This window comes from Mustelus asterias, chromosome 8 (genome assembly GCF_964213995.1).
Source record: "Mustelus asterias chromosome 8, sMusAst1.hap1.1, whole genome shotgun sequence".
In the NCBI taxonomy this organism is placed as follows: domain Eukaryota; kingdom Metazoa; phylum Chordata; class Chondrichthyes; order Carcharhiniformes; family Triakidae; genus Mustelus; species Mustelus asterias.
This window is the reverse complement of record NC_135808.1, coordinates 95,008,135-95,080,223: the sequence shown is the minus strand read 5'-3', so window position 1 is coordinate 95,080,223 and position 72,089 is coordinate 95,008,135. Positions and strand designations below refer to the sequence as shown.

The following is a 72,089-nucleotide window of genomic DNA, read 5'->3' as shown; positions in this document are numbered from 1 at the left end:
AACTGTGGCAGGATTTGGCTCAATTGTTATTAACACTATAAAACCATAAGCACCATAAATACCAGTGCGGAAACTGGCTAGATTCATACCTAAAGAAGAGTCAATTTGGATAAGATACCAAAGGGCAATTTGTGCTTGAGGAGCATTATCTGAATTTTTACCTTCAGGGAAGGAGTGAGGAGAACTGAAGGGGAGGGGAATGAACTACATCCAGTTTCTTTCTGTTTTGGAGCAGTGTTGACATAGGCCTGGTAGCTAGAAATCTATCCGAACTCTGAGTCAGGAGGAATAAAGTGTGAAATAATTAAATATGATTAGAAATGTTACAGAGATAGTGGAAGTGTTTACAAGCACTTGGTAAAGAAAGGGCTGAGCTGCTGATGGCTATTGTTCTGCATTCTAAATGGGCTACCCACTTACTTCTCTTACAATGTAATGACCTGGTTCTATTATAACAGTTAACAAGTTGCATTCTAATCTGCAGCTTCTTAACCTAAATGCTGCATTTCTAACTTTCTAGTCGCCCAAAATGGAGCTCTACATCCAAGCTAAAATTGGAATCATTGATCATTGATTAGAGTAATGGGTCACTCAAGACATTAGACATCATGATACAAATGCAGGATAAGGACTAGAAGGCAAGAGTCAATTCTATTTTTATGCTTCAATGTGCTTAATGAAATAATCTTCTAATCAAAGTTTCGAAACCCAAATGTTACACAATTATTACTTTTTAACATACTTTGATGTTTCTCTCACCAGTTCTGTATATATTTTGACAAATGTTTCTTCCTATATGCTGCATAATGATGACTCTATCAAACATGTTAGTTTCTCAGGAGGTTGCATTAATAGAAACAGCAGAAGCAATGTAATTATTTCCACAGCCATTCTGAAATATATAAAAAGCCATTTGTGAATCAATAATATTTCTTTCTTCAGGATGAAGCTCTTCCAAAATGTTTGCTCCCCTCCCCTTTTAAGAGCCTTCCTGTACCACAGACACTGGAACACTGGAACTGATTTGCCTCGGCAGGCACAAGTTCCATTTAAAATATAAGAATCAGTGTTAATCCCAGTGGTAATGTACGAATAGTATTCAAATTTCCCAGGTCAAGCCTTTTATATAATTAGTCACTGACCCAGGTGAAGACTAAAACAAGTGTAAGAAGCATACTGGTGAAGAGAATGGAAATCATGCGGAAAATAAATTTATTTTATTTATTACTGTCACAGGTAGGCTAACAATAACACTGCAATGGAGTTGCTGTGAAAATCCCCTAGCCGCCACATTCCGGCACCTGTTCGGGTACACTGAAGGAGAATTTAGCATGGCCAATGCACCTAACCAGCACGTCTTTCAGAAGATGTTTTAAATGGAAAGAGGGTAATTAAAGGGAATTATCATATTGGAGAGACAAATGTTCTGATAGCCTTTCGAAAGGCTCAAAAGACATTTTATCCCAAGGTTGAGAAAAATTACCCGCACGAGCTAAGATGTCTTTCTGAGACTATTGTGAATGAGAATTGAAGAAGGTTAAGTGTTGGAGAACGGTTGTCCATTTTGCTCAGCCTCTCCCAATGGGGAAACATTTGCTGAATAATTTCACAAGAGCCTGAGTGATGAGGTGTTTATTGTATGAAGAAGCATAGCTTTGAAGATGTTTTCAACCACACTATGACACAGCACTTCATGATTTCAACAGCCATGTCACACAGAATTATAATGAGAATTTTCTGTTAACGCTTCAATATTTAAAAAGTCACAGCTGGTAAATCTCACATTTTATTTAATCAAAGTTTGATTGTAAAGATCACTGTTTTATATACTTACCAAGGGGTTATATGCAACTGTAGATTGAACTATATGTGTATGCACAAAAATTACATATGACTAAATTGTATTTATATTGGCATAGATATCAACCCACATTGCAATTTCAAGCACTACGAACTGAACCTATTTTATTTGGCGGCATTAAGCAAGGGGTCATATCACTGAATTAATATTAATGAAACAATATTAATGGGTTTCTGCTGTGATTTTGTGTTTGCACGCTAAGACTTTAGGGAGGAAAAGGCCTCACGTCTACTGAGAATTTCAAAGATTGTTTACTCTCAGGCTGCAAACCTACAAGAAGGACATTTGAGCAAAACTGTATTAATGGCAGTAATCTGTAAGTAAACTGAAATACTTTCTTTGGCTGTATTGATTGAAAGGAGTGGTTCTTCAGAGAGTAACACCGGAGAAGATTCGACTGCTGCCAAATCATTAGCCTTTTACTCTGCTTATGTTACAGAATCACATCTGTGGAAATGCGCATACAATGTGATCAGGCTGCATTTTTGAACCAATTGCATGGTGCATTTGGAAGAAAAGCAATAAATATTGGGCAGGATGTTCACCACAAGATTTGTCGAGGGTGGGACGGAAGGTTTTATGGACCAGCAAAAGGTCCATTGGCGGGAATTTCCGGTCCCACAGCAGGCGGGACGGGAAATCACATCCGGTGATTGTTGTCAGGATTTTTTGGATGGCAGCTTTCCTGCCCAGTACCCAAGGAATCAGCAGGGAACGCATCCCCACCAATCAAAGCAGTCCCACAGACCTTTAATGCTGCAAGGAACATTAATTGGCTGGAGACGCAACATTCAGCCATCACTCAGGCGGAAGTCCCATCTCAACGTGCCATCAGTCAACCTGATTGGCAGGCAGTTCTTTCAGCACAGCAGCACCAGTTGCAGCAGTGGTCAGGACTGGGACTACAAGCAGTTGCTAGATTTTAAGCCCCGGGGCGGAATTTTCCCGTCCCACCCCACCACGGGAAAGGACCATGCAAAGGTCTGTTGACCTCGGGAGAGATTTTTCGGTCTTGGAGTGAGTGCGGCCTGAAACTCCTGCCGCCAGAGTCCAGAACCAGATAATTCCAGGGGAGAGAGGCGGGGGGTGGGGGGGGTTGTCTAATGGTGGGAAGGGGAGGTGAAGCCCAAGCTTGATGAAGAAGCTAGGTGGGCAGGAAGCACCCATAGAGGCAGAGGGACACCCAAAGAGAGGTGACACCCTTTTTGTCCGAGCCCAAGAAGAGTAACCTGCCTGGACTCTGCCCCGGAATTCTTCCTGCCAGCCTTAATATTAGGGCCAGACAGCAAGCGACCTTTAAATGACCAATAATTGACCACTTAAGGGCTTCAGCTGGGGTGAAGGAAAACACCAGGCTTCCCAGTCCCATACCTGCCGCATGTAAGCTTGTGTACAGTTTGGTGAAGGGGCGAAGCGGTGGGGGAGGATAGCTGAAAGGTCACCCGGGGAATTTTACCACATCCCCACTCCCCTGGCTGCAAACCCGCCAGCAGAAAACTGCAAACTTCTGCCCTGAAATTCTGTCAATGGGCCTTGAATTTGTTTAGTCTCAGCTTCTTTTCCAGTAAGATGAAAGACCAGAACACGAGATAACATCAAATAGTTTCCAGAAACAATGTCAGCTCCTTAAATGCATTTTTCAGCAGGTTGTGAAGTAATTAATTTGTTTATGCTTATTTTCAGCTAATGAGACATCATAAAATTAACACTAAGTCATCAGTCCTTCTCAGAAAGGCCACTGGGCAGTTGGTGTGAAAAATAGAAAATTCCTATTGTTGCAGCCCAGGGTGCTTTACTGAGTTTGAAATTGTTACAAGTTTAGCATCTTGCCTTAGGCATTCTCTTGGGTACAGTGGTCATTGCCTTAAGCAGTTCAAGATACTTACACATTTTGGTTTCCCGCACCAATATCTAACTATACAATGATATATCCCAGGCATGTAATGTGATCTGAATTGGATTCATATTTTTCATCTGAACCCTAGTGAACTGCAACAACCTTTTACAAGGTAGACCAAAAAAACTCAGTAAGCCCAAAAACAAATCATTTCAGCTGCTTAACTTCACAGCAACTGAAAATACAGAACAATGAACATAACCAGACTCAATTAATTAAATTTGTCAATGGATAGCAGTACAAAATAATGGGGGCATTACACTTTCCCTCATTAATGGGTCACCTTGTTTGTCTTAACTGAAATAACTTCTAACTTCTAACCCTTTGGCTTTCTAACTTCCTGAATCTGGTCAAAGTTTCACTAGCAGCTTTCTGTTTAATAGAAACTGAATCAAAGGGGAAGATTTTCCAGCCGCACTTGCCCCCAAAACCGGAAAATCCCACCTGAGGTCAAGAATCTTTGCATCGTCCACTCCCGCCCACCACGATTCCCGTGGCGGGCGGGATGGAAAATTCCCCCCAGAACGTATGTTTCTTTCCCTATTTTGTCTCTCTTTGTTCACAACTGATGAGAGGATCCTCTGCTGGGCAGCCTCTACCTGCGGCCATTGAACGCTGAGCAGCAGCCTGGAGAAGGATGTCATCAGTTTCTGACAGGTATCCTGCCTGAAGAGCAGTTTAAGATGAAAGCCTTCAGGAGGAGAGCTGGACATCAGCAGGTGAGTCACGCAGATGATTTCAAGCTGTCTTCCTGCTGGCAAATGTTGGGTGAAGAAGGCTAAAATTGTCACTTTGTCTCTCACAGGGGGAAAAATAGTCACAAAATCCCAAAATATGACACCCACTTTGAAGGAGATGTTTTTCTGTATGTTATGTCGGTAAAATTGCAAATATGATTTTTATAAACATATTATAACTTTTGTTATGAAGGTTTCAGTAAATTTATGACTTTGTTGAGAAGAGAAAGTTTTCCCCCATTTTTTGGAGAAGAGTAGAAATAAAGACAAAGCCCAAATTTTTGTTCCCATGTTGGGGTGCGTAGAGACAGGAGAATTCCCAGTTCTGTGAAGCCAACGTTTAAAAATGGCTGCCTGAGCTTCCGGTTTTCAGTCTGAGGGGATTGAGGGATAGGAGTTGGTGTGGGCAACCCCAGAAGTAGTGAAGAGTCGAAGGTGGGCCTGGTGGGGTGGGGCAACTCAGGCCCAGGTGTAAAGCAGGCCTTCAGAAAGGTCCATCTGAGAGGTAGGTCGTCAATGGTGACATCACCGTGCCTCGGAGGGGATGCCATTGCCTCGTCAGGTGAGTGCCAAAGCTGTAAGCATCCAACTATTGGCTGACTTTGGATCAGTGAGCCCATCATGGGCTTTCCCGATGGAAGAGTTGTCATTCTTGCTGCTAATCAAAATGCCCTCTACTGAAACAATGAAAGCATGGAGTGAATTCCCAAGACACAATCATGGAGATGGCATTGCTCTGCCACCACTACCTGATACAGATAATGTGTACTCATGTAGTTAGCTGCCAAGACTAAGTGGATGGATGAATGATTAGCAGTGTCATGGTTATTATCCCATCCATTTTTCCTCTTGCCACCCATCTATCAGGATGACCCTTTGCCAGGTCCCTCATAGACACAAATTGTCACAGCATAACAGTGTGACTAAGATTGAGGAAACCGGTAGGGCTGGTGGTAGTCACAAAACAGAGCATGCTACCTTGGAGTCAGAGCCCCAACATACATGACACCAAACATTTTCACAGAGCTATTTTCTCTACCAACCCTTACCAGTGATCATTGATAATATGTTGACAAGGTTAGAGTGTGTAGGCGCACAAAAGTGAATTATAATCCGAATGTCTTGTGACTGCTTTCGCCTTACATTTTTATTGATAAAATGTCACACAGAGGAAATGAAGGGGAAGAAGGGTCCAGCTGCCCCATGATTTTCTGATGAAGACCTTCAGATTTCGGTGGAAGAGGCCCAGGAGAGGAGAGCAGTCCTGTACCCCACTGGCTGCTGTAACACTCCAGTAGCAACCAAGAAGGTCTGGATTCAAGCAACGGCTGTGGTGAAGGCAGCAGGAGACCATCAGCAAACATGGATTCAGCACAAGGAAAGGTTCAATCACCTGATACAGCCTGGCAAGTTGAGCAGCTAGGCTCATCCACAGAAATCTCAAAGGCCATATCTGCGTGCTGTAGATAAGATGTGAGACATGGCACACACCTCTGTTGCAGCAGTGAATGTGTACACAGCTCATGCAGTTCCACACAGAACACATTGTAATGAGCACTGTGATGCACAGACACAGTGAAGAGCAGTATGGCTTTGTGCACTATGCTATGAAGTCCTACATGCCTAAAGGTTGAGAGCAGGGATCAGGAACCCCGACGGACTTTGGAGTTTCCGCACATGTGCAGACCAGAAATGAGCCACACACGTACAATTCAGCAGTGTAAGTTTTTGGGCTGAGGATGAGCCCAGCGCACTGAGCATAAAGAAAATCAGTGCAAAAATCCATATCATGTGAATGGGAGTGGAACGCCATTCAAGAGAAGTGTCCCAGGCAGGGTAACTGGTGCGAGAAGAAAGTAATCTTCTCTCCTCCCTGTAAACCTGATTTCACCTACTAAACTCACCTGTTAAAGAAACCTCTGGCAATTTGACAGTTAAGCCATCACAGAGACAATCCTACAACTTCAAATCCTTCTCTTCAGACAACGTTTCAACTTCAAAAACATTTTTTATTAATGTCACAAGTAGGCTTACATTAACACTGCAATGAAGTTACTGTGAAAATCCCCTAGCTGCCACACTCTGGCGCCTGTTCGGGTACACTGAGAGAGAATTTAGCAAGGCCAATGCACCGGACTGTGGGAGGAAACTGGAGCATCCGGAGGAAACCCACGCAGACACAGGGAGAACATGCAGACTCTGCACAGACAGTGACCCAAAGTTGGAAATCGAACCCGGGTCTCTGTGCTGTGAGGTAGCAGTGCTAACCACTGTGCCACAGTCTTGCATCAAATATGGACCAAACGAATCTAATTTTATTAGGATCTTTATCTTTTGTGAAGTTACTTCCAGAACAATAAAGTAAAAAGTCTGCTGGGTTATTTTAAATTGAATTTCTCACTCCGAGGGTAAGAATATACATACACACATACAAATACATTTATCTTGGACGATTTTGGGAATACATCTTTAATTGGCTGTTCCAGTTAAATTCCAGGATATGGATGATGGAGATTTGAATCACCGAATCACTACAGTGCAGAAGGAGGCCAATTTGGCACATCAAGTCTGCACCGACCATAATCCCTCCCAGACCCTATCCCCTTAACCCCACATATTTACTCTGCTAACCTCCCTGACACTAAGGGACAATTTAGCATGGCCAATCCACCTAACCGGTACATCTTTGGACTGTGGGAGGAAACTGGAGCATCCAGAGGAAACCCACACAGACATGGGGAGAATGTGCAAACTCCACACAGACAGTGACCCAAGGCCAGAATTGAACCCAGGTCCCTAGCACTGTGAGACAGCAGTGCTAACCACTGTGCCATCGTGCCGCCCCAAAATTGATGATGGTAATGCCACTGACTGTCAAGGGGAGCACTCTTGTTGGAGAGAATTAGATTTCTCAAAGCTGCTTACACAGACATGAAAAATTGATGAATGCGGAAGAATATATATGTGCTTCATATAAAAACCTACAATTCTTAAGGCGACAAAGTTTAAAATGAAACAACCCGTGAACTGTTTCCTCACTAGCTTTGATGCAAATTTGCAATAATAAATTCCACACTGATTTCCTTAACAGTTATCTTCTAGCTTTTGTGTGATTCATCTTTACTTATAGATATTTGTTTTTCAATATGTAATTGAACAAAGATTCAATTAAGTCTAATTTCAATTAAAAGATGTCACACACATGCAAAATGTTTGAGATTTCATATTATATGCAGATATAATATACATTTGAAATGCCTTAACTTCCCTACAACTTCCTTTACATTGTTACTTAAATGCACTTCAGCACAGCAGGTTTTCACTCTCTGAGGGAACAAGGGGCACATAGCAATGTCTACATTGCAAATTATCTTTCCAGACTATTTCTGAAACTTTCTAAGGATGTTCTAATGTGAGGAATAGCAGATAGTTACTTAAGATCTCAGGAAGTTATTGTGAAAGAAATTGAACAATATCAATATATCAAAAACAAATCACACAAAATAAATGAAAAATACATAACTTAGAGGTAATGTTGAATGTTTGTACAATAGGAATTTAATTTATATTGGTGTACTTGTGTCAGACTGCCTTTGTAAAACTGAAAGGTTCCTTCTGCTGAACCTTTGCCTCCTCTCCTTGTGAACTGTAAGGTTAAAGGTTCCAATTATGTCCCTACCCTAATAAAAATGAGAACTATTATTTTGTTTTTTCTTGAGTTCAATTTTACCATCTTTCCTCTCTCAGCTCAAATGGTAAACAGGGTTTTAACCATGGTTCAGTTGCTAGCAGTCTTTCCTCAGAGACACAATGTTCCAGGTTCAAGTTACACTTCCAGTGCTTGAGCATAAAATTCAGGGTTGACAGTCCAATGCAGTACTGAGAAAGCAGTGCATTATCAGATGTGCTGTCTTTCAAATGAGGCATAAACAAAGGTCCCATCTGCCTCTCTGGGTGGATATAAAAGACCTGATGGTGCTATTTCGGAGAAGAGCAGGGGCATTACCCCAATGTTCCAGCCATTATTTATCGCTCAAACAATATCAGAAAAACATATCATCTGGTCATTATCACATGATTGTCTGAGTGAGCTTACTGCGCACAAATTGGCTGCCATGCTTCCTAATTACAGCAATAACTACACTTAAAGGGTACTTCATTGGCTGTAAAGTGCTTTGAGGCATCCAAGTTTTCAGGAAAAATGCTATATAAATGCAGTATTTCTTTATTTGCATCAGGACTGTTCTTTCGCAAAGGGGGCTGATCTTAGCTTTGTGAAAAAACAACAGAATCGAAGGTGATTTCTTTCCCCAACTGAATCGAAACCCAAAAGATGTGCAGAGGTTGAATCTGAAAGCCTAACAGGATTGCTTATATTAGAGAGAAACCATAAATTGCTGGGAATAGGCCACATGCCTCCATTTCTCCTCTGCCTAATTTAAGTATGAAGCCATGAGCCAATTTCTATTGCATTATTAATATTAGATCTCACCAATGGCAGGCAGCAAAAAGAATCTGCATTGAGTCATTTTGAACCAATTTTCATTTAGATCTCAAAAGTTTGTGTCAGAACTCAGCACTAGCTAATGGATATAAGCAACGTCATTAATTCTCTTTACAAAGCTATGGTTGCCAATTCAAATATTCCAGTACTTTAGATGTCCCCCTAATACTGTACACAGGATAGGTTCATAATGGATCAAGTTGCTAACTTGGAAGTTCAGATGTCGGATGCGAGATCTAAAGGAGCACTTTGTCTCTCTCAACTCATGAATACATAGGAACATAGAAATTAGGAGCAGAAGAAGTCAAATTCAACCCTCCAAGCCTGCTCTGCCATTAAATCAGATTATGGCTGATCTCTCCCTGGTCTCAATTCCACCTCTGCACCTATTCCACATATCCCTCTTTCCCTTTTTTTATTAGAAATATGTCTATCTCCCTCTTGTAACCATTCAATGATTCAGACTCCACCGTGCTATGGGGCAGTGAGTTCCACAAATTCAGCACCCTCTGTGAGAGGTAGTTCCTCCTCATCTCAGTGTTAAATCTACCACCTTGCAACCTATACCTTTTGTTCGAGATTACCCCATAAGAGGAAACATTTAGTCTACATTTACTTTATCAATCCCATTTAAAATTTTATATACCTTGATCAGATCCCCTCTCATCCTTCTGAACTCCAGCGAATATAAGCACAAACTGTTTAATCTCTCCTCATTTGTCAACGTTTTCATCCCCGGAATCAATCTGTTGAACCTCCTCTGAACTGCCTCCAATGCCACCGCATCCTTCCTCAAATAAGAAGATCAAAACTGTACACAATACTCCAAATGTGGTCTCTCCAACACCCTATACAATTGCAACAACACTTCTCTACTTTTATACTCCAGTCCCTTTGCAATATATACCAACATCCTATTTGCTTTTTAAAAATTACATGCTGCATCTGCATACCGGCGTTCTGTGATTCATGAATACAGACATCCAGATCCCTCTGCCTGGATGCATTTTGAGTCTGCTTTCCATTTAGGTAATAAGTTGCCTTTCTATCTTTTCTGCCAAAATAGATAACCCCATATTTATCCACATTAAATTCCATCTGCCAAATTTCAGCCCATTCTCCTAGGCTTTCTATATCCATCTGTAAAATCTTTATATCCTCTTCACTGCCACACACCCCTTTTGTGATTCCTTGTAAATAAGCCAAGCATCAGAAGGCATGGAAGAATCTTTAGCTGTCATAGTCACCATCTAAGCAAAGGAGATAGTGCAATGTCTGAGTGTAAAGGAAAAGCAAAGGGAGACAATTAAAAACTATTTTCATGCGCTTTTACGTTGTTTCAGGAACTTATACAGGCTCATTCTTTCTTCAAGGTTGTTCCCATTGTTATATTCTTCCTTGACAACATTCAACAGCATTTACTCTCCTTAGCCTGGACTTCGGCCATCTCTGCCATTGCTGGCACGACTGTTCATACCTGTGTGGAAGAGGCGGGATTTGAGTCTTCCACCTTGCTTCTGCATTGTGCTCCATCTAGTGGTCTGGTCCAGGTGCTTATTCTTGCACAAAGGTTCTGCAGTTTTTATTTTATATTTGTATACATCACATAGGAATTGACAGCACTGTCTTCTTACTCAGCGAGATCAAGTCAAGCCCGTCAATGTTACTGAACTCTGACCAACCTCTATCTTGACCATCTCAAACAAAAATTTATAATCCCAACACTGCAAAGTTCTGATTTTTAAAAAATGTGTCCCTAATGGAATCTTTAATCTGAATAATCTGAAAATTAATCTTCCACAGAATAATTGAACAGCATCTAACAAAGTTCCTCATCAAAGTCCATCATTAAAAAAAAAGAATTCTTATCCTGAAAGCCACATAGTTGCTTGCCAGAAATTTATCAAAAGACTTTCCTAATCTTTACCCAAGGACCAATACAGTTTATATATCACTCGCACCTTAGTAAATGTTAAGTCTCATTAGTGTTTTTTATGAGTAAGGCAACAATGGAGAGCCTATCCAGCCAAAACACAGAAGTCCAGCCCCAGAACATGGCACCTATTGCTTCCTTGGTGGTGGGAATGGGCTTAGGTCAGGATTTGTGTTTGCAGGTTTCACGGATGCAGCTGCCCGTATAAAACAGCAGTCATCTCCAGTCATGTCTGATTTTCATTAGTCAGGAATGACAAACACGAAGTGTACAGAATAGACCTGGTAGGAGCAGATCTAAATATCTAAGAGATAGAATACTCTTTTGGAGAGGTAGGATACCCCTTTGGATTTGGCCCCTGGAAGTCAGGTGCCCTTTTGGAAGGTAAGTTGCCCTTTGGAAGAGGTAAGTTGTCCTTTGAGAATAGTAAGACGCCCTTTGGGACTGTTAAAAATAGACATGAATGCGCGTAGAAAGTGCCGAAGCTCATTGGAATGGTCAAGAGCTGTCAAGAGGAACAGCCAAAAGGAGCTGTCAAAAATGACAAAAGAGCTATAAGCAACTGTCAAAGCATTTAACTCTTCAGCCCTTTAATTATTTGAAACAATTGTGTGATGTGTTCAAAAAAACATTGCTTTGCTATTTCACTCTGATTGTTAACATAAGCTTGAGGGTTATCATGAGTGGGGGTAAATGGGTGTTTTTCTGGTTGGCGATTAGTGACTAGTGGTGTGCCTCAAGGATCAGTGTTGGGACTGCAATTGTTTACGATTTACATAGATGATTTGGAGTTGGGGACCAAGTGTAGTGTGTCAGAATTCGCAGATGACACTAAGATGGATGAAGAGCAAAGTGTGCAGAGGACGCTGAAAGTCTGCAAAGACTTTAAGATAATCTAAGTGAGTGGGCGAGGGTCTGGCAGATGGAGTACAATGTTGGTAAATGTGAGGTCATCCATTTTGGTAGGAATAACTGCAAAATGGACTATTATTTAAATGGTAAAAAACTGCAACATGCTGCTGTGCAGAGGGACCTGGGTGTCCTTGTGCAGGAATCTCAAGGAGTTGGTTTGCAGGTGCAGCAGGAATTAAGAAGGCAGATGGAATTTTGTCCTTCATTGCTAGAGGGATGGAGTTTAAAAACAGTGAGATTATGCTCCAGCTATATAAGGTGCTGGTGAGGCCACACCTGGAGTACTGTGTACAGTTTTGGTCTCCTTACTTGAGAAAGGATATACTGGCACTGGAGGGGGTACAGAGGAGATTCACTAGGTTGATTCCGGAGTTGAGAGGGTTGGCTTATGAGGAGAGACTGAGTAGACTGGGGCTATACTCATTGGAATTCAGAAGAATGAGGGGAGATCTTATAGATACATATAAGATTATGAAGGGAATAGATAAGATAGAAGCAGGGAAGTTGTTTCCACTGGCGGGTGAAACTAGAACTAGGGGGCATAGCCTCAAACTAAGGGGAAGCAGATTTAGGACTGAGTTGAGGAGGAACTTCTTCACACAAAGGGTTGTGAATCTGTGTAATTCCCTGCCCAGTGAAGCAGTTGAGGCTGCCTCATTGAATGTTTTTAAGGCAAGGATAGATAAATTTTTGAACAGTAAAGGAATAAATGGTTATGGTGAGCGGGTGGGTAAGTGGAGCTGAGTCCACAAAAAGATCAGCCATGATCTTATTGAATGGCGGAGCAGGCTCGAGGGGCCAGATGGCCTAGTTCTTATGTTCTTATGTTATCAGTACAAGACTTGTGCTGCATGACTGATTTAACAGCCTCCATTTTTACGACGTGCTGCCTTCCATTTCATAGCTTGATTAACAGCTGCAAGTTATAGACTCTTTGAAATGGACTATGAATTCCAATGTTTGTTTTTACAGGGGATTGAATGCTTGAATAAAATATTTGTTCTTAAAGGGCTTATGAAGATGAAAGGACGCAAATACAGTGAATGTGTTTTTATGAATGAACATTTAATTTAAAAATAAAGTCTGTGAAAGGGTTAGTAGTCAAATAAGCTTAAAAATCACATAAGCTGCTATGAGAAAATAAAAGGCATTTATAAAAGTCATCACAGATAAGCACGAAGGCCTTTAGTCTGAGATAATTCATTCAATTAGACATCTGGAATTGGAAGATGGGAGTGATATCCACAGACACCAACACAAACTGGGACATCACTGATAACTTGTAACAATGATGGATTAAGTCAGCTAACATGATTAAGTCTTCATGCTGATTGGATATTATAGTTAAGCAAGCGTGAGGTGATTGTGATTGGTTTTAATACCTATACCTTATGAATGATGTCCGGGCGGCGGAGGTCCCCAGTGGAGGTCCCTCTACGGAGGGATCTCCCCCAATTATCTCGGGGACCTGGGGTGGAGGGTGCTGCACGCAGCAGTGCCGTGCAACCATAGGTTTTTCCGGTACACGGGCTCCCGAGACTGCCCTTTCTGTGGCCTCGTGGAGTCCGTGGACCATGTCTACGTTCTGTGTTTTAGGCTGCACACCTTTTTTGGTTTCCTCAAACACCTTTTACTGATGTTTTGTTTGCACTTCAGTCCCACGCTCCTAATCTACGGGCACCTGGTGCGGAGAGGGGCGGGTCGGGATGCCGACCTCCTCGTGAACCTGCTCCTGGGCCTGGCGAGACGCGCCATCAATAGGTCCAGGCAGCGGGCGATCGACGGGGCCGTCCATCCCGACTGTCTGCCCCTCTACCGCGGCTACATTCGCGGCCAGGTGTCTCTGGAGAGGGAGCATGCGGTGTCCACGGGCGCGGTTGATGCCTTCCGCGACCGCTGGGCGCCGCAGGGGCTGGGGTGTATTATCAACCCCGATAATCACCTTTCGGTTTGACGTTTTAAGTTTCCTTTCGACTTTGTTTTTGGTTCGGGCTGTTCCCCCCTTCCTTTTGGGGAGCTGCCCCTTTTACTTTGTCCCTAAGTTAATTTGAGTTAGTTTATTACGTTGGTACCTTAAAAGAGCTACCTTATGAATTATGTAACCTTAATCAATAACTGTGAATGGATTGACATAACTCCTTCTACCTAGATTGGTTTATGCTAATTATTTGCAATTGAATTTGAAACTATATCTGCTTGTATATTCCTGAATTCTGGGCTCTGCTCTAGTCACCGGCACTGACCTTTGACTCCAGGGACCTTGCTATATAGCTTGCATTAGAACAGTTGCTTAAGAAAACTCTGTGACTTGGTCTGGTTACTTGAAGGATAAAGTTGTGATCAATTTAAAGGCTGACATCAAAGCCCGCGACAGTCTGTAATAGGCAATTGGAATTTTATTTTATTTACTCTTAGCATAGCTCCTGGTATGTGTCCATGGTGGATACTGGGTGAGTTAGCATAGGTGTGAGGGCAAAGGGTGCTGGGTGAGAAAATGAGGAAAATATTAAAGGATTTTGGGAGTGGGTAGAGGAACATCAGTTGGAATGGAGGTTATGAGATGCCATGGGAGTGAGTGGGGAGCATGAAATTGCATAGTTGGCATGAATAGGGCATGGGGAGTGTGTGGGGTGGTGAAAGATGTGAGGGGTGAAGGCTTGGGGGATGTTTGTTGTTTTCATGCTTTTAAACAAATCTTTGACAAAGTTCCAATGCCCAACGCCCTGCCCACCTCTGCACCTAGCAACTTCCAAGCTCGTTCAAGGGTCGCCAGGCCCGACTCCCAGAGAACCTCACCACCCCAGAACGAAAATTCCATCTTTCAAGGCACTCTCTCCCGGGTGGGATTTGCGGAACTAGGAATTTTCCTGACTGCACTCTTGACCCATGAGCAAAAATTCAGGTCTAAATGTCAATGCTATTCTGTGTCAAGTACTAATAGGTGCTGGTGACGTTTATTGGCAGCAATAAAAAATGCAGCAAGCCAGGCAGTGGAGTGAAAAAACAAAATTAAATGCTTCAGGTCGATAACCTTTTGAAAGGTAGATGCTTTGAAGTTTCTGAGGAAAGATTAAGGAACTTAATCAATTTGACTTAATCAATTATTTGTTTAGTAAAAAGGAACAGACTTGGAGGTGATCTGACTGCAATTTTCAGGATTATGAATGCATTTGATAAATCCAGGGACTAGAAGTTCAAATATGAGAAATTAGCAATAAGAAGGAAAGCCTTGTGAAACATTTTTACCCAAATAATAATAGAGCTTTATAATAGAGTGCCAGTGAAGATGATCAAAGCAAATAACTTACAATTATTTTCTGCTTATCCCCTCATGAATGTGGGCTTTGCTGGTTAGGTCAGCATTTATTGCCCATCTGTAATTACCATTGAGTAGAGAGCCACCTTCTTGAACTGTTGTAGTTTAGGTGGTGTAGGTACACCCACAGCGTTTTTAGGAAGGGAGATTCAGGATTTTGACCCAGCGACAGTGAAAGATCAATGATACATTTCCAAGTAAGGATGGTGTGTGGCCTGGGGTGGGCGGGGATCCTTGTATGTGTTCCCACATATTTGTTCCCCTTGTCCTTCTAGGTGGCAGAGGTTGTGGGTTTAGAAGGTGCTGTCAAAGAATCCTTGCTGAGTTGATACTGTGCATCTTATAGATGATACACCTGCTGTCATTATGCATTGGCGGTGAAGGGATTAATGGTAGATGGGGTGCCAATCAAGCAGGCTGCTAATTGTCCTGCATAGTGTTGAGCTTCTTAAGTGTTGTTGAAACTGCACTCATCCAGGCAAGTGGAGAGTATTCTATTATACTCTTGATTCATGTCTTGTAGATGGTGGATAGACTTCGGGGAGTCAAGAGGTGATTTATTCTCTGCAGGATTCCCACCCTCTGATCTATTCTTGTAGCTGAGCTCAGGTTCTGGTCAATAGTACCCCCCAAAATGTTAATAGTAGGAAATTCAGTGATGGTAATATCATTGAATGTAAAGTGGAGATGATTAGATTCTCTCATGTTAGAGGTGGTCATTGCCTGGCACTTGTGTACTGTGCTGTAACTTTCACTTATCAGCCCAAGCTTGAATATCATCTAGGTCTTGCTGCGTTTGGACATGGACTGCTCAATATTTGAGGAGTCGTGTTTGATGCTGAACATTGTGCATTCATCAGAGGATATTTCCACTTCAGACCTTTTGATGGAAGGAAGGTCAAAGATGAGACAGCTGAAGATGGTTGGGCCTAGAACAGTACTCTGAGGAACTCCTGCAGTGATGTCCTGGAACTGAGATGATTTAATTCCAACAACCACATCCACTCATTGATATGAGTGACATGCAGTCACTCACATCAGGTCTTTTGTCCATGTTTGAAGCAAGGCTGCAATGAGGTCAGGAGCTGTGTGGTCCTGGTGGATCCCAAACTGAGCATCAGTGAGTAGGTTATTGCTGAGTGAATGTCACTTGATAGCACTGTCAATGACCCCTTCCATCACTTTGCTGATAATTGAGAAAAGACTGGTGGGGTGGTAATTGGTCAGGTTGGATTTATCCTCCTTTTGTGATCAGGACATACCTGGGCAGTTTTACACATTGCTGGGTAGATGTCTGTGTTGTAGCTGTACTGGAATAGCTTGGCTAGGTTTGCAGCAAGTAATGGAGTGCAAGGGCTGTGCGGTGGTCAATCCTACTGATTCTGTAATGGACAGAAAAATTTGCTTCAGGTAGTTTGGTCAGGACGAGGTCAAATAGGTTTTTTCTTATTGTTGGTTCTCTCACCATTTGCCACAGATCCAGTCTAGCAGATATGTCCTTTTGGACTGGACTCATAAAGCAGCATTTTCTACAGCCAACTAATGGGCAGGCAATTCTGGACCTATTAGTGAGCAGTGAGGCAGGGTTAATTAATTGTCTCGTAGTGAAGGTGCTTCCAGCTAGCAGAGGTCATAGCAGGGTTGAATTTTGCATTCAGTTTGAGGAAGAGAAGAGTGGACTTAAGGCTAGAGTTTTAAACTTGAATCAAGGCAATTGCAAGGGTATGAAGACAGATCTGGCTAAACTGAACAGGAAAACAAGGTTAAGGGATAGGTCAGTAGAAATGTAGTGGCAGACATTTAAGGAGGTATTTCATAACCTTCAGCAAAGATACATTCCAGTGAGAAAGAAAGACTCCTTGATAGATCTGAAACAAGATAAAAGATTAGTTTATTACAAAAACGACAGGTGAGAGATAAAAATGATAATATTATTAACCAAAATAAATATATAAAGGCTAAAAGCAGATAAAGAAAAAGTGGTACTTAAAGATGAGATTTCAAGTCTGTCTCTGTAGCAATATCGTTGTGAGCCCTTTGCTAAGATTTCTTCTTTCCATAGTGAAGGGGTTGAAATTTGAGGTTTGGTTTAGCGTCTGTAATGGCTTCTGTAGTTGAAGAGTTGGAATATCCCCTTGCAAGTGGATTCAACAAGGAGAAGAGGTCCTGGGAGTGAGTATAGGCTCCTGTTTTCATTTTTATGGCACCGCAGGTGGTGGCTCTTGGTGGTCTCATTTAGTACAGCATTCCAATAACCGTTTCTGGAAACCCTCCGCAATCTCTATCTGTTAAGAAACAGTTTCTGTTTCAGGGTGCCTTTCTCATGATGTTCAGGATGGTTCTGCAAACAAAATGGCTGTTTGCAACCTGTCTTTATGCAATACCAAAATTTAAAAATGGCTGCTATCCCAAACTATTCAATCATGCTCCCATATTAGGTACTGTGTTAGCCTGGGGGCATCATCACATCTATTGCTTTTTTTTAGCCAAGGTAATTAACCTTTCAAATGTCTCAGCCATTAACTTGAATGGTTCCTATTCTCCCAGGTTGGAGGAGGTAGGAAAGAGCTATCCACACCTCCAGGTGAACTAAATTTCAAATGTCTTCGCATGTTTGGATATGTCCACGGCAATCCACTTAAAACTTTTTGGAAGTTTGACCACTTGCAGCTAAAAAGGTCAGGTGACTTTTGGCAGCCATATTTAAGGCTGCCAAAGGAAGTAACAAGTAAAGTAGATAAAGAGAAACCTGTAAGTGTGGTGCACTTGGACTTCCAAAATTTGTTTGATCAGGTGCCACAACAAAGGTTACATCACAAAATAAGATCTTATGGCAGGTGAAACATAGCTGCCTTATCATGTGACCCCTCACAATTTCAGTTCCTTTCTCAAAAACAGCGATGGTCTTCATTTTATTAGTCGAGGGGGAGGCAATGGCCTAGTTGTATTATCACTAGATTATTAATTCAGAAACTCAGCTAATGATCTGGTAACCCCTGTTCGAATTCCATCAGTATATTGAAAGTTAGAAATATAATAAGTCTTTGCTTGGCATAAGAGTGTGTGTATGCGTATGTGCATAATAAATTATTGTTACTGTCCATGCTTTCTCAGTTATAGGAAAAATCAACAACAATAAAATGGATATGGATCATTTGGCTTTTCTCAAAATAAAAGGTCATCATTGTCTCACTAACTGGATAACATCACATTGCAGGGAGGAAGGGGAGTGTTTTTTATTCGCTCATTGGATGTAGGTGTTGCTGGCAAGGCCTACATTTATTACCCAGTGCTTATTTTGCTTGAACAGGTAGTAGTGAGCCATAATCCTGAATATAACTGTATGGTTTGCTAGGCTATTTGTCAGGAAAACAGAGGTAATTTGAGATGAGGTATATTTGTCTTATTAAATATTAGAATTAAGGTATAGTTTTAAGTGGATTTAATTTACTGTTTCTGTGTGAAGAAGGATAAACCTTCAGTTAGATTCAGAGATGTTTGTATGTGTAGCGGTTTGTTCAGTGCAGACTGTGCTTCTACTGTGCTCAGAGAGAGGGTTATGGCATGAAAAGTAAACAAACTTGCAGAAGCATAAGGTCATTGCTTAGCAACCAAGGGCACCTTTTAGCGTCGGAGGTTTTTTTGAGTTTAGTTTTAGCTCAATATATAGCAGTTAGGAGGAGATAGGAGGTGAGAGAGAAGGCAGCTGTCAAAGCTCTACTAGAAAGAGCTGGTTTTAGATGGCTAGAGAGGGTACACCTTTCTCAGCTTTGCTAGAAGAAAAGACATACAATGGTGTAACGGCTAAGAAAACAAGTGCAGAGATCTAAAGCGCAGCTAGTTATGGAAACTAGGGAAAAGAGAAGTTTCCAAGAAGTTTGAGATTATGGTCTTAGAACAGAGACCCGTTCAGTAAAAACAGATGGATCTGAAAATAACTACTGAGAAGCCAGAAAGATCTTTGAAGCGATTTTCAGGTTTGTGGGAATTTATTACAGCCTTTGGAACACAAGTTGAAATAATTGGGGAAATTGGTGGCTAGATCTCGGAGTTGATGTAAAAGCATTTAAGACAAAGGAAACCTGAAAAACAATGTGGAAAACTTGGAGTGGATTCATTTTTAGAAGTGGAGTGGAAGCTTTGTTTGAAAGGATAGTTTAGAAAAACCTGGACATGGATTCTTAGTGCAAATAGCTGATGGAAAAACATTGCTTGAAAGAAGATTTTAAAGCATTTTTGGGGGAATTTTGAGAGAACAGCCAACTGTATATTCCTTTGTTTTATTTTTCTGTAAAAATCCTAATGATCCTCTTACTCTGCCATCTAGACTGGTATATATATATATATATATATATATATATATATGTGACCTAGAAGAATGCACATGATGTATGGTGATTGTGATTTACCTAGTTTTTTTTAGTTTGGCCAATTATCTTAATAGACTTAAGTTTAATAAACTTGCTGCATGAAAAAAGCTTTTTCCTCATGTCCCATTGTTTCTTTTATCAATTATCTTCAATCTGTATCTACTCATTCTTGATCCTTCCAGCGATGGGAACAGACCCCCTATGGTTTTGGATATGACTATCAAATCTTTTCTCCACCTTCTCTTCTCCGAGGAGAACAGTCCAATTTCTCTATATATTTAACTGAAGTTCCTCATCCCTGGGACTGTTGCTGTCAATCTTTTCAACATTTTCTCTCATGCCTTTATATCTTTCCTAAAGTGTGATGCATAGAATTGGACACAATACTTCAGCTGAGATTGAAGCATTGTTCTATACACGTTTAGTAAGAAGCCTCACAACACCAGGTTAAAGTCCAACAGGTTTATTTGGTAGCACAAGCCACAAGCCACAAGCTTTCAGAGTGCTGCTCCTTCATCAGGTGAGTGGGAGTAGGAGCAGCGCTCTGAAAGCTTGTGGCTTGTGCTACCAAATAAACCTGTTGGATTTAACCTGGTGTTGTGAGACTTCTTACTGTGCTTACCCCAGTAAACGCCGGCATCTCCACATCATGGCTATACAAGTTTAACATGGGCGGCATGGTGGTACAGTGGTTACACTGCTGCCTCACAGTGCCAGGAACCCAAGTTCGATTCCCGGCTTGGGTGGCTGTCTGTGTGGAGTCTGCACATTCTCTCCGTGTCTGCATGGGTTTCCTCCAGGTGCTCCGGTTTCCTCCCCCAGTCTGAAAGACGTGCTGGTTAGGTGGATTGGCCATGCTAAATTCTCCCTCAGTGTATTCAAACAGGTGCTGGAGCGTGACTACCAGGGGATTTTCACAGTAACTTCATTGCAGTGTTAATGTAAGCCTACTTGTGACTAATAAATTAATAAGCTTTTAACAACATTACCTTGCTTTTATATACTATGTCCCGTAATCAATTCTAGGGTACTGAATGCTTTATTAAACACTCTCTCAACTTGTCCTGCCACCTTCAATGATTTATGCACATATACACCCAGATCGTTCTGCTCCTGCACCCCATTAGAATTATTTCCTTTCTTTTATATTGTCTCTTCACACTCTTCCTATAATGAGTTGTTTCACACTTCACTACATTAAATTTCATCTGCTGCTTATCCACCCATTCCACCAACTTGTCTATTTCCTTTTGAATTTCTGCACTAGGCTTTGTGCAGTTCAAAGTGCTTCCAAGTATTGTATCATCTGCAAATTTTGAAATGGTGTCCTGTACACTGAGGTCTAGTTCATTAATACTTCTCAGGAAGAACAAGGAAAGAATGGGTAACTCCATTACAAACCTTCCTTTATCCTGACAAACATCCATTAACCACTACCTTCTGTTTCTTGTTTTACAACCACGTAAGGGGAGATAAAATTACTCTATTTTCTCACTCCACTTTTGACGTGGCAGCATTTCTTTGTAAATTTAGAGATGAAATGCTTTGCCAATTCTGTAGGAGTCCCACTATTTACCTTTACACGTTGCAAAGAATTGGTCAGAGGGTTTCTTAGGTTAAGTGAAGAATGAGGTAAGTTTATTGAAACAATTAGCCAAACTAAAAAAAAGGGCAAATCACATCACATGCATTCTTCTGAGTCACACACATACGTACCATTATAGGTGGCAGAGTAAGAGGATTATTAGGATGTTTTACAGAAAAATAAAACAAAGGAGTATACAGTTAGCTGTTCCTTGGCTGGTCTGACTGCAGTGATTCCACATTGCAGCTGTTTTGTTCAGTTGCCTTCTTGAGTGTAGTCTTATGGAGCTGGTTTCCACATTTTTTTCCAAAAGGGCCTTGGTTCACAGTACATTTCTCTTCTCAGGGTGGTTACATTGCAAACTGCGTACAATACTTCTGAGAGAGAAGCAACGAGGGTACAAGGCTTTAGCCACCCTGTGTCCAGTACAGAATTGTTTTTTGTCCTCTCCTCTTGCTTGGTAAGGAGTCCTTAAAGTACCTTGCTAGCTCTATATTCCAGAGAAATTCTGTTAAGTCATGTCTATTGCAGTTATTGTTTCAGAACAGGTAATTACATTTTGATGTCTCATCCCAGAAACATTTGAAAATCCTCAGGATCATGTGAAGCCAACAGGGGTTGGGGGCTTTTACACTCTCCAGAGGGTTGAGTGTCTGTATCTTCATTCCACTTGGTACAATGCAGAATTGTGCATTGTCGCAGTCTGAACATTTTTCCATTGTCTTTAGAGGGTCCCTGAGTTTTACAAAAACAGAAAATGCTGGGAAACCTCAGCAGGTCTAACAGCATCTATGGGGAGAGAACATTTTGAGTCTAGATGACCCTTCGTTAGAGCTGTCAGATCAGATCTGTCAGACCTGCTGAGAGTTTCCAGCATTTTTTGTTTTTGTTTCAGATTCCAGCATCACAGTACTTTGCTTTTAACCTGTGTTTTACAATCTAGCCATAAAAAGGAAAAATGAAAAGTTAGAAATTTTATCTTTTAAAAGCACATCCTCATAACGTCTGCCACTTAGCCAATTTTTGTTGCCACTGTCCCTTTTATTCCAACAGCTATTCACTTTTCTTGCAAGTCTGTTGTGGAGCTCTTTAACGAATGCCTCCTGTATACCATTTATAAAGCATTCCCTCATCAACTTTATCTGTTACTTCATCAAAAAACCTCCAGCAAGTTAGTTAAACGCAAATTGCCCTTAATAAATCTACGTTGGAGTTCCTTAATTAACTCACATTTGTCCAAACAAGTGACATCAAGCTTATGTTTTAAATCACTGAGAAAGGAAAGGGTTTCACAGTTTTGAGGTTATGGCAAGGTACCAGTTAATGCAAAAATTGTGAAAAGCATCTTGATTTTAATATGATGAGGAGAAAAAGGGGAGAGAGACTTTTGAATGGACTTTTGAATGGACTTTTGAATGGACATACCTCACATTAAGTTGATCTTTCTCTACACCCTAGCTATGACTGTAACTCTACATTCTGCACCCTCTCCTTTCCTTCTCTATGAACAGTATGCTTTGTCTGTAGAGTGCGCAAGAAACAATACTTTTCACTGTATACCAATACATGTGACAATAATAAATCAAATCAAATAAATTTGTAGGGGTCCTAAAAATATATAGGAAAGTTCCATAGAGCACCAAAACCAATAACATTGACAAAATGGAGAGTAGTAAAAAATTAGAAAGTGAGGGAGGGTGAGGATGTGCTCGATTGTGTGAAAATTGATGTCAAAATTTTCTAGAAAGTCCAACAGAGTTACTGACTATGAATTTCACTATCTAAAAAACTAATGTGGATTTAAAGTAAATAATATAACCAGGTCTGTGATATGTGTGTTAAGCTTCTTTCAGTGCAGTTTGGAGAAAATGAAAGAAGAAAGAAAAGTGCTCAGTTCTGCAAATGATTAAAACTTTGAGCACAACAAACCAGTGAAGATTTGCTTCAGTAAGTCGGTTGACAGAGAGTAGGCAACCCATCCCTTCCGAGGGGAGTGCAGGTGTACAAACCACCATGGTTGGTGGGAAGGCATTTCCACCATCATTAGCTAAAAAGGCTGTGGTAGGAAGAGGCTGAGACAGTGGTTACTGCAGTTACGTCTAGTGTCCAGTAACAACAAATGTTCCCGTCAACAAGTACCTCTCATTATATCATTAGGAAAAACAGACAGCTCTGTGGCATTCTCTGTGTTGGCCATGTAATCTTTTATATATAAAGCAGTGCATGTTTTTTTGGATTGCAGCATAGAGTCTATCATTGTGCATAGCCAGGGGTGAGAAGAATTACATAAGACAGTTGAGTCTTGGAAGCAAATGGCACTGCAGTGAAACTGGGCAGGTCAGATTGTGCATACTGTGGGGTGTTTGAATATTTAGAGAGCAAAGGTCACATGTATTGAAGACTGATGTAAAACTAAATTGCTCATTGAGCAAATGTTTTCACTCAAGTGTTGGAGACGAGTTTTGACATATTAGCATTTGAATCTTTGAGACTGCTGAGATGGGAGTACCACTAGAAAGAATTTGAAAATTTGTTGTCACAGTGCACTCTAGATTAATGCTGAATTCAATGGGTCAATATTTTTATATGAAACATAAATAAACCTACATATTCAACTGGCTGGATAGATAGGACAGGGATAAAATATTTATTTTGTTGATTGCTATAAGTTGATTTGTGCTGTTATTTTAATGACTTGACATGTGTATTTACCTTGATCTCTGATTTTAAAAGTGTTGGAATGTTCCTAACTCATTTATTTCAACACTTTTCATTTTGTAGTGCCCTGCTGTTGCACTTGATTTGATTTTTAATTATATCATTTCTGTCCCCTGCATTTAGTTGTAAGTGTAATGTATCACATTATTGCAAACCATCTTTTCATGTCAACCTCCTCATTTTGACTTTGGATGCCTGGTGACCATTTAGAAAGCCTTTCACTTTTCTCATGCTATTACGAGATGGCCCACAAATATGCTGGACACATTTTTCAACAAGCAAGGAAAGCATCCAACGATGTGATTCATCTATCAGAAAACATGCTGGGCAGGATTTTCCAGCCCTCTTGCAGCAGGTTTTCCGACAGCTTACGCGACTGGCCATTGTCCCCTAAGGGACCTTCCAGTCTCACCAACACCTAAGGCGTTTTGTGTGGCTCGCCTGTCCCACCGCCGGGGATAATGGGTGGGAGAGAGTGGGCGGGAAGGGGTGGGGGGAGGTGGTGTCACCTTCGGTGAAATCAGAGGTTTCTGCCAACCGGAAGGGCAGGAAAATCCCATCCGACATTTCCGCCATATGTCATGTGTATATAGCGTGCTCATTGGCACATGCATGTTTTGGGAAGCAGGTGTTCCTCTGCGTGGTGAGGTCACAACTGTTCAGAATCGTAACAATTCACCAATACTATTAGGCTTTCAGGAAAAAAGAAGCACCTAATAGCAGGGAGTGTTGACACAAGAGTGGGATTCCTCCCGTTGTTTGAAGCCCCTATCTCATCTTGAATAAAATAGATCTTAGAATTCCTGGGCCACAGATTTCATTGCTGAGATAGGTGTAGGCTGTGCCAATGGGATGGCATTTAAAGAATTGAGACCAAGAAGATTAACTGTTGTTGTGTGGGAAAGTTCAGGTCAATATGTGTAGGTTAAAGGGAAAAGCAGTTTAGAAATGATGATAAGCACTAACTGCATAGGTAATGAAAAGCTAAAAAAGATTGAAGAGGACAAGACAGCAAAATAAACTATAATATGAGATGGTAATACAATACACATTTAGTTAGTGTTACCTCACTGGCTGACTCTCATTGCCCCCAAATATCATGGCTAATTTGATATATGATACTGTACTTACAAGCTAGTTGCAGTCCAGTAAGAAAGGAAATCCCTCAGGCCCTTCCAATGTGTACATCCTGTTTCTGTCAATGCAGATTGGCAATGTTGTAAGACTATGGTCAGCTGTCATCAGTAGCTTGCTATTCACATAGGCCTCAACAAAATGAAAGGTGTCCCTGTGTATAAAGTCACGCCTCATTCATTTGCTTGGGTGATGACTGTCATCTGTCATTTCAAATCTGTTTCATTCTGCCATAATAGAGTGAGATATTCTCAGACCTGGGTTAAAACAAATCCACAGTTACTTTACTCGTCCTGCTGAATGGCTGTTTTGAGTAACTTCGGCAAAACAGATCATTTTGGCATGTCATTTATTATAAAATCTGAAGTTAAAAATAGCTATAACCGCATTTCTGAAAATATTTCTCTTGCACAATATTAAATTCTAAAAAGCTTAATGTACCATTTGGTCTTCTCAGCAATAATGTGGTTAATAGCTCCGAGTTACAACTAACCTTTAGCAATACAAACTTTTTTTCTTTATCACTATTTAAACTATTTAGAATGGCATACAAAATTATTTACATTCAAAACAAAAACTGCTCATGTATTTTTTATCAGTCCATATTTCCTTTTCTGAAGCTTCTGACTCTTGCTGGAGTTTTGATTCCATAGTTTTCTGCTCTTCACCCATTCATCCTATGTGACCCTAAAACAATGAGTGGTGGCATAAATCAAAGTCCACCCTGACCCAATCTCCAACCAATTTTATGTAAGTGCAGGAGACACCACAAAACACCCACAAGAGGGAATCTTGTGGCACTATTTCCTGCCTAACCCTTTGGTTCTAAAGCCATCTCTTGTGCTCAACTAAAATCAACTAATTCAACACAGGCTAGGAACTGAACCTGGGTCTTTCTAATTGGTTTGTGCCACCCTTGGTGGTGCCTTCAACCACAAAGCCATAAGGGGAAACCTATTTAAATAGCATCCTGGACCATGTGCTGCTATGTGGTGAGATCGAATGTGAAGCCTTTAATTTTTCAGTGTGGAGGAAATGCCATTGTGCCTCCTTCCATTTCCTGCAGTCAATGTTGTGTAAAATTGAACCCTCAAACTTGCCACAGAATATCTCCCATAAAATATCGAACACTTTGAGGAAAATTTCTGTAGAAAATTACTTGACGATTTTTCTTCTCTTTTTCACATATGTAAAGGCATAATGAGAGTTTTGTCTCACAGGACAGATCTCAAAGTTGACATTGATGATTGAAAGTAGGGAAAGACGTGGAGAAATCCAATTGTTTCAGATACCAGGTCGCAGATTTCCAGAGACAAAGGGAGTCTGCAGTAACTGATTATTAATTCCAGCTGCTTTCACACTGATGTTTGCTGAGGTCTGATTCTGGGAGACCAGTTCCTGGTGTTAATAATCACCGAATCCAGCTCCTTTATTACAGCAGCAGAATCAAAAACATGGAAGTCGCATCACTGATATTTTTCGGCACAACTTTGTGGCCTGTGTTGAGAAGTAACTGCAATAAATTTACATTCCTGGCAAACAAGTCTGGATTAACCACTAGAAACTCATGTGGTGAAGCTCTTCTTACAATCTTAAAGAAGACTGTGATCCCAGATATACCTCACTGATCATTTAGAAATTAGGTTCTGGTTAGATAAAAACCATCCAACCGTATCAAGTCAGAGTAAAGTCAGATTGCACCAATTCCAAGGGTAAGAGTGACTGATCGAACAAGGCTACAATGTCCCATTACTTGGCAGAAGAAGGGTTTGTAAAGCAGTCAGGATGCTGAAGGTGATAGTTAGGGATGGATGTGTGCTCAGATAAGAGTGCAGTAAGTGCAGTAGCAGGTACTAAATGTTGCTTTTCCTGGGCAAGTCCTGCGAGGAGCCAGCTTCAGAAGCTTAAGCAGATCCGGACGCAGAAAGGACAAAATGACTGGTGATCTTGGGGGGTTTAAAATCATAATACTCGTGGTTAAACTTGTGCTAAAACCTTTTGTCCAGTAGCACAGTTAGCCATTTGAGAATTATAATTCCACATTAGTCAGTGTATTATCTGGATCAATTGGCTTGGTAATAAGCTAATTGAACCTTAATTATTCTTTTAAATATGGTGGATGGGCTTCCAATTTTGAAACCCGTACACCCCATAATTATGGGGGATTAATTCAGTGGTGGGTGGGAAGATGGCGGGGTGGGCATCCGCCACCCTATTTTATGTGGCTCCTGGTAGTCCATGGTCTTGATCTTCTCTGGAAACTTCTGTAGCTCCATCTTAAGAAATCAAGTACAGTTACATAGATTAGAGCACTGACTAACATAATCAAATACAGATCGATCAAACCGTTGAATATGATAGTAGATGAATGAAGACAGGAAATTTTCAGGCCCAAAAAAAGCCATATAAATTGTGAAGAACAGCCTGCAGTGAGGCAAATTCAACTCTCACCTTCTTCTGAGTGAGAGGTAGAGCTGCCAAATGCTGTACATTGTGAAGTCGGTGCATTTCCTCCAGCAAAACCCACCCACGTTGCACTGCACTGATAGATTTCAGCTTCACTCTTACCAGCCGCTAGGCACTGCTTCCATGGCTAAGATTTTTGGATGTCAGGATTTCCCTTCCTGCCATCCACATAGTCAGGGGTCGATGCAGGATTGAGGCAACGTGTGGGCAATGAGAGAGAAGGGCGAAGATGAAGGCAGGACTAGGGGGGATGTGTGGAACATGAGGAGGCAGCAGGGAGATGGTGGCAGAACTAGTGCTGTCTGGAATACGAGACGTGGGAAGATGGAGCCAGATATGGGGAGGTGTGTGGAACATGAGAAGGGAGATGGAGGCAGGGCTAGATGGCGTGTGGTATATAAGAAGGGAGGGGAGATGGAAGCAAAACTGCGGTGCTTTGTGGAGCACCAGAATGACGTGGCTGAGAATGAAGTCCAGAGGCTGGACGCACATCTGCTCAATTGGTGACAGAGCACATCGAGGCCATGAGTGCTGCCATTTCTCAGGTGTGTGTGTGCATGGCTTCCTCCATCCAGGGGTTGGGAAAACTCATGGAGAGCCAGATACAACAGACCACTCAATGCATACAAATCTGTGCATACCATCATTTTGTTCATGAGCATTATGCAGCAGTAACAAAGTGAGGCACCTGGTGTCCCCATTGGGTCCTTGTTATCCTCAAGTCAGCAAGGAGACAAAAGTATGACTTTCAAAGAAAGAGGAGCTGGTGACTTCTGCTTCTGGAGGCTACATTCAGGGTGCTCCTCCTATGGATAGTGGCTCCTCCGTCCCTCTGTCAATAATTGCCCAGTCGGCATGGTGACAGAAGAGAGGCCTTCTCCAATGCAGGATCTCTTCAGTGGGGCAGAGCCATTTGGCCCACAGCCTGAGAACGGTTGCCAAGATCATCCCAGCCCATGGGACATCATGTTCAGCAACCTGTCTCCACTTCAGCTGCAAGTATAGGTTGTACCACATAGCAGCACATGGAAATGCATTAAGAGCACCTGGATGCACTTTGAGTTCACAGGTGTTTTGATATTGTACATGTGAAGATCTGCGCCATATTACCAGAAGGGAAATATGTCCTGTGATTGTCTTAGTTTCACTTTTGCTTTGAGCAGAGCATACACATGCACAGCTCTGGTACTTTCAAAGAACAAAAAAAATTACAGCACAGGAACCGGCCCTTCAGCCCTCCAAGCCTCCACCAACCATGATTAACAATGGTTTCATAGTCATCAGTAGATTTTTAATTCTAGATTTCTTTTTCTCTTGGATTCAAAGTCCACCATCTGCCATGGTGGGATTCGAACCCGGGTCCCCAGAACATTAGCTGAGTTTCTGGATTAGTAGTCAATTGATAATACCACAAGGTCATTGCCTCAAAGGGTTGGTAAAACTTTATACCTCCTTATAACTATTCTCATGTGTGAAACCCATGCAGACACAGGGAGAACATGCAAACTCCACACAGACAGTGACCGAAGCCGGGAATCGAACCCGGGTCCCTGGCACTGTGAGGCAGCAGTGCTAACCATTGTGCCACCGTGCCATCCTATGTATAAGTAATGAGCAGATGTGCAAAACAGTTGGATCAATCACACCCTTTACTTTAATAACATGTTCTTTTTTGGGATGGAATGAAAACAATTGTCAGCATCCTACAAACCTTAGAAATATTTAAGAAATATTCTTCATTAAAATTTCCCATACTTATGCAAAAACATCTTCATGTTTCTTTGCAACTTGGGTGCTGTGAGGGCCGTTTTTCTTTCTATCTTAACTTAACATTTCCTTCCTTCTTTCCAACTCGACTTCATTTATCACTTCTTGTTACAATACTCCGTGACAGAACAGCACTAACTTCTGAAGAAAAAACCCACCTCCAATATAAATGTTTTCTTTCCCTTAGAACAATTCTATTTAAAGCTGTTCCTTAACAAACACTGCTGTAATTGTAAAGCTAAATTTCCATTACTTAAACAAATGCCCCATGAGGAAATCTTCCTAATCTTACATGAGGCCAGCCTTAAGTTAGGAATAACAGAGTAAATGTTTTTCTTCTTTGGGAGGTGACTTTTCAGTTTTAAGAAACACATTTTCACACTATTTTGCCAATATTCTATCAAAATAAACATAGCAATTAAAATACGTACACTTTGAAGGGGTGAATAGCATATGGGTGCTACAATTAGTAAAAGAGTCTTTACTCATGTATGTACAGAAATACTCCAACTCAGCAAGTTCTCAAAAATATCTGCTCTCTCAATTGTATTTATTTGTACGATTAATCAAAATATTCAGCTTGTCAAAATATAAATTGCCATCATCATATCGATGTCATATTATCACGAGCACCACATATGTGCAACAGAAGTGACTTAAGGGAGAAGACTCAATTCTAATTAAAATGCAATTTTATTTGTATGGGGCTGTTTAATAACATTGGCATCAGAAACTGTATGGAGACCACCAGGGATTTGGAAGGCTGTGGTGTAGCCACATTGGCTTCTTCATGTGTGGTAAAGTAATTATTGTGGACAGGAATTTCCTGTTGGAACACGTCCTCTGTTGTTCATACACTAAGCGTGTGCCATAAATAATTGTAGGTGTGTTGAAAGAGGACAATATGCATCAGATGTGATATGATATAAATGTTTCAGCTATTTCCTTCTCAGCAAAAAGGTCACTTAAGTTTCATCTTTTGTGAACTGCACTTTTAAGAAAGTTTTGAGAATATTTTTCTCTTTCTAAAAAGCAATGAAATAACAATACATGTAGAGTTCCTGGTGACAGACCCACAACAGTATTTGATGTATATAGAAAGATTATAGAGTACATGAGGATTATATGGACCACATAAACAGAATGAAGCAGTCATGTTGGCCTTCAACAGGATCTGGACAACCTCTAGGCTTGGTCTGAGAAATGGTTGGTGACATTTGTGCCACCTGAGTGTCAAGCATTAGCCACAAGAAAAAGTGTGGCTTTTTCTCCAGCTGTATCACCATAGGTGAATCCATATCTTTGGGATCACCACTGACAAGAACCAACTATGGCCACATCATAATGACAAGGACAGAAATAGAGGTTGGGAACTCTGAAATGAGTGGTTCACCACCTCCCATCAAAGTCACTCCATCATTTAAAAGGTTTAACTCAAGAGTGTGACAGAATACTCACTTAGGTGGATGGATACAGATTTAAAACACTCAAGAAGCTTAACACAATTCAGTACAGAATACTTTTGATTGGCACCTCGATCACTGAACCTAATAGCCACCTCCTCCGAAACCAGTGCATTGTGGTTGTCGTATGTAATAACTGGAGAATGCACTGCACCAAATCATTAAGCTTACCTTAACGTTATCTTCCAACCCTTACACCTCTACCATTGGAAAGGATACCAGCAGCAACATCCTGAACACATCATTACTCCAGGTTCTCCTTAAATCACAAACTATCCTGACATATATCTCCATTCTTTCATCATCTCTGGATCAAAGTCTGAGAATTCTCTATCTAACATTATTGTGGCAGAACTATCCTGATCACAAGTGGGAAAGAAAATCCCATCAGCAACTTCTTGGGACACTTAGGAATGGGCAATAAATGTGCCTTTACTAGTGTTACATACCCCTGAACAATAAAGGGACTGCATGATCAGAAAAAGGATACATGAACAGAAATGCAACACATTAATGGAAAGTGGAGTATGGAATATAGAGTTAATGAAAGGAATAGCATGTTGCATGCAGAGTTATTCTTTTTTACTCTAGCTATTTTTGGAGTTCCACCTCTGAGATCACTTCTACAAATTAGCTTCCTGTCTCACAGAAATTATTTTAATTTCCTTGGATATTTAGGTAAGCTTATAAATGCCATGGGATCCAATACTGAACACCACTATTTCATTTTACTGGTTTTGTCAGGTGTCCGCTCGTGATTTTTCTTGATTTCAGATGGCAGCAAGATAAAATAAACATTTCACAGGACTACGACTTAAGTTTTAACTTCCCAACAAACTTATTCACACCAATCCCAGTACAGTTTTGTATTTGAATTGAATGATTAGTCATCCTTACTCAAACATTTGGTCAGAGAGCCAGTGATTGCAACTATTGTATCAAAATAAACCTGGATATTTTCTTTTGTGTCAAGGTTTTAACCACTTTTGTACAGAATTAAATAAACAGATATCAAAAAAAAATTAATTCTTATATGATCGTTCCTATAGTTGAGTATAGGGAGTATTTTTTAACCTGCAGAAATATCATGGTAAATTTGTAACATGCCCAAGTGTAACCTCTTTCAAGTATTTTGTCATGTGCCTCATGATAATCTTTGTCATTAGAAGGTGCTGAATCAAGGCTTTACTAGATATTTGACTTGAACTGCCAGGTATATTTTTAAAAGCAATAATAGTCGCAATTTGAGTTTTACAGCAGTTTGTAAACTTAATAATCTCCATGTATATAACACATAGTCATGGCTAATGCACGCAATGATATTGCATGTAATATTATTCTATGTGACTCTTCTTTTCACTGTCTACGAATATCCCTGGTGTGACAATTTCTCTGAAGGCTTCCCTAGTCAGATAAGCTGAGGAATAGTTTCCAAAAAAATGACTGAGAACATGCAACTTTAAGTTACTGTCATCTAAATTCCCAAAAGGGAGAGGTAAGGAAGCCAATACTATGCTGCCGGAGATATGACGTAATCCTTCCTCCTTTCTAATTCATTGCTTATGAGTCCCTCAATCACTCGTAAGTATCTGTAAGAATTGAAATCATGTTTGTTTCTGATACAACTTGTCGTTAGTCGTTTTTGAGACCATGAGCCCGATTTTACCATCAGGTTGCGCCCGTTTTCGGGGGCGAAAACTTGGTAAAGTCTGGTGTGAGGCGAGTAGCGCGATCTGCAACCGCCTCCTCGCCTGTTCCCCCTTTACCAATGGCTGAAAATGGCCACGATCACGACTGCGCCTGAAACGGGCGCGACGGCAATTTAAATGCATTTGAATGCATGCAAATCAAATTAATGGGCTGGACACCCAACTTTACCGGCACTTCCCCCTTTACCACCATGTTCGCCAATCCCGAATTGGCGTGAATCAGACATGCTCAATAAAAGTCTGATTCGGGTGCTCCATCAGTGAGGGTTTGTGAGGAGGTAAGTGCATAGCTCTCTGCTGCTCACGGGTGTCCTGTTGTTGCAGCCATTTTCTGTCTCAGGTCGGTGGCTACTCTGCGAGTGTGTGGGGGGGGGGGGGGGGGGAACTGTTGCTCTGCAGGGTCTCCGATGTCCGACTTGCAGCACGGACCTGGGTCTCAGCACTGACCTCAGGTCTTGTGGTGCTGCTGGGTCATAGTGCACTCAGCTCACTTCCAGCTGGAGGATCTGCACAAAGCCCTTGCAAATTGCACTGCTGCAGCCTCTCAACTTTGCAAGGAGCTGTGACTGTGGTGAGCATGTGGCTGGGGGAATTGGAGGGCTGTGATCGTGGGCAGCATGTGGTTGGGCAAATTGGGGGTACGGACAGTGACTGTTGATGTGGTAGGTGAGCAGCATTCTATCATTTCTTTTTGTGAGCATGCGCAGTTAGAGGCGCCAATTGGTGCAGCAGTGTTTCGGGCGCGATTAGCCCCCCCCATAGGCTTGTGCAGCACGATTCAGAGTCACTGATATTTTTTCAGCCAGAGTGCATATAGGGGTGCCGGAGAACGGGTCTAATAGTTGGATCCGAAACACTCCCAGTTTCAAGTCCGCCGAGCACTTAGAATCAAAACGATAAAATCGGGCCCGATGACAATGTTTAGCCATGACAACAGATGTAATTTTATGGCACAAATAAAATGTAACCACATTTTAAGTGTATTCAGAATATAAAGTCCATTTGCGTATGATCGTAAATTCTGCAACATCTAAATGACACTTAAACATTGCTTTTCAATTGCTGAATAATCATTTATCATGTGAAAAGCTTTCAATTCAGTAAACGGCGAGCACAGGGTTTGAACATCTTTTCACTTTTCAGCATTTTCAATATAAATGAAGCAGGGAACTTGACTGGAACTTGATCTCCACATTATATCACTTAATGGAATGCCTATGCTGCTATACTTTGCAATGTCTCAGTGATAATACTGGCCAACCCAAGGGCTGCCCATGCATTTATGCTTCTTGGGTATATGTAGTTACCATCATGTGATATTTCCCCTCTTCCACACAATGGCTTAAGTGTGATGCCCCACTCATGTCGCAATGCCACTTTTGAGCAATCTAGAATTCTGCAGTTGCTGAGAGTATACATGAAACATATGCAGGCTATGGTGTAACTAAACTGAATTTATAATATGGAGTCCAAGAGTACATAATATATGAACAGAATATAAAATACATGGACAGAATGTAAGAGTGTCTGATAAATAAGACGGCATGAACAGAGCATGAATTTAATGAACAGAACATCCGGACACCTGCATAAGAAATCCATAACTTACAATATTTACAAAGTTGAAATCTTCAAAATAGTAATCATAAAAAAATGAGAAGGAAATTGGAATTGGTGGAAAAATGAATAGTGAAAGAACGAGATAAAGAAAGAGGCTCAGTAATGTACTTTAAAGTGTAACAGGGTCATTTCATCAAAACTAACAGGCCTAAGATTGGAGCAATATAAATATAATCTTCAATAATAGAGTTTATCACAGCCATGAGAAGAAAAACACAATTTGCTTAAGTAACCTGCCTCCTTCCTTTGTATGTAATGAAAAGCCATTAATTTTCTCGAGGTTGAAGCTATTTTCAATGAAATGAATTGATCGCCTTTTGCATACTACAGTCAATTTGGCCTTAATACTCCAGCCCTTGAAGGATGATACGACAAAACACATTTATGTGTTATGGTGACTAGATTGTAGTTGATGCAGGAATTTTGATTCTATAATTTTTTTATTATATACTGGGTGCATTTTTAAAATTATAGGTTCATTTTAGCTGGTTTTGGCAGTTTTCAAAAGCAGTTCCAAAATACCCCATTAACCTGCTTTCCCCTCTAGTGGATTTTGTTAGGTCATTGGAAATAAATCAAAAGTAGAAAATTAGGTACAAAAATTAAGTTTAGCCAATGTATTTAGGCATTCTATCAGACATTTAGGGTGCAATTTACTACAAATTGTGCTATTGTCAATGTATATGATCGTCCAAAGGGAATGGCTGGATTCTCATTTGGTTATATATACTGGGATCTGAATGTGATTTCTGGAGAAAGTAACTTTTGTTATGAGAAAAGATTGACTTGAATATTATATGGAGGGGGGGGACAATATATAGATAGGTAAGTTATGTCTGAAAAGCTCTTTTTCTTCTCTTAATTTTTATATTGTTATTTTGTGGGACGTGGTTTGCTGTAAGGAAAGAAAACACAAAAATATTTATTTAACATTTTCATACTTACTGGTGTGAAAGATAATTAGAAGAAGGCAGCACTGTTGAGAAACAAGTATTGGCTAATAGTGGTATTAGATTAAGCAGCTGTTCAACAACTGCTTGGGAGGCAGGCTGGCAAAATGGTTAGTACTGCTGTCTCACAGTGCCTGAGACCCAGTTCAACTCCTAGCTTGGGTCACAGTCTGTGTGGAGTCTGCACATTCTCCCTGGGTCTGCGTGGTTTTCTTCTGGGTGCTCCAGTTCCCTCCCATTGTCCAAAAAATGTGCTGGTTCGGTGCATTGGCCATGCTAAATTCTCCCTCAGTGTACCCGAACAGGCGCTGGAGTGTGGTGATTAGGGGATTTTCACATAACTTCATTGCAGTATTAATGTAAGCCTACTTGTGACATTAATAAATAAATTTGAAACAAGTAGGTAGGTGTGTGAAAGTAATGGTCAACATTTCATTTGAAGAACTTTTTGGCAAAAACTTAACTCCTGCTTTGATGATTTGATCCAATCATCAGATTTAATAAATAGCTTCTAAATGCAAGATTCCTCGTGTATTTTTGTGCAGATCTATACTGAAATACTGATATTCTGTTTCTTGATTGATTCTTTAGTTTCGCTTTGATTCCTTTACTTTTAAAATCAATAGCCTAAAAATGATATTTTGAGGTGGTAACTAAGTGTGTTGATGAAGGTAGGGCAGTTGATGTCATATACATCGATTTTAGTAAGGCGTTTGATAAGGTCCCCCATGGTCGGCTTATGATGAAAGTAAGGAGGTGTGGGATAGAGGGAAAGTTGGCAGATTGGATAGGTAACTGGCTATCTGATCGAAGACAGAGGGTGGTGGTGGATGGGAAATTTTCAGACTGGAGGCAGGTTGCTAGCGGAGTGCCACAGGGATCAGTGCTTGGTCCTCTGCTCTTTGTGATTTTTATTAATGACTTAGCGGAGGGGGCTGAAGGGTGGATCAGTAAATTTGCTGATGACACCAAGATTGGTGGAGTAGTGGATGAGGTGGAGGGCTGTTGTAGGCTGCAAAGAGACATAGATAGGATGCAAAGCTGGGCTGAAAAATGGCAAATGGAGTTTAACCCTGATAAATGTGAGGTGATTCATTTTGGTAGGACTAATTTAAATATGGATTACAGGGTCAAAGGTAGGGTTCTGAAGACTGTGGAGGAACAGAGAGATCTTGGGGTCCATATCCACAGATCTCTAAAAGTTGCCACTCAAGTGGATAGAGCTGTGAAGAAGGCCTATAGTGTGTTAGCTTTTATTAACAGGGGGTTGGAGTTTAAGAGCCGTGGGATTATGCTGCAACTGTACAGGACCTTGGTGAGACCACATTTGGAATATTGCGTGCAGTTCTGGTCACCTCACTATAAGAAGGATGTGGAAGCGCTGGAAAGAGTGCAGAGGAGATTTGCCAGAATGCTGCCTGGTTTGGAGGGTAGGTCTTATGAGGAAAGGTTGAGGGAGCTAGGGCTGTTCTCTCTGGAGCAGAGGAGGCTGAGGGGAGACTTAATAGAGGTTTATAAAATGATGAAGGGGATAGATAGAGTGAACGTTCAAAGACTATTTCCTCGGGTGGATGGAGCTATTACAAGGGGGCATAACTATAGGGTTCATGGTGGGAGATATAGGAAGGATATCAGAGGTAGGTTCTTTACGCAGAGAGTGGTTGGGGTGTGGAATGGACTGCCTGCAGTGATAGTGGAGTCAGACACTTTCGGAACATTTAAGCGGTTATTGGATAGGCACATGGAGCACACCAGGATGATAGGGAGTGGGATAGCTTGATCTTGGTTTCAGATAAAGCTCGGCACAACATCGTGGGCCGAAGGGCCTGTTCTGTGCTGTACTGTTCTATGTTCTATGGTATTGGTGCAATTACCATCATGTGATATTTTTAAGTTCACTATTTTAGCTGAGGATTTATTCATTTAAAATAAAGGGTTAAATGCCTGTATTGAAAGGAATGACATTCAAACCCTTACCCATCAGCTACTAAAGTTTTCAGGACTTATTTAGATTTCAAAATAGTTAGGCCATACTCATTATTGAACATAAATATATAAAAATAACTACCAAGTGGATTGTTCAAAGAGAACTGTTAAGTTCAATTGTGTATGAAGCAATACAAGGAAAGAAAAAATAACTAACAGATAGCATCTGGAATATTCACATATCTAGGACATAAAACAATATTCTCCTTTCAACTCATTATGAGTCATTAAGCATGCAACAATATCTGTTTAGCACGCAGGGCACAAGCTAATTTCAACACTGTTGTATAGGTTTATTCCATGTCTTCCTCCACTTACTGTGCCGCTGTCACATAGGCTTGATATTTCTTCCTACTTTATGGCCTTTTCCATGAATGGAAATTAACGCTCTTGTTTGTGATCTAGCCATAAATGTGTTGCATAAGACTTTGATGCCTATAGAGGGTACACAGTGTGGAACATGTTACAGGGCTTAATGCATTGGTGATTTGAGATGATTGAGTGCAAAGCTTAAGGACCTTATCAAATATTATCACAATCCCAGAATGCAACATTATGGGCAACACACTGCAAGATATGCGATAGTTTATGGATATGCAGCAGTTTAGATTCTCCCATATTTATCTACTACATTAGCCCTTTTTTACTACTAGAGTTACAGTAGTGAATAACAATTGATATCCCAAATTCATTTCTGCAGTCATTTAATTAGGTTCAGAGTGACATTATACCAAATGTCAAGCAAGAAGTGGTCACAAGGTTTCTTTTAATCTCAGCCAGCACTCTAGTGCAATCCTGCAGACAGCTGTGCTGTTGGAGATGGAGACATTAATCAATGCCTTGTATGCCCTCTCAGGTGGATGTAAAAGAGCCGACGTGCTATTTGGAGAAGAGTGGGAGACCTGTGCTCTACCCAATATTTATCCCTCTACCAACATCACGAAACCAGACTATTTGGTCATTATCACAGTGCTGTTTATGTGAGCTTGCTTTGTGCTCATTGGGAGCCTTTTCTCATATTAAAATAGTGGCATAAGTTCAAAAGTACTTCATTGGTTGTAAAGTGCTTGAAACATCTTGAAACTGTGAAAGGTGCTTTATAAATCCATGTTTTTTTTTCTTTTTGGATGAAATAGCAGAATTCAATATTTCTATATATTACAAATAACATCACATGTTTTGTGAATTAGGCATGCATACATGAAGCATTAATCACATTTCTGGTGGAGTTGACAATCGTTGGAACAAAATTAACCACCTTATCCTTTTACCGTACAGTTGACACAAAACACAATGTCAATGAACAGTGCAACGAGTGAAAAAGTTTGACTTAAACACAAAAAAAACTGGAAGTGCACAGCAGTTAATGAATTTCTTTTGTTTTACATTTCTTATGTCTTGAATAAATTAAGCATTCAGTTCATCAGTTATCAATCAACTATTTTGGTAGCCCAACATTATTCAATGTAGTGAATAAATGTTCTTGCGTGAACTTCCACTACGTGTTTTTTTCTAAGTCAGAGTAATTGAATTGTGTTAAAATTATACCAAACCATTGTATTTTTAAGTTTTCTTCCCTCAAAATCTAAATTTTCTTTTTATTTATACTGGAGGTAGTTTCATTGTGAAAATTATTGTTCCATTTGGGGTACAAAGGGCCAAATACTGATACACTTCTTTGACAATGCTCTTAGAATGTTTGCAGCTTAATTCTCAATATTTTTATCCTTATGGGTCAACATTCAATGGCCAGGTACCACGTGGTATATTTATGTTACATAGCTTTTTTCCAAAGTTCAAATTCTGTTTGTCTTTTACTTAATACAAATTTCTCACTCGTACTGATTTGTGGGAGAACAGATTGCTGAAGAGTCTGATGCTATTGAAACCCAGTAAGAAGTTTAACAACACCAGGTTAAAGTCCAACAGGTTTATTTGGTAGCAAAAGCCACACAAGCTTTCGGAGCCCCAAGCCCCCTCTTCACCTGAAGAAGGGGCTTGGGGCTCCGAAAGCTTGTGTGGCTTTTGCTACCAAATAAACCTGTTGGACTTTAACCTGGTGTTGTTAAACTTCTTACTGTGTTTACCCAGTCCAACGCTGGCATCTCCACATCATGGCTATTGAAACCTCCATACATACATTTGGTTCAAGTTTTCCACGTCTATACAGGTGATGCAACCCAGAACCTGAGTGACACCTGGATGTGCTTCAAACAAAGCTTCCAGTGCTGGTGCCACAGGCTCTTCAACTAATAGCCCTGTTGCAGGTTGCATAAATCTGACCACACGCTCCATGGTTGATTGCATTTCTTGAATACACAAGAACCAAAAAGTTTGAAGTGCACTCCTTCATACTATCCAATATTGTGCAGGAGCTCTATGGCCGGCAATTTCTGGCACACAGTTACCATTTTAAAGGCTTGTTCCTGGAAGTCCTCATTCATGTCCTCTGTAGAGCATTAGAACACATGTTCGCCCTCTGGAGAGCTTTGGACTGCACTGTCCTTTCCAAATGCCCTTGCGCCTGCTCATCTTTATTTGGTAAATTGCCCAGTACAGACACTGCAACTCAGTTCGTACAAGTATATGAGTTGCTAATTTTGAGCTGATGCTTGCAAGAGATGAAAATGTGATGATGTCAGAGCGCTGTCTTCTTTCTTTGCAGCTACAGCTGAGCCTGGGACCTGCAATGGAAAGAGCAGAGATAGACAGAGTTAGTGACTTTGTGACAAGAGATAGCAGTATCAGTGGGAATTCCATGGAACACTGGGTACTCAAACAGACCGTGTCAGAAAGAGACTTCAGTAACAAAAGGAAGAGAGGGGAAGATGGAAAAAGACTCCTTGCCATCACGCTTAATGGCCTCCCTTTCCCAGTGACATTGGTTGTCATCAACACCATTTGTGTGAAGGTTTGGGTAACTGATGGCCATCCTTGTTTAAGGGAGTGTATTTGTGTGTGATTTGTTGAAGGATAGTGACGAAACCTGTGGCAGTTTAGTATAATTTGTGAGGTATGAGGCTGAAGTGGCTTTAAAGAAAGTGTCCAGTCATCATCTGCATTGATTGCAAATTAGGCAACTTCTAATTGACAGTTTTACAGCTGCGTGGCAAGCTAAAAGTCTATCCCATTGCAGCTCATATTGAAACGATGGCATTATAATGGTTACTTCCTGAACTATTAGAATCAGCTATTGCAAATGGACCAAAGGATTAACGAGGTAAAATCCATTCCTGGAGTTTTATTAACAGCCACAGCATTCACTATCGTATTACAGATGAGTATTACAGCTAAACAATTGCAGAAGAAACATCAAATATATGTCAACTATTTGGGTCGGAAAATTGTTGGAAATTCAGCAATGGTGTTCATAATTTTAAGAATTATGTTTATTAACATTACAATCCAAGAGTATTCTTAGCCATAATCATCCAATAATTTTGCCCACTTGACCATTACAAATTGCAGAGCTTGTTAAATTCCACTTGCCATTGGACCAAAGGTGTGATAATTAAATTAAATTAATTTTTTTTAAAATCAAGACATGTTGACATAAAAGTCACAGAAATTTCAAATCAACCACAACAAAGTAGTTGATCTGACATTAAAATATCCTTTAATGTATCTCAAATAATAATTTTTATCACAAGGGAGGCATTCAAGCCCTGGGGATGGTGAAGAAAAAAGCCACAAATCTGACTCTAAACATCACAACAATGATGAAATGCTGAAGAAGCATTTGCTTTTCTGTCTTGCCAGGTCTTCGTGAAGATGTGAAGGTCAGATAAAACAGAATGAAAAATACAAATGCTGGAAATCAAAAATAAAAACAGAAAATGCCAGAAATACGTACAGCCAGTCTGCACTTGTGATGGGTTGACCATACCTGAATAATTTTGTTAATTTTCTGAGGAGGTCATTGACATTTTCTGAGGAGAGTGTCCATGGAGGCTAACTATATAGACTTTCAGAAAGTTTTTTAAAATTCATTTGTGGGACATGGGTGTCGCTGGCTGGCCAGCAGTTATTGCCCATCCCTAGTTGCCCTTGAGAAGGTGGTGGTGAGCTGCCTTCTTGAATCGCTGCAGTCCATGTTCTGTGGGTTGACCCACAATGCCATTAGGGAGGGAATTCCAGGATTTTGACCCAGTGACTGTGTATATTTCCAAGTCAGGATGATGAGTGGCTTGGAGGGGAACTTGCAGGTGGTGGTGTTCCCACCATTTAATAACGTTTAGCTCAAGAGATTATTAGCCAAAAGGAGAGTGCGCAGAATTGCAGAGAATCTTGTGACGTTGGTTAATGGTTGGGAGGCAGAAGACAGAGAGTAGGGATAAAGGGCTTGTCATCAGATTGGCAGGAAGTAACAAATGGTGTTCCCCAGGAATCTGCACTTGTGCCTCTGCTTTTCAACATATATATTTACAACAGACGACAGAATAGACTTGTATATCAAAATTTCAGTTAATACTAAGTTAGAAGGCACAGCAAGTTGTATGGATGGTAGCATAGGTGACAGGTAGCGCAGTGGTTAGCACTGCTGCCTCAGAGCGCCTGGGACCGGGTTCAATTCCCGGCTTGGGTGACTGTCTGTGCAGAGACTGCACGTTCTCCCCGTGTCTGCGTGGGTTTCCCCCGGGTGCTCCAGTTTCCTCCCACAGTTCAAAAGATGTGCCGGTTAGGTGCATTGGCCACGCTAAATTCTCCCTCAGTGTATCCGAACAGGCGCCGGAATGTGGTGACTAGGTGATTTCCACAGTAACATCATTGCAGTGTTAATGTAAGCCTACTTGTGACACTAATAAGTAAACTTTAAAGTTACAAAAGGACATAGACAGACTAAGTGAGTGGACAAATTTAAAGCAGATGGAGTTCACTGTAGGGAACTGTGAGGTTTTATCTACTTTGGATCTGAGAAACACAAATCGCAATGATAAAAGTCTAGGAGCTATGAAGCAGCAAAGGAATTCAGGTATTCATGTATACAAATTGATAAAAAGCCAGTGCTCAGGTACAAAAAATAAGATTGAGAAATTGATACTTCAGTTGTACAGAACCTTAGGCAGGACCCATCTGGAGTAATGTGTTCAATTCTGGACAGTGCACCTCAGGGTAGATATCTGCCTTACAGCGTAGATCTCAAAATCATGCCAAGCTGTAAAGTAAATTGTAAGGGCAGGTTGCAATAACCTGTCCAGTATTCCCTTGAATTTGGCAGATTAATGGTAATCTAACTGAAGTGTATAAAATGCTAAATGTCATTTAGGAGTGAATCAGAAAACACCGTCTGGACAGGATTTTCCCCTCTGCGCACTAAGTATGGGGGTGGGCATAAAAAATGTTGTTTTTCCTGCTGGCCGCAATGGCAGATTTTCACACCATCTTGTTAATTATGCACGTACGGGAAACATGCTGCCCCCGGTGGGCAGCCTCTGATTTGTCCGCCCCGGTGTGAGCTTATTCCTCCCTCACTCTGGGCACCATATTTAAACAGAACCCATTCACAGCTTTCTCAGTCTCTCCAGCCCAGGGCTGCTACAGACCACACAACTGGCCCCAAAAGGGAAGAAGACAACAGCTCTCAAGTTCAGCGACGCCTCCCTCGAATGTCAACTGGACACCCCGGATGCCCTCTGCAATGAACTCAACCCCTTGTGATGGCCACAGGAGGTCCACCAACCTCACCACTCTTGCTTGAGAAGCAGTGTCAGTGGTGATCAGTACTAACGCTGCACGTAAAAGATCAGCCACCTAATGCAGAAAGAGGATGAATGATCCCAGCTCTGTCACCAGGATAATTGAATCATCTCATCACTCTCAATTCACAAACTCACACCCATCACACATTCACTGGTATCTCACTCACTGCCAGCTCAAGGGACATCACCACTCACTCTCACACACACACCTTCACATCTCCATCTGGCCTCTGGAACTTGTGTCCCCATCCCGTCCATTGCCCCTATCACCATCACACATGGCAGGCATCCTTATTATCTGCTCTGCCAAATGTTTTGCTGACACTCTCTCCATCAGTCCTAATGCAAGACAATCTCGCCCACAATAAAAGGGAGAGGTCCCAGAATGGAAGCTGGAGTGTTGGAACTCAAGGTTTTCACTCTTTTTGAAAATCATGCCACAGGGCTAGCCGGAGGGGACGTGGACCATGCCGATGGCAATGGTGATGTTGTGGCAAACACCCACACGAGAATCCTGCACTAGCTCGACCCTCAGTCAACGTTACTGCAAGTGCACTGTCCTTTTTTTTATTCAGCTGCCATGCACTGACTATCTCTACTTTCTTTTCATAGACACCTCTGCCAAGCACCCAAGGCCCACAATCATCCAGCCCTCAGCTCCAGGCCCAAGGCACCTCAGATGAGGAAGCTGAGGACAGCACCTTTGAAAACCCATCACAGCACTCACCCTCCACTAATGCAGAGACCTCATTGGGACCTGGTCCTAAAGAAGATCACAATCTGGTGAGCACAGCTAGTGGAGGCAGCGACATCTGAGATGACCAGCACTTGGAGAACTGCTGGAGACCAGGGTTCTGCCGAGCGCGAGTCAGAAGGGATGTCAACTTCATTGTTTAGATTTCAGTGGATGATGGAGGGGTTCGCCTGCCTATAGTCTGAGATGAGAGCACCAGCATTGCCAACACTGAGGTCAACACCAGCAGGATGGCAGACACCGAGGAGACATTGTGTAGGCAGTGTAGGCATTGGTGGCACCAATAAGTGTCAACGCAAGAGGGACACAGCGCCTCAATCTTACTCCAGCTGCCACCTATCCTCAAGGAGTCAGCCAGAGGCTCTCAAGCATCCATAGGGAGGAAACCAGCAGCTGGACACCTCAAGGCCATCCACCCAGGTGACTCCAGGAGTGGCCAGCCAATCCTAATCCCAATTCTGGTGAAATCACCACCCCTCTCCCGCTCCCCTAACACCACCCCCCCCCCCCTCCCCCTCACCCCCTCCATTAGCTCCAGCTCCACAGGCAGAGGAGGGTGCAACTGCTCCACAGCCGGACACCAAAAGCAGAGCTGGGCCCTCCAGATCCCAACCCTCCAGAGAATGCCCTCCAAAGTCATCACAGGCAACAGAATATAACAGTCAGCAGGCTGTCTCCAACTCTGCTGCAGAGGTCAGGGTGCACCAAGGTGTAGCAGTAGGATTAGGAAAGTAAAAAGATTTACGACCACAATGCTGGCGTGGGTGTTTACAAAGTGTATATAATGTTCACAACTGTAAATAGAATCACACCCAATCTACCTCTACTCTTATATATGCCTCCTTTTTATGATGAACTGTGTTGCAGTCAATCAAGTGATCTCTCCTGCCTGTAAGCAATAATGCAGCCACAATAAATCCAGGTTCCATCTTCCTGATGGTCTCCTCTCTGTACTGTCAATCAGAAACTGACAAGAACAATAGTCTCCAAATGACTCGTTAGTGAATGTGGGTTCAAGGGCTTTGTTTCTGTGTTGGCAAGTACTTGCCCCTGAAACGATGATCACTGCAGAGTGCATATCAAGGATTCACCTCCCCCACACTTTACGTGACCAACTGCTATGACATTGATTTGGCCAGGCACTTGGCTGTGCTGCTTTCAGCCCAGGCACTGGGATCCTCTGTACTCTGTACTCTAATACTACTCTCTTTGGAATAAATGTTGAGTCAGAAAATGAGATTATTTGAGGAGAGCTGCGGCTTCTCTTCTGTGAACCACCCAGCACTAACTTTTTAATAGGCTTCTGAAGTTTGTCGAGTTGCCCAATTACTCTGAAGTTCATTATTACTCCGGGAAATTTCCATTCTGTAAACAAGGAGTTGATAAAGGAAATTGATTAGTGCCACTTAGTGGCTTTAGTCCTGCATGAATGGGCATCATTGCTTCACTTTTCTAATTCCTTGCATTGCCATTGAAAGGTTCCTAACATGTCTCCGCTCTGCCTCTCTCCTCATTTCGGAATGCACAGTTCAATTTAATCAGCCCGGTGAGTACATCTGTCCTCCAAACTACCTGCCCAGCTCTCACCAACAGAGCTTCTCCTCATTTTAATTTTATACTGCACCATCACTGCAGGCTACAAGATGGTAATGCTGAGCTCTCACTGCCAAACCAGCTTGGACCCACCCGGTGTGAGTGTGGAGACCCCTCCCATTGTCCCAAAGGAGCTTAATGTTCGGGTTTCCCTCCCTCACAGACCTTTCAATCCTCCCCCTATATTCCTTGATTCCACTGTGCTTGTAGTGCAAATCCATTTGTTACCTTTGAACATTTTGAAATCAATGTGCCTATGCCCCATTTGGACCTACACAGTTAAACATAATTTGCCACACACACCCTTGGACACCCCCGCAATGCCTTTTCCCCATCTGTAGGCATATACTCCTTATACACCTATGACTGTGTGACCAAATTCCCCTCCAACTCGATATCAAGAGCCATCTTTACGGTCAGCAACTCTTGGTATTCTTGCAAGTGACGAACGGATTTTCACCGTAGTGGGTCAGATCTCAAACAATGATGAAACCGTACAGGAAAGAGATAGAGGCCACAATTCTCCCATCCCGCTGCGCTAATTTTTTAGCACAGTGGGCCAGGAGAATCGCACGTCGGCTGATTCGCGGAGTTCCCACAAGTGTTTGAGCTGCACTTGTGTCTCCCAGGCCCGGATTTCCGGCAGTGTCTGTGCAGCACTGGAAATCGGCTGGGAGGCGGGGTCAGCATTTAAATAGTATTTTATAAGCTATTTAAATGCTACTAGCGAGCCCAGGACTGAATTCTCCGGGCCCGCTAGCATCTCCCACCCCGCCAGAGTGTTTCACTCCAGCAAGGATTACAGGGAGCTAGCAACCTAACCCCAATGGAGTGAAAGAGGCAGCAATCGGGACCCCCGAAGGGGTCGGGCAGTATGGAGGTTGTGCTGCCTGGGCATAGACACCCTGGCACTGTCAGCCTGTGTCCCTGGCACTGCCCAAGGGGCAAAGTACCGATACCCAGGAGGCACCTTGGCACTGTCCATCGGACATGGGGCAGTGCCAAGGGGAGGGGCCTATTGGGTTCGGGCCGAGGGGGTGGGGCTTGCTGGGTGGGGCCTAGGGGGCGATCGGTGGGGGTGGGGGGTCCCACTGCCACTCTGCCATTGGGATTGATGGGGGCAGGAGGGAGGCCAGCGATCGGGGCGGGTTGGGGAAGACAGGTTGCCGGGGGGCAGTTGGTCAGAGGGGGGGTGGGGTTATTGGTACTGCGGGTCGAGAGGGCGCTGGAAATCAGGCCGGTTCAGGACTGTGGGGAGGGTCGGGCCTGGGCCCAGTAATGGCCGGGGGAGTCGCGATTGTGCTTTTGGGGGGTTTGGAGGGGGTAGCACTGCAGGTATCCGGGTTAGCCAGTGATTGAGCTGGCCAGCAAACAGGAGGCTAACAGTGCAGAGCCACTTGCACATGTGCAGAGGCCTGCTGGTTTCAGCCTCACCAGCGGGCCCACTGATTTATAATGATATTCGTGCCAGTGGCCTCTGCAGCGCACAGAGTGCGGGAGATTTTAGTCTGAACTCCCGCTGATAAAACCAACGTGAAATACTCGAGCTTTCCCGCAGATTCAACACTTTTGAGAGAATTCTGGCGAGGGAATCCGGTGAACTGCTGTGAAGACAATAATCTCTCTCTCACTGTCAACAAAATGAAGGAGATAGTCATCGACTTCAGGAAGCGTAGTGGAGAACATGCCCCTGTCTACATCAATGGGGACGAAGTAGAAATGGTCGAGAGCTTCAAGTTTTTAGGTATCCAAATCACCAACAACCATCCTGGTCCTCCACCTTCCATGCAGACATTATAGTTAAGAAAGCCCACCAATGCCTCTACTTTCTCAGGAGGCTAAGGAAATTTGGCATGTCCGCTACAACTCACACCAATTTGCAACATAGAAAGCATTTTTTCCAGTTGTATCACAGCTTGGTATGGCTCCTGCTCTGAATTAGACTGCAATAAACTACAAAGGGTCGTGAATGAAGCCCAGTCCATCAGTCAAACCATCCTTCCATCCATTGAGTCTGTCTACACTTCCTGCTGCCTCGGAAAAGCAGCCAGCATAATCAAGGACCCCATGCACCCCAGTCATACTCTCTTCCACCTTCTTCCGTCGGGAAGAAGATACAAAAGTTTGAGGACACGTACCACCGACTCAAGAACAGTTTCTTCCCTGCTGCTGTCAGACTTTTGAATGGACCTACCTCGCATTAAGTTGATCTTTCTCTACACCCTTGCTATGACTGTAACACTACATTCTGCAGTCACTCCTTTCCTTCCCTATGCACAGTATACTTTGTCTGTATAGCGTGTAAGAAACAATATTTTTCACTGTAAACTTCTATATGTGACAATAATGAATCAAATCACATCAAAGTCAAAGGATTTCTTTGCAGAGACCATGTTATGGGGTTTTGCAGATCTTTGATGGTTGTTTAGGTAGCAGTTCTACTGTGACAACAGTAGCTCAAATGAGTTTTGAGTATCATAGAATCCTACAGCGCAGAAAGAGGCTATTCGGCCCATCAAGTCTGCACCAACCACAATCCCACCCAGGCCCTATCCACATATCCCTACATATTTACCCACTAACCTATGCATCTCGGGACACTAAGGGGCAATTTAGAATGGCCAATCAACCTAGCCCGCACATCGTTGGACTGTGGGAGGAAACCGGAGCACCCGGAGGAAACCCACGCAGACACAGGGAGAATGTGCAAACTCCACACAGACAGCGACCCGAGCCGGGATTCGAACCCAGGTCCCTGGAGCTGTGAAGTTGTAAGTATTCGCATTCCAACCATTATTCATGTAAATTGAGTCTGTGTCTTATAAGTTCTGTTTGTGAACAGAATTCCCACTCACCTGAAGAAGGGGCTCAGAGCCTCGAAAGCTTGTGTGGCTTTTGCTACCAAATAAACCTGTTGGACTTTAACCTGGTGTTGTTAAACTTCTTGCTGTGAAGCAGCAGTGCTAACCACTGCGCTACCGTGCCGCCCGTATGTCACAGTATAATCCTAAGTCCACAGCCAAGCTCCATGAGGTCCCTTCCAGAAAGGCATGTCACAGCGCTCAGTTTGCTGGACTGTAAATCCAGTCTGGGAGCAAAAACAAATTTAAACAATGCTTCAGCAATCCATGAAGATTCTGGAGTACTTTGTAAATATATTTTAAATGTCTTTAATGCTCTGAGAAAGCAAACTCTATAGTCCAATCTCTCTAAGATTAAAATTTAATTGTAGAGATAGCAGAACACATCACATGTTTGTGGCATGCCAATCACTGCCTGTAGTACAGTAAAACTCAGATCTTGCAGCTTTACACTTTACAGCTATTGCTCTTGCATCAGTAGTGTAGTACAATTGCAATCTTGTAATGACAACATAGAGGAATTGGGCTTTTAACATACAGGACTGAAATGCCCCAAAATGCTTCACAGGAGCGGTATGTCACATTGTGCCACATAAGCAGTTATTAGGTCAGATTACCAAAAGCTCAATCAAAGAGTTTGATTTTAAGAGTGTCTTAAAGAAGGAAAGCGAGATAGAGTGGTTAGCACTGCTGCCTCACAGCGCTACGGACCCGGCTTCAATTCTGGTCTCAGGTCGCTGTCTGTATGGAGTTTGCATGTTCTCCCCGTGTCTGCTTGGGTTTCCTCTGGTGCTCCAGTTTCCTCCCATATGCCAAAGATGTGTGGGTTAGGTTAATTGGCCATGCTCAATTACCCTTTAGTGACGGGGCGACTAGCAGGGTAAATGTGTGCAGGTACGAGAATAGGGCCTGGGTGGGATTGTTGTCGGTACAGAATTGATGGGCCAATTGGCCCCCTTCTGTAGTGTATGGATTTTATGATTCAAAGATTCTATGATTCTAGAGAGGGGCAGAGGTGTAAGGTGAGAATTCCAAAGCTTGTGGTTTAGGCACCAATGTTAGAGCAATTACACCTTACACAATAATATGATTTATAAAAGAGAACATGACTTTGGGAACTTCTTTTCTATCAATTTCACAGTATTGTGCAGTTTTACAAAGTAAGGTATTAAATGGTCCTGTTTCTAATTCAACATCATGACATTGTTTTGTGTTTGTTCTTCAATATTTAAAATGTGCATCCTTTCTACTGAGATGGTTGGAGGAAAGGCCAATCTATTGCCAATCTTGAATTTCAATCAAAACTTGGAGTGTAATTTTCTCAAAGAATGTCAAATCTTGCTGTCAGGATGGAATGTGGTAGCTGACCCTACTACAGTGGCCGGTGGAACCTTCATCACGAAACGTAGGACAATGGTCTGTTCCTCAGAACTACCAGTCCAATTCAGAAGGTTGGTAGCTCAGCAGCCTTAGCGGAACTACTACTGGCAATGGACAGTGTTGAGGCTGCATGACAATGGAGAGCACTGTTCAATACTGAGGTGCCTTCAAGGACTGGTGAGCTTCTTTGGTAAAACCAGGGCCAGGCAAACAGGCCCATTCAGGGTGGGGGGTGTTGAGGTGCCCTCAAGGACTGGTGAGCTTCTCTGGTAAAATCAGGGCCAGGCAAGCAAGCCCCACTTAGCGTGGGGGGGGGGGGGGGGGGGGGGGGAGGGGGTTATTCTGGTGATGGCACCTTAGGTGGGAGGACACCAGTTGTCATAAGAAAAGCCCTCCATGGGTGATGGAGCAACAATCAAGGAAGGCCCCCTAATGCCCACCCCCTCCCCCCAAGGAATCTGCTTGTAGCTACACAGCAGTTTTGCCATACGGCAGCAGATGTTCACGACCAGTGGCAAAGTCTTGGTAGTGCAACTGTCCACTTGGTGGACAATTGAACAACTTATGGGTCCAATTAAGCATCTCTTCAAGTCCCTGTGGGCATATTTCCAATTGTGAAGATTTGCTATCAGTTAAGACAATTGTCAGATCCAGATAATCTAAGACATGTTGAATGGAACATTTCTACCAGTATTCAACTGATTTCTGTTTTCAATTTTAACCAAAACTTTATATCTGGCCTCCCCAGGGGCTCAGTGAGCTTAACAAATTAATGAATCATATAAACCAAGTTCAATTCCCAGACTATGCTAGAATAGTCAAGCTTAGCTTGGGTGGCTGTCTGTCACTAAAATTGGATTCAATGTCCCTGATTTAGGGAGAGGGCAATCAACTTGAGATTGCACCCTTGACCTCTGTTGAGATTACCAATTTATAGGTGTTGGATGAAGACAGGAGAAGATTAACTGCAAGAACCCCCATTGTAGAATTGCTTGCTTGCCAAAGCACACTAACACGTCTCAAGTATAAATAATGCCACTCAAAGAGCTTGAGGCTCTAATTGTGTACTGAACTGGATAATTGCAAATGTTATACCCTTGTTCAAAACAGGTTGTAAGGATAGCCCCAGCAATTACAGGCCAGTCAATTTAATATCAGTGATGGGCAAGCTTCTGGAAACAATTATTCAGGATAGAATTAGTAGTCAGGTGGAAAAACGTGAGGTGATTAGGAAGGGCAGCATAGATTTCAAAAGGAGAAATTATGTTTAACTAACTTGACGGAGTTTTTCGAAGAACGAATAGAAAAGGTTGATGAGGGTAATGTTGTTGATGTGATGTACATGGACTTTCAGGAGGCTTTGGATACAGTGCCACACGAGAGACTTGTGAAAACATTATAGCTAAAGAATAAAAGGGTCTCTGGAAACATGGATACAATTTAGATGAATAATACTGTGATGTTAATGTACCATTAAGAGATTTTTTTCTAAATCATGTTTTCTGCATTTGTAAGCAGGCCTTTTTAGCTTCAGTTGTTTTTTTTTTCATTATGGCACCGGTTTGTGTGGAGGAGTCTTTTTATTGCTGCTTAATTGGGTGGGGAGGAGTTTGTTTATTTTTACTGGGATGTTTATGACTCTGCATAGTTTGGGGAAAAGCTGGTTGGCAGGTCAGATGATTGGAGCTCTTTCACTTTCAGTTTGGAGTTGCAGGTTTTAGTTTTAGAAGGGACAGCAAACAGAAAAGAAGTTTCTCTCTCTCTCTCCCCCTGGTTTTGGAAATTCTATGGATTAGCCGAAAGCCTTCCTGGAGTAGAAAATCTGCTGCTGGTGGGTTGACCATAGTCTACTTGGGGTTCTGGGAAGCTGTTCTGACTTTAAACTGTTCTGGGTGTGTCAAGAGGACTACTAGAACTCACAAGACTGAGAGCTTTCAATTCTCCAACCAAAGGACTCAATTACAGTATCACATGAGCTTTAGACTTTGCTGTGTTGAAACTGCTTAAAGGGTTTTGTCTATTGCAAGGGTTTTGTTTGATTGGAACAATGTAGATATATTTGCTGAGGGTTATACATTATTGTGGTTATTTTGTTTTTGTTTGTAATTGATAAAAGTTGTTGGAATTTCCTTTCCATACATGTTAACTATATTCTTAAATAAACTTTGTTTGATAAAAGCACCCTAGTGGATCATTTGAATCATACCATAAGTGAAACACTTCATGCTTATTCTAGCCAAATTCAAGGTGCAAATCTTATGATCCAGGCGGGCTCCATAAAACACTTTGGAGCTTCTCACCTGAACCATAACAATAGGAAGCAACGCATAATTGTCAATGGATTTATTTTTGGGTTGGTTTGTAGTGGTGTTCCCCCAGGAGTCAGTATTGGGACCCTTACTTTTGTTGATACATATTAATGATCCAGATTTTTGTGTGCAAGGAACAATTTCAAAGTTTGCAGATGACAGGAAACTTGGAAATATTGTAAACTCTGAAGAGGATAGTGTAGAACTTCAAAAGGACTTAGACAAGTTGGTGGAGTGGGCAGATAGATGGCAGATGAGGTTCAATGCAGAAAAGTGTGACATGATGTATTCTGATAGGAATATGATATAAAATAAGGGGTAAAATTTTAAAAGGAGTGCAGGAGCAGAGGGACCTGGGTGTATATGACCATAGATCATTGAAGGTGGGATGACAGGTGGAGAGAACAGTGAACAAAGCATATAGTATTCTGGGCTTTATTAATAGGGACATAGAGAACAAGAGCAAGGAGGTTATGTTGAATGTGTAGAAGACACTAGTTAGATCTTAGCTGGGATATTGTGTACAGTTCTGGACACCACACTATAATTAGGATGTGAATGCATTGGAGAGTGCTGAAGAAATTGACATGAATCCATGGTTATGAAGATGGATTGGAGAGGTTGGCACTGTTCTCCGTGGAGAGAAGGTTCAGATCAAATTTTATAGAGATGTTCAAAATCATGAGGACACTGGACAGAGTAGATAGGGAGAAACTGTTTCCGCTCGTAAAAGGATCAATAACAAGAGGACACAGATTTAAAGTGATTTGCAAAAGAAGCAAATACGATATGAGAAAGAAAAACTCACACACAAGTGGTTCAGATCTGGAATGCACTTCCTGCAAGTGTGGTAAAGGCAGGTTCAAGTGAGGCATTCACGAGTGAGTTAGATGATTATTTGAACAGAAACAATGTGCAGGAGGTATGGGGAAGCTTGTTTGGAGAGTCGGTGCAGACACGATGGGTCAAATAGCCTCCTTCTGCACTGTAACAATTGTGTCATTCTGTGGTTCAATACTTTCAGGAGGTGGGGAGGGAAACATTAGTGGAAAAAATGTATTCCTCCATATCTGTCAAGATTTTTGCAAAATATGTTCACTCAATATCAGATTGGATTTTGGCATCAGGCAATAAGCTTTGAATTAATCGTCACGGGATGTCACAATATTTTATGGCTACTGATTTTGATTTTGTATCTTATGGTAAATATTCCTGTTTCAATAATCTTTTTAACCTGAGGTTTTGCCCTTGTAATTTTTTCCAACACTTCAAAGATACAGAGTGTTTTATATTTACTGGATTTAATGTTTTATTTGACTGATTAGTCTTTGCAGTGTAATTATACTCTTCTCCTGTCTGAAGTCCTGCAGATTTCACACATTTCAGGTATAATGTTAAGATTAGTGTGTTATTAGGCTAATAATGCATAGTAGCTCTGGTTAGCATACGTTGTCTCAATTCAGATTTTCAATTACTTCACCCTGTTATTAACTGCAAAATAAAAGAACTTGTACTTGAATGGTTCCTATAGGTGCTTGAATCTGCTGAATTTCAAGAGGTTGTATCATCGGTGGAGCAAACTAAATTCTAATTGTGCAGCTTGGGTTCTCTCACACTATACTCTTTAAATTGTTCTCGTACAAAAGAAAGCTTAAGCCTTCTCACCAAGTGCTATACAATGCATCTTGCCAATCATTGGGGGATAAGCATATCTTTAGAGTTTCATTTTATTCAAAGTTCAAAAATAGTTTTGCGGATGCACTGCCATCACTTACACATGGAATATGATTTTTAAAAATGGACTTGCAGCTTTAATGTTTCAGAAAAATTTTATTGATTTATTCAGGACATTGTTCGCAAGTAAATGGAACATTAAGTTAGATGCCCTGCCCATATTCCTTGTGCAAAGCACACACCTGAAATACTCAAAAATATAAGTCACATCAGCTTTCATTAACATTGCCCTCCTAAATATCATCTTCTAAAATATCAACACAAATCAAATATTGGAAAAAGATTAACCAGTTTAAAAAGATATGAAGATGGACTTGTTTTGCATTTACTTTTTAGGAATTCGGGAGAAAGCACATATAATCCATACAATTCAGAAGGAAGCCATTCAGCCCATCATGCTTGCACAGACAGTTATCCTACCGAGGCCCTATCCCCTATTACCCTACTAATGCCCCTGAAACTAAGGGGCAATTTAACATGGCCAATCACCTAACCCACACATCTTTGGACTGTGGGAGGAAACTGGAGCATCCGGAGGAAACCCACGCAGAAAACGGGAGAATGTGCAAGTTTGGAATCAAACCTGGGTCCCTGGTGCTGTGAGACAGCAGTACTAACCACTGTGCCACCGTGCCCCTTACACATAGTAAAGGTATGGAATTTAGCTTTTTAATAATGATACACTCTGTCTATTTATCCTGCATTTGTGATTGTGTGTGAGGGTCCCTCTTGCTAAGACTGCGACTAAATAATTTCGGCTCTTGCTGTACTCTAATGTTAACACTATTTGATATTTGTGATGAATCAGACAGTGTGGCCTGTTTCCTGGTTAATATTCCCATTGGGAAGACGCTTATAAATACATCAACTATGCCTTGATTAACAATAGAAAATGGTGGACAGAAGATATTGACTGAAGAGAAGGTATTAAGGTGTATCAAACAGAACACTCTGCTACACATATAAATGAAGGTGTTCTAGATACTGTCACATGAGATAAATATAAATATGAGATATATTTGCATCTTCTAATTTAAAGTTGCAGCGAGAATTAATTACAATTATGTTTTTGTGGTCAGTTTTAAGGTTTGCCGTTGTCGGTGGAAATTTTCACCTTGTGTGTGTTGAAGACGTGGGGGGGGGGGGGGGGGTGGGGGGTTCTATTTAATGGTTGATCTTGGTTTGACATCGTGGCCCATTATACACCACGACCATTGTCTTTCCATTAGATGGAGGTGGAACATCGGGTGGGGTGTTTTAACAAGTGGTCCACCCAATATTTCCCGCTTTATCTCTCGACAAAGTTGACTGAGCGTGCCAATATATGGTGTCGCTTTCACCTTGTGTGTGTATGTGTATGGGTGGGGAGAGCGAGGGTCGCAGTATGCACGGCGCTTCAGTAGCCCAACTAGGGGCAAAGAGTCCAGAACTGAGACTGGCAAACAGCACTGCATGGGATTCAGGCGGCTCCAATATCGGACGCTGCACAGGCCACTGTTCTTTGGAAGCAAGATCAATCCGAGGGGGCAACGGGTAAAATTATTGTTGTGGGGACCAGTGGAGTCTGCCTGACCCGCAAAAAAAACTTTAAACTTACTTTTCAACGATACCTTGGGCTACATTGCCTGGGGAACTGGTGAAAGGGAGCAACATGCTTTATATAACCAGTTCTATGCTGAAACTAAAAGAGAAAATGCTGGAAAATCTCAGCCGGTCTGGCAGCATCTGTAAGGAGAGAATAAAGCTGACGTTTCGAGTCCAGATGACCCTTTGTACAGATAGATGCTGCCAGACCTGCTGAGGTTTTCCAGCATTTTCGCTATGCTGAAGTGCCAATTCAGTTGTATGATAAAAACGCTATTTGCATATTTAAAGAGAACTACTAATTCGGCTGCCCCTCTTAAAGTGGCAGTGGGCCAATTGCAGTTTTTCTTTTAATTTACATTTTACTTCTGGATTATTTGGATCAATTATTGTAGTTTAGGAGCATTGATAAAACATAGCGTTGAATATGAAATCTAATGTGTTCCCGCACGATTTATTCCTCTAACTTTATTGGTCTTATTTATTTAACGGAATGCTGCAAATACATTTCTCAGGAAAGGAAAACAATCCAAAGCCAACAGGCTCAATGATGTAATATTTTTGTTGGGAAGAATTACCCTCCAGCAAATGTTTAATTGAATGAAAGCGTTTGACCCTGAGCAACACGCTTAGGTTTTTTTCTCTCCCCCAAATAGCTTAGCACCGACTAGGGATTTATATTGTAACATTTTCAACTGCGGCTATCCACATCCAAAGGAGTCGAACCGCTTCCAGAGTCCGCCAAGCGTGGAGAGCCAGGGTGGCAAATTTTTACATGGGAGCCCCCATCAGCCAAACTTGACATTTTCGGCGACCTCTCATTCCAGTGCAGCAAATTAAAAAAAAGACGAAACCGCAAAAGGTAATCGATAGTTGGACTTTTTTGTTTAAAGATGTTGCAAATCTTCTCTCGGTTTAATGCATCCCCACCCCCACCGGAGCCCGGCTCTGTGGTCCCTTTATTTTATATATATATTCAAACAGTGAAAGATTCGGATGGTTTTTCCAGTTGTACAAACAAAAATAAATGTCTCCACCAGGAACTGTGTAAAAACAAAACATCGAGTGAAAATGTACTTGGGCCGCTGCTGCAGAATGACAGAAGAGAAATGAATCACTGAACCTCGCCGAGCCAACCAAGCGCTTGAATTGACACTGTGACCAACCCTGGATTAAAGTGCAGCTTGTGGACAGAAGAAAGATTACCATTTACTGAATGGATTTTTAAAAAAAAATCATGCAAGCAGTTATCGTTTGGGAAGAGAAATGATTTAAGAACATGGCATGTCAAGATAATTTCAGAATATATATACACGGCAACATGGTGGTGATACTTTACACAGCATTAAAGTATATTCGTGTCTGCCGAAGCATTCGGGGCCCTTTTTCACTTCATAACAAACGCTGGTTTCTTATATAGGTGGGAATAACAACTTATGTTGCTCCAGCTTGCATTCAGTTCTGTTATAAGGCTTTGTTTAAAAATTGTTCTGTTTGTTTTCGTTGGCCTGAAATAAAAACGGCCGCTAGATTCTCCGGGCACGTGTTTTTACTTTTTGCGAAAGCGCAGATTAGCATCATGTATATTTCAGACAATAATAAGTCTCGGTTCAAAAAAAAATCAATCAGTGAATTGACAGTTCTCGGGGGTTTTGGCTCTGTCACGCTCTGCATTAGGATGGCAGACCGAACTGCTGATTCTGGGAGATGGGAGTCACCAGATGAATGAGAGGTGGGTGTTTTTTGGAGCATTACAACTGGTTAATGATAGATGTTGATGTTCAGTTTACTCTAGCCTTGGCAGCCGAGTTGTATTGGCTGTTGTGTGCACCTCTGGTAAAGTTATTAGGATCCTCCAGGCACAGGGGCACAAGAAAAGCGAGGCAGACAGCAATCACTCCTCTAAATAAACATTAGTCTTAAAAAGTTTGCACTATTGACCTCAACCATTTGATTACGATTATTTCTGTAAAACCACATCTCTTTATTCTGCGCAGACTAAATATTTTTTTGCTGGCAGTGGGACTGTTATTTATACGCAACCATTCTGCGTCTCTGCTTTCTTTCTACCGCGGTCTTTGTATCAGAAAGTTTAAGGTTATCAACTGCACTTACACTTTCCCAGTGGCCTTTTTTTTTGGGGGGGGGGGGCATTTCAGTTTTTAAATATGTCGCTGGGTTTATATATAGTCTGGTGGAATTAGAAGTGCATGGGAATGAAAATAAATCACAATGTGTCTGGAATATAAGGATGCAGTAAATTCTAGTGGTGTTCAGTTGCCTGAAATGTGTTGTGAATTACAGCCCGGGCCTTTGGAAAGGCCGGGTTAAGGGATGCAGCAACATCAGTGAATCGGTTCACAGAAACCGGGCAGTGACTAAAGGCCAGATTAATTGGACATGTCCATACCCAAATCACCAGCTAAACATTTGGGTTCGCACTAAAATGGAAAGCATTTATCAATCACAACGGCGATATTTGAAATAAAATGTCCAATCTCGCCCCAATGAGAACATGTCACTTACGGCGGGAGTTGTTGAAGGATTTGAGTTTCTTGGTGCTGTTAACTTTTGAAGCATTTCATTGGAGTGACTGGTGAAGGGGAAACGTTGTCCGCTCTTTTAGAAATGAGAGAGCCTCTATCTTCCCTTCCAGAATAGCGGGTGATGAAGGGAGACCTGGATTGTTTTAAAGCTTTGAATGAGGATTTCAGTGAGTAATTGTAAACTAAAACGCGGTATTTATCTTTCACTGACAGTAAGGGGGGGGATCATAACTTTCGTCCCCTACATAATAGTGTTTTGGTGTGCTGTCGTTACTCAATCTAATCCAGTGTACCTAATTCCAACGTTTATTAATATTGGATGAGTAAATACGTGAAGTGCCGACATTAACAAGGTGTCTGCTCAACTGCTCCGCACGGTGACAGGGAAAAGCCAAAACCCTCTCCTCTTTGTACAAACCAACTTTCATATATCAGGAACTTGAACCTGGCATTAGTTTCGCAAAATTGACAACAGGGTCATATATTAGTGTCTGGAATGTCTTTACTGATATATATATATACATATATATACATTCTGGTATAATTGATGTTCATAGTGTCAAGCAATAAAGACAAGAATGCCTGAAGGAGTGTGAAAAAAATGGGTAGCTCCAGTTTGATGACTAAATATACAGGCGTTATTCAATGTGTCCTTTCAGGAGCTTTTGTTATTTTTTAAATTCACAAACACATAAGCTTATGGTGGATAAATGTTTACAACCGGCTGTCGGAGGCTCGATTGTTTTAATTCAATTGCTTATTGCTTGCCAAAAAAAAGATCAGGGTGAAATAAATGCCGAAATGTGCATTTAGGGGATTATAAAGCTTTAAGAAAAGCAATTCTCCAATTTAAGTGACGTCTTCATTTGCCGATATGCCGGCAATACACTCGAGTCACCGGACCCTTCTACAGCAGGTTATGTGCTAACACTTCGTTTTGTGAAGACTATCCTTTAACAATTATAACCGCGCTTCATATTTTGGTCAACAAAGGCTCGATCTTATCTCGGCATCTTTCTCACTCCATCAGTTCACCAGGCAAGATGCAAATCGCTGAGAGGGACGAGGGCTGAAAAAAATCGGGATGTTCTGCTTTTCGTTGAATAAGCGCTACGGATATCAGAAATTTATTGCACCATTTACTGGCTGTTTGCTTCGTTTCAATTAATGTCGGACTGACCTCACACTGTCGAGCAGATTGTTGAAACGCGATAGCGCCGCTTTAATACGTGAAATGTATCCAATTATTTGAGAAAGATTTTGTCTTAAGAACACAACCGCTACTCAGGGAGGCGGCCCCAGCTGCGATCAGGTTGAATTACCGTAATTGCAGAGGTCACATGTTAAACCCTTTCAGTCATTTAGTTAATATCTCCGCCCTTACACTGCACATTTAGTGACTTCTTCTTTTCTCTCGAGCACAAACCACACACAGTCAAACGCTTCACCCGACAAAGTATGATCTCATGCTTTGCTCTGCTTACTGGTACTGACATTGAAATAGCGCCCAGCCACCAGATTCAGCTCACTGCCGATATCACATTTCTTACTGAACCCGAGAGAAACCGATTGCTCAAAATTTGGAAGCAAACAGGCCCGCCCTTTTAAAAAACCACACACACAAAGATGTTCGATTGAAATAATTGCTCACGCAAAAGCTTCGAAATTTGGAAAGGTCATCAATAAAGCAGATATAAAAAGTAGGGACACACCATTGTATTTACACATATTGACATGTACACAATACGGAAACTTACACACGACCCATATACACACATAAAGAAATTTGCACAAAATATTGGACGCGCACCGACATTTGTATAAACTGGTAGACGCCTGATATACACATGTTTATACATGATGAAAGGCAAACAATTTTACACATTGACAGCCACACAGATACCTTAACTTGATAGGCGGACCTTTAGAGAAATAAATCAGAAAATACCAGAAAAGCTCATCCCGCCTGATAGGATAACACTTCAGGTTCACGATGTTCTTGTTCTGAGCAAAGATCATAGACCGGAACCATTAACCCTACTTTCCTCTCTCCACAGATGCTGCCTGACCAGCTGAGTCTTACCAGCATTTTTTGTTTATATTTCAAATTTCCAGCACCCGCAATATTTTGCTTCCGCTGCATATATACATATTGAGAGGCACACGGAGATACACTTTGTTAGACGCGTAGGTACACATATTAACGGACACATTTGCAGATACTGCGAGACACATACGCAATCTATATACAATAAAATGCATACTTGTACACATGTTCCGAGATGTCGATATGTTGCGAGTGCGCACACATGCACACGTCTTGCTACAATTTTACTTTCACCACATATAGTTATGAGGGCAGGAAGGGTTATCCACCATCTCAGTGTTGCTACTGGGCTCACTACCAAGTCTTTATAAAGCAAAACACTTCTTTTAGCGACAATGACGAAGAGACTAAGCCAGTATGACATAGAAATACGTGCACGTTATTATCAGTGGGCCCCTGGCGAATATTTCATTAGTGTAATATATTTAATGCATCTTTTCCGTTTTTCGAATTTCAACAATGCACTTAGTCCTTTAGAATCCGGCTCGGAGAAGATAGATTTTCAATTCCTCGCAGGAAAGTTACTGTTTTTATTGCATTACTTCCCATGTTACCTCATGGACATGGGCGCTGACCTGCCAAAAAAAAGTTACTAACAATTATAGACGTTTCCTTTGCAAATCGCTTGGTTGCTTTAATTGGTACAAGCAAGTCCATCTGCTGAATAAGTACGGATAATATGTTCAGTTTTCGCTGAATGTATGTACAGTCTGACATGTTTGCAATAGAAAGCAATTAAAATTGAAATCCGAACAAAAACACAATTTGCTGGAATTGCATGGCAGGTCAATCAACATCTGTCAGGAAAAGTTAGATTAAAGATAGATTAAAGATAAACTAAAGATAGGTTGAAGATATACTAAAGACAAACTTCGTCAGAACTTGCAACTTTTAGACACTGGTTGAGCTGCTATATTTTTATGGGCCAGACACTTGTTCATTTTAATTAGCAAAAATACATTTGTAGATTTCTGCGATACAAACTCGAGTTACGTGTCTTTGTGGCTGTGTCGATACTTAATAGCTACAAAACGAAGACAGGCACAAGCAAAACATTCCAAGATAAAGATGAATCATGTCCACTTCATGGTTACTTTCCGTTTTAAAAGGATGGTAAACACTTAAACACCCATTGGTGTTTAGAAATGGGGCGCAGAGGGACTTGCTGCTCTGAACAACAACCCTATGGACTTCATAATGAATGATATTTGACCACTTGAACACCCAGACTGGGTTGAAATCAGAAAGCAATTCGATTGGTTTCGTCGGAACTCGCTGAAGTTCCTAAATAAAAGCTAAGAATGTAGTGATGAGTTTTGCTGGTCATATGCAAGTGAAGCAATCTCGGGCCTACCCCGGGCCATTCGAAGAAGAACAAGGGATGGCATATACTGTGGGAAGACAATATCTCTTTAAAAGACAGTGAACGGATTATTGAAGCGTTTTGCCCTGTGCATGTTCATTTTTAAAAATCTACATTAGGTAACATTGCTCTCGGTCTTGTAGAAATGTTAAGAAACAAGTTGCTGCATGTAAGATAAAGGGGCACAACCCCCTCCTCACATGAGGATCGTACGCGCCTGTGTGCTGGGCATGCCTGAGTGTGTATGTGTGTGTTTATGTATGTGAGTATGTGCGTGTGTTTGTGTGTAAATGTATGTTTATGTAAGTGTGTTTGAGCACAGCCTCTTCAGAAATAAATCTAAGAGTTTTCAGTCCCTGCTTTTTGAGTATTTCAGTTCAAACACAAGTACGTCCGTTGGATTTATTCCAAAGTTTCAACCCGAAAACTAAACGATGCGGTCATCGCCTATCTTTTCACCACAAAAGATCACATTGAAAAAGGAAACCCTGGATCCTCTCTGTGCATTTAAATACTGGAAATTTATTCTTCCAATTAACAACCTTCTCCAAAAGCTCGTTTCGGAAACGTAACGTACTAATGCACCTTTTATTTCCAATTTACATAAATTGGATTCACTTTAACATGCATAACATGGCTTTTTTTTTGTTCAATTTAGTTTTTCGAAAATCAAGCACTTTGGATTTTAAGTTCCTTCGTTTTGAAAGTGGGGAAGCTATGGGAACTAGAAGGAGATATTGCTTATTTGGATAGTGCTAGGAACTTACCTTGATCCAAGTCTGCTGGAAGCGGAGATGTGCTGGCTTTGCAGTCACTTTATCACTGTAGGCGATGCCTCCAGGGTGAATATGCTGTCAGAGGAGCTAAAAGCAGCAACTGTCAGAAGGAACTAGCTGTCCTCTTCGGGGTTGGTGAGGTTATGGGAACCCCTGTCTCTTGAAGAGACCATTAGAGTCCAAGACATTCCCAATCCAATAACAGAACTCTAGGTGAACATGATTTAGAGAAGCCGGATTTCTTTATGGTCCAAGTATCTGTCCAAAAACACAACCATAAATCCAGAGGCCATGCTGAAACGAAAGTTCTATATATTTTTGTTAATACTTTATAAAGGGCGAGGTTGCAATGATCTATGTTATTTCATGAAAATCATTTTAAATTCAGATTTCATTTCCCAAAACATTATCATAGATAATTAAATGGTGCACGGTTTTTCCTTCTTTCCAACTGGTTTTATTTACCATTGCATTCTGTGATTGTTAACTTACCGTAAACCATATTGAATCACTTCTTTCGCCGTTTTTATTGAATATGTGAATATTAAATATACAACAGGGACTCCTGCCGCGTTTCTTATGTCATTTTAAGACTCCGTTTAGTATTTCAAACCCTGTGATCAAAGTAAGTTCAATGAAGACATTGGTATTGTTATAATGTGACCCTCAGCAATTTTTTAAAATAACGCCGTTTTATGAAAAAGAACATACGACAGGCACAAGAGGCATCGATCAAGAGGCATCAATGCGTTCTATTGACATTAAACGCATTGCAATGCCTTTGAACCATTCCTATCAGCACAGAACACAACCATCATGAACATTTAACGTCAAACCTTCAATTCTGGCCAACTCAAGCCTCAAGTTAAAAAGCCGCTCATGAGGTTACCAGTGAAAACACTCAAAGCGCAAATGATTTTGTTAGTTCATTTTCTTAAAGTCTGCGGGAAGAAAGTGCGTTTTACGGGAAGAGCGCCGCTGTATAAATGTGCAACCCGCTCACTGGGCCTAGATAAATGACGAGGGCAGGTGTCTATCAATCTGTCACAGTCAGTGGGAAAAGTGTCAAAGAACCGAAAGTTAGCACTACATTTCTTCAGTGATTTGTCTTCCGCTATCAAGAGATTTACTGTTGAAAGCAAGGGTGCAAATTGGGATTCTGGCTGCTTTGAATATTATCATATTTGCGAAATACACAGTAGTTTTAAGGGAGGAAAATAAATAGCCGAGCTTGTAAGCTAAAGCAAGCTCATAGGAAGTGTTGAGACTGAGGCATCTTGATTCAAAAAACATTGTCTCATTGTTTTGTATGGTGCAGGTGTCAATTTCCAGTTTGTTATATATACACATAAAGAACACTTAGAGAAAACGAACAATAATTTTTGTGGCGATGTTCATAATCAATTGTTATTATAATAAATGACTCCACAAGTGCAGCACGCCGTTCCAGTGAGCAACCAGCTTGTCATTCTTCAGAGGAATACATGAAGAAATAATATAGAAAGCATTGTTACGTTTCCTATCTGCCTGATCCTTGCTCCGTTCCTTTTTAAATAGAATAACTTTCTCCTGGAGATGTTATCTCCTTTCACTTTAACATTCCTAGCCTTTCTTTGATAACAATCATTGCGCGGATCCAATGTCATATAATCCACCCGAACAACTGCGTTTACCCGCCACACACATCCTCCAGCCCCCCCACAACAATCGTTGCACTTGGACCACTCTCTTCACCATCAAAGCACGATACGAACTCACGCGATTTGCATCTGAATTGAGTTCGGATGGATGACACCAATAATCTCAGGATCAAAGAAAGCCCTCTTGTTTGGAGCGAACCCGACACCTGTTGCAGGAGACCGCGGGCAGGAGCTGTTATTTTGATACTTTATCAGGTTATGTAAAGGACAATACTTCAGTGCAACATGGCCAACTCGGTAAAGGGGATTTGTTTGCCAGATGTGTTACAATGGAGTAAAAACAATATATATATATACTTTTTTTTAAATTCTCCCTGTTTGGTAACTTTACATGAAAGAGGATGTCATTTTAAATCCTCTAATTGAACTGTACTGTCTCCTGTCAACTAACATTATTTGCTGCGTTTGGAGGATTGGCCTGTTTACAAAAGAAAATAAAATCCAAATGATGTGGCCTGCGCTGGGATTTGGAAACTCTGGGATATTGTGCAGTCGAGATTTGAATGTTTATCTTCGAAACGGAAAGGGAGTCTTATATTCCGAATTGAGAGGGGATTGGAGACATTTCGATAATAAAGCGTATGCATGCTTGCGCCGTAATATCTTCGTGTTTTAGACACACACACCAGCGTCCAAACATCTGCACATCTGAAAAAATGAATATGCTTTAAAACTTAGTGGTGGCAATATTGATTCAGTACGCCATTGGTAACATGAGCATTGCGCTGTGTTGTGTAAAGCAGCTATTTGTCGGCCAGCGTTAATCCTGACTCTAAACCTGATTTCCTGCAGAACGTCTTAATTGGTTTAAAATTTCAGATTCTTTTGAACGCAAAATGCAGGGGGAGGGGGTTGTGGTTAGAAACGTGATCATAAAGAAACTTAGGAAACCATTATACCCCCTTATAAGGAACAGTTAACATTTTCAGTATATATTCAACATTAATCCCAGGAAATACGGATTAGAAAAGGAAGAGAAAAAAGAACACAAATCGTATTTCCCAAAATTCGGCAGTTGTTTACACTGTTGTGTATTAATTCATTATTCATTATTAATCTCAACGGCATTCAAAATTCACCACAGCCACGGAGAAACTGGTACCTATGCATGATAAATCTCATTAAAGTGTAGGTTCACACGTTTGGGCTCTGCTGACATGGTGGGCACAGAGGTTGACTATATGCCAGCCAGATGCTTATCCTCAGTGTTCCGCCTCAAGTCAACACATCCTTCATTTCTAACACGCTTCCGCCGCTTCCCTTAACAGCCACACACTTAGTATAAAACTGACAAACTCCCCTTCCCAGCTCATGGCTGGGAAAACAAAACAAAAAAAAATCCCCCTAATCAACGCCGAAGCCATGTTCAGAAGAACCCTGTGATCCAGTTAATAGGCAAAGCTCCTTCAGAATGGGAAGGGGGAGGGTTGAAACTCTAAACTCGATGCAGCGGACGTTAAGCTGTACATTTAGCAGTATTTACTTGGGTTAAAACAATCCAACCTTCAGCGCCCGTGACGACCCATTGAACAATAATTTGAGATTTACACAATCCACGACAAATAGGGACTGTTTTTTTTAGGGGGGATGGGGGGTGGGGGGTGGTTATTGCTGTTATTGCAAATAATCCCTTATTAACATGGCCCTTAAAAGATTTAGGCTGAAGGTGATAGCTCCTATTTCGTGCTGTGCCCACCGCAAATGTTCTGTGTGCGTGGACTATTTTCGTTGCCATCCAAAGAGATTGGAGTAAGATCCCTCTTCATAGATTATTTGTATGACAACATTCAAATGCAAACAGAAAAGTGAGGCGGCGGCACTTCTCCCTCAAATACTGACATGGACATACATTTCAGACGTTTCCACTCTTTTACGAGTAGGAACAAAACGAATGACCATCTTTAAAAGCCTGAGAACAAGGCAGATTGCATTTTTAAAATGGGTTAAAACCGTAGTTTACGATTCGAGCTCCCCACCAATGTCCTCTACAGTTCTGAATGGGACAGGATCCCAAGCATTTAAAATCAGATTCTATCACCAACAAAACAAATTTTTAAAATATAATTGTTGGTATACATTTGAAATAAACGTCCTCCAGTCTGTTACATTAACTTCGAAAATAAAAGCAAAACACCTCTCATGCTGGAAGACTGAAATTTTAAAAAACAGAAACTTGTTTTCATGCCACATTAACTTCTAGTGAACATAATTCCTCCTCTCAGCTCAGTTTCCTATACTGAAAATTAGGATCAATTTGGATGAAGAAATCTGCACTGTTACAACGACAGCAGTACCATATTTGCTGCAAATAAAGATTCCCTGCAGGAAACTTCAGGGAATAGCTTTTTGTACATGAGGGCTGTGTTTGTATACTTTCGTGTGTATTTCAATCCTGCTTTAGACATTTAAACATATGAAAAGGCCACAATAGCAGGGAATCGCAAAACAGGGCACTTAGAGAAAAGTAGAACATATTTTTTAAAAACTTGTCGAATTGATTGGAATTCTGTTTTTTCCTTAATTGTATCCGAGATGGGCCCATCAAGAGGGAAGCTATTTTTAATTGGGCGTGTTCTTTTTATCTTGTGGTTGATTCTCAACGATTGTCTTCATTTTTTGCCAATTAGTCGAAATTATGCGGCCGATATGAACAGACTGATGTCAGTAATTAAAAACAGTTGCACTGACATCTTGAAGATTGAAACTACAGAGGACACATATTTCAGCATCATCAAAGGCTTCAAAAAGAGCTACCTTGGGGTAATGAGCGTGTCGGCAAAACCATACCCAGTAATGTAGCAATTTGCACCGAGCCCCAGCAAATAAAACACATTGACAATTCAAAGTAAAGCATTCAGTTGGCAAACTTTAAAAATAGATTCATTGCCCGTCTATGTTCTCCCGTGGCGCGGATCCTTGAGTCTTAAACAACCTTTGTACAGGCAAAGAAATACAAACATAAAAGACAAACTCAATTGTCTGAGGGAAGTTCGCTTTTCAACAGCAAATGTGTGAGCTGGAGCTGAGACCGCTCACTGAGAGTCGTTTATTCAGGACAGGGTATTATCAGCCACATAAACAAACTAGCTGCCCTTTATGCGGATTACAGCAGATACAAAAGCTTCTGCAAATTAGTGCTGCCTAGAAAATAGAATCCAGAACCAGACCCACCAACAAGCCACTGTGTACGAGGGGTTGGGAAGGAGCAGTTCGAACCAGTGCCAAAAGTATGCAAATTGTTAGATCAAACTCTATTCAACCAACTACGGGGAAATACCAACCAAGGTACAGGTGAATTAAAATGGAGATCCCAGTTGAACTTTTCATGAGAATAAAAAGTTTTGTAAAATGTATGAAACTTTTCTACTCCAATCGACAGCTACCCCATTCAAAAACCACTCTTCGACAATTTGCTGTTCCGTACAAAAACATGAATTTGAAACGCATACATCACTTCTGATTAAATAATTAGACGCATGAATATAAAAAGACCAGTTCTTACACGTCATTATTGGTGGATATTTTGGTTGTTCATTTGGCCTCCTTTCCTTAGCGGAAATTACGAATTAAAAATGTGCATTCAGTTGTAAGCTAACGATTGCCATTTTTTTTGTTAATTCTAGCTGAAATGGTACAACTCGCGGTCTCAGTTTCACCAACTCTACAAGTGAATTTAGTTAAATTAAAAGGGCGCCGGTGTTTCTCTCCTCTCTCACTGTTAATGAGAGCAATGCCATTCATATCATAAACCTAGAATTGACTAAATATTCAATCAAACTGGAAAACACTCCTTTTTTTGGACAATTCCATTGCTAATGTCGTAGTGTTTGGCAGAATATGTTTAACATTAACTGAAAATTATTACCGCCATCCCTTGGCCCTCTTACGGTAATTGTAAATTGGTAGCACACTTAGTTAAAAGTAGGTTTGAAATTTTACGTGAAAATATTATATACAAATACATGTGAAGACATTTTTTTTCAGAATTCAACACATTTATTAATTTACACCGAAAGACCTGATGGACATTTTTAAAAAAACAAACAGCACTGTACTTATTCACAGGCATCCCTCATAAAATAAATCAATGCACAACCCAACGGGACAGCAGGCTGGAGGTGTGTGCGTTGTACATCTTTCCTATATCTATATACAAATAATTACAAAAAAAACATAAAACAGATGATTAGGGACTAGACCTTAAAGATAACTGAAATGTTTAAAAGATTACTTTATTCATTCTCCTTTTGTCAAATTCTTCCGTGAATTTTACATCAAAGATCGGTTCAATAATCCTGAGGGTCCCTAACCGTCCTCGGACAGTGTACGAACAAAATGTGGATCAAAATGTTGAAAAGACTTAACATTCAGTACAGAGGACACTATAAAGGATGACATTAAGAATTCAGTATTCCCCACGCATTCTTTGAATTTTACATATATACATATGATAAATATATTTTTTTTCTTTTCCCCCCAGAACAGAAATATTTGTGTGGTTCCAAATATTCAAAAATGTATCATTCCTACCTGGCACGGGACGAGAAATTTAATAATGACAGGTGTTAAGATTTGTGAGTTTACTTGTAAAGTTCTGTCCAGTCTGTAGAACATTTTCGTGCGTTAAGTTCAGGGGGTTCTGGGACTGTGTGAGTGCCGGAGTTAACATTGCCAGTACCTGGGCTTGGCTTCCAGCCGGGGTTGAGTAGGGCGACCCGGGGGCATTCGATGGAGCAGCCCCGATGATATTGTCTATGGAGAAGGAAGGCCTGGACTGGCTCGGGTCGGCTTTCAATCCTTGCAGGCTGGGTAGAGTGGGGCTTAACTGCGGGTAGAAGGACTTCCTGGTTAGGTCGCTGCCGTGTAAAAGCGAGGGGATGGCTGGAGTGGGGAACATTGAGGCTGGAGGTGGCACGGTGCAGTGTGGCGACTGGAATGGGAAAGTGCTGGGTGAAGGGTGGTGATGGGGGTGGTGGAAGTTCTGCAGCTGGATGCCATAGCCGCAGCCATAGGGTCCATATCCAAAACTGGGCAGGAAGCTGCTGTGGTCTCTCAAGATCTCGGACGGTTGTTGCCTTTTGAACCGTTTCCTCCTGCGAAGGAAGCTGCCGTTGTCAAACATGTCTGCAGAGTCGGGGTCGAGGGTCCAGTAGTTGCCCTTGCCAGGATTGCCCGGCTCCCGGGGGATCTTCACGAAGCAGTCGTTAAGGGACAGATTGTGTCGGATGGAGTTCTGCCAAGCAGGGAACTTTTCTCTGTAGTAGGGGAAACGATTGCTGATGAACTCACAGATTTCGCTGAGTGTAAGTCTTTTCTTTGGACTCTGGAGGATGGCCATGGTGATCAAAGCAATGTAAGAATAAGGAGGTTTGACCAGAGCACTTTTACATGGCTTGTCACTTCCCCGGGTTGTGCTTGGATCAGATCCGCTGGACAAGTCCGGCGACTCCACATTCTCAGACACGTTTCTGCCTAAGTTATCATCGGAATCATTGTCTGAGTGAAAGCTACCATATTTCCCCTCTTTGCCGTTCATATCACCGACCACATCTATATCCGTATCCTCGGAGAGCAGAGAATGATCAGACATATCGGCACCTAGAGTCATTGTTGAAGTGATCGGCCCAGTTTCTTCAATGCGTCTGTCGGTAGTAAATCTCTAGTCTCCCAGACCCCCTAGCGGAGTTGCTCAGAATGGCTAAAAGGAGAAGAAGTCGCTATCAGAGAGTCCGCAGCTCTTTCCAAGAGGTCCCTGTTCTCTTTAATTCTCATCGACCACTTTGCAGGTCGCTGCAGGAGTTTATTCCTCCTCTGGAGTTATGTTGTCACTGGCTGGCCGAGCCCTCTTACATACATATGCATATGGCTAGGATATGGCTGCACAGCCGATCGAGGCTGGGTGCAAAGGTTTGTGTTTAAAGTTGCCCGGGTTCACACACTCTGCGGAAAGCACTTCTGCTCCTCAATGAGCTGTCAATAGACATTTATCCGACAGGGGGCGTCACGTGGCTCTGACGTCAGGGGAGAGCTGGGTTCTCTCTGGGTGAAGAGCCCCGGGCTCCTCTTAAAGAGAGATCAGCCAGAGAAACAGAGAGTAATCCCAACAGCGAGATAACAGAGCTTGCAATTCACACTGGAGATCAGCCAGTGACCTGCCGGTGTAACCGAGAGCAATCCCAACAGCGAGATCACCCAGCCTGCAATTCACACTGGAGATTTGCCAGTGATCTCCCAGTGTAACCGAGAGTAATCCCAACAGCGAGATCACCCAGCCGGCAATTCACACTGTCTTCAATCATTCCAATTATCAACATTTTATATAATCTAATTTAAGGAATGTCACCTCCGATTTTCTCTATTAATCGAATTGTGTCCATACAATATCACCTGTTCCATTCCTTTGCTGCATTACCTGCCGGAATCTCGTCCAGTCGAGATTCAGTAAACATCTTTATTGAAACACACATTTAAGTGATAAGAGAACATTAAACAAAAAGAACGACGTTCTTGCAGCTTGTTTTGTTCAAGTCGCCGATGTGATTTTTCACTGGCTGGTGAATATGCTGAAGAAGACTATTTCCTCGGGTGGATGGAGCTATTACTAGGGGGCATAACTATAGGGTTCATGGTGGGAGATATAGGAAGGATATCAGAGGTAGGTTCTTTACGCAGAGAGTGGTTGGGGTGTGGAATGGACTGCCTGCAGTGATCGTGGAGTCAGACACTTTAGGAATATTTAAGCGGTTATTGGATAGGCACATGGAGCACCCCAGGATGATAGGGAGTGGGACAGCTTGATCTTGGTTTCAGATAAAGCTCGGCACAACATCGTGGGCCGAAGGGCCTGTTCTGTGTTGTACTGTTCTGTGTTCTATGTTCTAATGGTTTCGGTAATCTAAAACAGCTTCTGTAGTCTATATTTCATCCGCTTTTTAAGATAGCCCCATCATCAAATATATGACTCCAATCTAGCTACCTATGAAATATATGAAGATATGAAGAATAATTCCAAGGATTCAACTGGCTGACTGCCGTGGGTTTACCTTGTTTGGCAACAGGAAAAAAAAGTTTACCATGCGCGTCATTTTAAACTGGGTTGCACTGTCCCAGGGGAAAGAGCAGGCAACTTTAACTGTGAACCAACACTAAACACCAAAAAGAACACGCTGTAATACAGTAATCTGGCAAATCGGTTCACTTTGAGCTCCCTCACCATAGCCAGTCAGTCACAGCTCGTAAAATAAATCAGCTTCAGATTGATTTGTGAGAGACAGAATATCATTACTTCATGCTTCACCTGGTATATGTTCCTCCCATCAGCACCGCGCACGCACACTGGGTGTTGTGGACAATGCCTTTCGGCCTTTGAAAAAAAAGTACTTTTTTTTTAGGATGTGCAATCCCAGATTGTTAAAAATGCACCCAGTTTCAAACACTGCGTCCTTTGGAAAGATCAGTATCTTTAGATTCAGATTAAACTGGATTCATTAATCGCCGTTTCTCCTGATACATTCTCAAATACAAGACTTGTCGAGTATAACAATATAACCTAAATGTTCATTTTGTCACGGCTGTGATTCAGAATCAGCTTGTGCGCATCATGGGGAACACCTTTCTCATCACCACGACTCCGAATATGCTGTTTCACTGATCCCGATTTTTTTCCAACGGTTTAAGGCAAGAATTTGCCAAAAAAAAACCCGGACACGACAGCCGCAAAACAGATAATTCCAAATTTTATTGGATACAATCAGAATTTATCCAAGAGGTGCCTGGTGTGGTGGAATTGTTTGTATACGATTGTTTGTATACGATGCTGCTGGCTGCTAATGTTTAGCAAGTCCTCGCTGTTATATAATCGGTGTATACATCATGTTATCCGTAATGTTCCACAATTATGGCAATGAGCTCCCTCCACGTTTAGACTTGACTCACCGGTCCATTTCGAGCGGGTTAAGATCACTAAGAACTATTAAGAATGCTATTTCCTGGAGTCACATCGCCTGATTATTTTCTTCATTCAAACTTGCATTTTCAAAGGGAACATTTGATTCCCAATTTGTATGTTTGAAGATAGCCTTTTAGTGCACAGAGCTGCTACAACTGGGCTGCATAACCCAAATGCCCAGGCACGGTTCGGCTGTTTACGTTACCTGTGCTAAACGTTCTTGTCAAACGCATAGTTTTCTATTTGTTTACTGTGTTGGCAATTTGTACATTGTGAATGATTTGCTAAAATGATCAGTTTGATCCACGCCTGGTGCTGGTTCATTGCTGACAGCAGAATTTACTTTGGAAAACTAGTGTAGAAATTCATCGTTTTGTTGATGTGAATTTACTGCAAGTGACTGAAATGGCATGTCCCCCCCCCCCCCTCCCCCATCCACTAGCGATTAGCAAATTTGTAATCCAAGAAAGCAGGGTGAGGTCTGAATGGTAGCTAAGCAGTGCAGTGTTCAGCGGATAGCGCTGGTGCGCTGCAACAGGTGCTGGGGTGGGATGTTTCTGGTAACAGCAACACAGCAAACGTGGCCAACAGCTGTCAATTCCAAACGCCACTCAATTCTCAAATTCCCAACAGTTTGTACTTTCGAAATGATGATGTGATCTCTCCTGTTGATTTCTGAAGCATTCCACAAACACATTGAAACACATACAGGCTGATTTAAACTAAACACACAGCTGATCACCAGCGTCCCTAAAGAAACCCTGTGCTTGCAAATAAAAACTAGGGATTAGGACACTGTCGCTACCA

General features: G+C 41.6%; 1 protein-coding gene across 2 annotated transcripts; it reads right to left on the bottom strand.

The window, feature by feature from the left end:
• Positions 1-38,009: 38,009 nt before the first annotated feature.
• On the bottom strand, positions 38,010-69,291 carry foxd2 (forkhead box D2). 2 transcript variants are annotated; one of them, XM_078219389.1, is made up of 2 exons: positions 68,013-69,018; positions 38,010-39,612 (listed from the first exon to the last, which is right to left on the bottom strand). In XM_078219389.1, the coding sequence occupies exons 1-2, from the start codon at positions 68,940-68,942 to the stop codon at positions 39,523-39,525; spliced, it is 1,020 nt and encodes a 339-aa protein (XP_078075515.1). In that variant the 5' UTR covers positions 68,943-69,018; the 3' UTR covers positions 38,010-39,522. The 2 variants fall into 2 exon arrangements, with proteins under 2 accessions (XP_078075515.1, XP_078075514.1); XM_078219388.1 differs by having other exon boundaries at positions 38,054-39,612; positions 67,865-69,291.
• Positions 69,292-72,089: the final 2,798 nt, after the last annotated feature.

Coding starts and splice junctions, on each gene's coding strand:
- foxd2 (XM_078219388.1), bottom strand. CDS start 68,942: ATGACTCTAGGTGCCGATATGTCTGATCATTCTCTGCTCTCCGAGGAT.